At 43.0% G+C, this 71,425-nt stretch overlaps 3 protein-coding genes across 6 annotated transcripts; 2 read left to right on the top strand and 1 right to left on the bottom strand.

Annotated features, from left to right (window-relative positions):
* The first annotated feature begins 22,612 nt into the window (after window positions 1-22,612).
* LOC102142483 (X antigen family member 1) lies at window positions 22,613-29,088 on the top strand. 2 transcript variants are annotated; one of them, XM_065538003.1, is made up of 4 exons: window positions 22,613-22,700; window positions 24,169-24,286; window positions 26,248-26,374; window positions 28,975-29,088. In XM_065538003.1, the coding sequence occupies exons 2-4, from the start codon at window positions 24,191-24,193 to the stop codon at window positions 28,995-28,997; spliced, it is 246 nt and encodes an 81-aa protein (XP_065394075.1). In that variant the 5' UTR covers window positions 22,613-22,700; window positions 24,169-24,190; the 3' UTR covers window positions 28,998-29,088. The 2 variants fall into 2 exon arrangements, with proteins under 2 accessions (XP_065394075.1, XP_065394074.1); XM_065538002.1 differs by having other exon boundaries at window positions 24,155-24,286.
* A 4,493-nt stretch (window positions 29,089-33,581) lies between these two features.
* On the top strand, window positions 33,582-40,041 carry LOC135969134 (X antigen family member 1). Of its 2 annotated transcripts, none has more exons than XM_065537966.1 (4): window positions 33,582-33,669; window positions 35,135-35,252; window positions 37,222-37,348; window positions 39,928-40,041. In XM_065537966.1, exons 2-4 carry the CDS (start codon window positions 35,157-35,159, stop codon window positions 39,948-39,950), a joined length of 246 nt encoding a protein of 81 aa, XP_065394038.1. In that variant the 5' UTR covers window positions 33,582-33,669; window positions 35,135-35,156; the 3' UTR covers window positions 39,951-40,041. The 2 variants fall into 2 exon arrangements, with proteins under 2 accessions (XP_065394038.1, XP_065394039.1); XM_065537967.1 differs by having other exon boundaries at window positions 35,121-35,252.
* A 12,311-nt stretch (window positions 40,042-52,352) lies between these two features.
* On the bottom strand, window positions 52,353-58,812 carry LOC135969136 (X antigen family member 1). Of its 2 annotated transcripts, none has more exons than XM_065537988.1 (4): window positions 58,725-58,812; window positions 57,142-57,273; window positions 55,046-55,172; window positions 52,353-52,466 (listed from the first exon to the last, which is right to left on the bottom strand). In XM_065537988.1, exons 2-4 carry the CDS (start codon window positions 57,235-57,237, stop codon window positions 52,444-52,446), a joined length of 246 nt encoding a protein of 81 aa, XP_065394060.1. In that variant the 5' UTR covers window positions 57,238-57,273; window positions 58,725-58,812; the 3' UTR covers window positions 52,353-52,443. The 2 variants fall into 2 exon arrangements, with proteins under 2 accessions (XP_065394060.1, XP_065394059.1); XM_065537987.1 differs by having other exon boundaries at window positions 57,142-57,259.
* Between the last annotated feature and the right edge of the window lie 12,613 nt (window positions 58,813-71,425).

Below are 71,425 nucleotides of genomic sequence, written 5' to 3'. Positions count from 1 at the left end.
AATTCTTAGATCCAAAGGCCCTATATGTGACTTTCCATACATGAATGTCCTTAAGAAAAAAGTACGAAATATAACAGCAAAATCACTGTCTTCCAGTGGGAGTACGGGAACTGAAGCGCAAAGAAATTAATGGGCATTGTTGACAGTCATATTCTGGAAACCCCTTAACAGGGAATTGCTAAAATAATCCATGGCCCAAATTCTGTCTCTGATTAGTTTGAAAATGCTATCTGTTGAGAAAACAATTTGTTTCATGATAATCTTATCGTACTTGGAGTTTTCTAATTATAAAAATATTGAAACAACTTTTAAAAGCCCCTTCACAATCCTACTAATATAGTTACCTGTACTCCAGCATCCTGAATTATCCACCTTTTACCAAACACACTGTCAAAAATATACACCAAAGGAAACAGTGGCTTTCATTCATTGACCTCTTTTCTAGAATTGCTATCCTGCTTCACTGAACTGCATTTTGTCCGGAGCCAATACTGAAGTACCTTATAGTACAGACTCATTTGAGTGTTAAGCATTTTTAAGCAAAATCATTTCCATTTTCTAAAATAGATGGTAGGAAAAATGCAAACCTTGGAATAAAATATGAATTCCTTCTCCATAAGTCAAGTTTTCTTGGTATTCTTGGTAAGTCTCAATCTCTGAGCCTCAGTTTTCTTATTTATTTATTTATTTATTTATTTATTTATTTATTTTTGAGATAGAGACTCGCTGTGTCATCAAGAATGGAGTGTAGTGACGCAATCTCGGCTCACGCAACCTCTGCCACCTTTGCTCAAGCAATTCTCCTGCCTCAGCCTGCTTAGCACCTGGGATTACGGGTGTGTGCCACCATGCACAGCTATTTTTGTATTTTTAGCAAAGACAGGGTTTCATCATATTGGCCACGGTGGTCTCGAACTACTGACCTCAAGTGATCCACCCGCCTTGGCCTCCCAAAGTGCAGGGATTGCAGGTGTGAGCCACCTTGCCCGGCCTCAATTTTATTTATAAAATGAAGTTAACATCCCTTTGCAAATGGGCTTTATTTGGGGTGTTACAAGGTAGGGTGACTTGCACTCCACATGCTATCAAAGGGTGCTTACAACACTGTGAACACCATGGCTAAGAAAGTCTTACTGCAACATCCTAAGAATATCAAGTTAAGCAGGTGATATAATGTGCATTTTTATACTACCAATTAAATGGTTTCATCTGATTTAAGAAGGACTATATTTTCAAGTACACAAAATGAATCTCGAAGAGAAAGAGAACATTCATCATATCCAGGAACTGCAGGAAGCTGCAATCTACACCCATCACGGTTCCAGCCAACTCTCAGCAAATGTTTGACATCCTTTCCTATTGTTTCTTTCCTCCTGTTACTTGTCATGGCATAAGGCATGATGCACACATAAGCCTCCTCCCTCCATCCTCCTCCCTTCCCATCACCTTGAATCTCAGCTGCACCCTGATCTTCTTCTGTCTTCTGACCAGGTGTACGATCCCGACTTTCAGCTGGTGATTCTTCTTGTTGAAGTTCTGGCATACTGGGCTCCTGCGACAAGGGGGTGTGTGTGTGTGTGTGTATGCATGCGCAGATAAAAAAAAATTTCTGATCAATGCATGTCAATAATATGAATACACAGATTACTTAGATAACTTCTGATCATATGCATGTTTAAAGACATGCTCCAACACTATCCCAACACTATTCCACGTACTTATTCTTCATTAAGTTACTCTTCCCATAGAGAGGTTACTCTAAGATCGTTACCCTCAACGGCTTTGGAAGCCATTTTAATTTATGTTGGATTGAGTGGGTGTAATGTGCTATGAATAAGGATGAGGAGGAAATCACCAGTCAAATCGAGGAACACAAATTCACACACCCAGGCAAAACTATTATGTAGTCCTCTTGGGTTACTCTTTCCTTCATGAGATGCCATGATCATTTTTTATCAACATGGGAGACCTTTATCCGCGTATCTATACTCATTCCACAACACTACCACAAAAAGAAATTTCTGCTAGTAGAAAACATCAAATGTTAAGTCACTCACAAGCATAGGCCCAATCAGCTGAGCAAGTCGTAAACATCGTCTTGGTCTATAACGTCTTCCTCGCCAACTCATATTTCAGTCTGCAAACAGAATAGTGTGCACTTTGGGAAGCTGAGGCGAATGGATCACCTGAGGTTAGGAGTTCGAGGCCAGCCTGGCCAAAATGGTCAAACCCTGTCTCTACTAAAAACACAAAAACTTAGCCAGGTGTGGTGGAAGGCGCCTGTAATCACAGCCAGTCTGGAGGCTGAGGCAAGAGAATCGCTTGAACCCTGGGGCGAATGTTGCAGCCAGCTGAGAACACGCCATTGCACTCCAGCCTGGGCAACAAGAGCAAAACTCCGTCTCAAAAAAACCAAACCAAAACAAAACAAAACAAAAAACAGGATACTGTGATGGAAGAATGCACATAAGTGGATACTACATTTGAGCACTTCCAAATGTTAACTTGAAACTTTTAAAAATTTAGTAAAACATTGAAAAGTAAGTCAGAAAGCATGTGTAAGTGTGTATGCTTTCAGAATCGAATACTTGCACAGTCACATATGTTTGTCAAGCTAGCTGAGCAATGCCTTGGGGCTTATGGCAGGAGGCACACGGTTATTCCAATGTGGTTTGGTTTCATAATTGGACTCTCCATTGTGAGACATTTAGGAAAATACAGCTTGAGATTTAAAATTAAATTACCCAGTGCTTTTGTCACACACCCATTTGTTAGGCCTATTTCCTCCCCAAAATCGAGTTGTGTTGGAATGCAGAGCCCTGCCCGCCCATTCGAACTTCCAAGATGGAATTGAGAAGTTGCCACATAACACTGGGCGGTCCTCACCGGGTGGGCACCTCTGCGGTTCGTTATACAAACCTTGGGGTCACACAGTCACCAGCCCGGAGTGTTCCCACTTTCCAGGCCCCTTCCTTACTGCCCATGACATTCCAGGCCTGATCCAACTTGGGGAGTCAACTTCTGTTGCAAGTTCCAAGCGTTTCTGGGACTGGAATACCGCCAACAACAACAACCCAGCATTGCCCCAGCTTCCCCTAATCCCTCTCCCACTCTGAGGCCCTCCTTCTTCCTTCTGACCCCGACAAGACAAGAAGACCCATAGTTGCGGGACCGCATTGGAAGGACGACAACATCAAGGCCCTTCTCACTCAGTCACCAATCACACAGCCCGACCCTCCAGAAGCCAGCTGGTTCCTCCCCACTCTCACACACACTTCAACTCCCAGTTGGATCAGCCTGTGGACCTACCCGCCGCCTCTCCGTAAGGAAGAAAGAATCCAGACCTCAGGGACACTAGCTGCAGGCTCACAGCTCCACGGAGTTCACCACGTGGGCAAAGGAGCCAATGGGAAGACGCCCAGTGAACATGCGCACTAACCGGACACCACAGGAGCATGCGCAGTGAGGTCCCCTCTTGCCTTAAGAGTTGCACTGCCCTTCCTTGTGCCCCCATGCCCTGTCCTCTGCTCCTTCCAAGGTCCCCACTAAGGACTTTGGAATCCATCCTCTCTGTGTGGTTTTTTTATGCCTCTGAGACTGAAATACCCCAAACAATGTCACTCTTCAATTCATTCCATGTTCATCTGACCCTCCTCCCCTCTATGGCCTTACTTCCTCCCCTGCCCAGGACCCCACAACAGCAAGGCCATGGTGATGTCACTGCCTTTTAGCAGAAGGATGACGACCTCTATGAGGCCGTGGACCTAGTGGTCCAACCCATGGGAAGCCCTTCCACTTTCCCTCACACTCACTGGCACTTCAATTTCTGGGAGGACTGATTTGCTGTGTCATAGTTCCCAAGAAAGTAGTCATGACGTTTCCTTCCACAGCTCTGCAGGGACAGAAGGCAGACAGCAAGGCACACGGGCAGCAGGAACTTGCTTAGCAAGGGGCATGCCCACTGAGTCGGCTACCTGCAGGGCAGATCATGGTTTTCCTGCTGTTCTCATACCCTCATCCACAAGGTGTTTGTAGTAGTGGAAAGAAAGAGACTTAAGGGAGCTTTAGTTTTTCTTTGCCCAAAGAATCTCATGCGTTGAGAAACGTTTGGAACACACTGTCCCTTGTCACCCTTAATGGACACTTAAAGGAGGATGTGTCTCAGAAAAACCTGTTGTAAAAGAAATAAACTATTTCTCTTTATTTATTTATAAAAGCTTTTTTTTTTTTTTTTTTTTTTTTTTTTCCATACAGGGTGTCACTTTCTCACCCAGGATGGATGGAAGTGGGATGACCATACCTCACCAAAGCGTGGATCTCCTGGACTCAAATAGTCCCCATGCTGCAGCCTCTCAGATGGGTGGTACTACAGGTGCGAACACCACACCTGGACAATTAATTTACTTTTTAGAGTGTAGTCTCTCAGTCTGTTTCCATGCTGTTCTCCAATTCCTGGGCTCAAGCGATCCTGCCACCTTGACAAATTTTTATACATGCTTTGGTTAATCACGTTATTCCTCTGGTTCTCAGTTTTCTGCCATGCTTCTAATGAATGTAATGGAATATACTCTTCTGCAGACTAAATATATTCACACATGCTTAATTTTTGTGGGGGTGTGTTTTTGCACATTTAAATCTCTGGGCTAGTGACTGATTTGCCTGAATATACCTGTAGGTCATTCAGATCATGTATTTTGATTCAGAAATATACATACATATTGATGACAGGATCTAGGCGCCATGATGCAAAGCAGTGGTGACTAACTGGATCATATACTGTACTCTCCAAATATCAGCTAAATAGCCTGTTCATAAGACAGGGCTGACATTATTTGCATAATGTTGTAAGGGAGAGCACTACCTCGACAGAGGCACTAGTATGTCAGACGTTGAAGGGATTTCAGTATATTTATTCTGATTTTGAAATCTGGTGTAAAGTGGGTTTTTTAAAGTGGGGGATTGTTTGATTAAAGGTAGGTAGGAATCAAAATGATTCAGGATTGGTGGAGCCAAGAAGACAAAGATTTTTAGGCAATGATTCAATGAGTTTTGTTATTGAAAAATGTCGTTTGACACTTTTGACTGAAGAATTGATGGATCTTTTAGGCAGCTGTTGAAATGAACAGTAAAGTTCTTTGCAACTTTTATTTTCCTAGGCAAGAGATCGCTGCATTAGTAAAGTTATGTTGATGAAGCCAGTGGAGTATAAAATCTCCTTAAGGTAGACAGTAAGCTGTGGACATGATTCCTATTCTCATTACCTTTGTATTCTTTAGCGGTTTAATGTGGGAAATAGTGTATGGAAAGAGAGGATAGAAAGGGGGCCCTGATCAGAATGCAGCCTTTTATAAACAAATTACAATATACTGCTGAAATGATGCCTATATTGTTCCTCTAGCTGGGCTTCTTTCAGGGAAATACCTTGAGTTGGAAAAGAAAGGTAGCTCAATCTCTCTCTGTCTCTCAAAAGCAACTTGAGTAGGAATTGTGGTGTTTCAAAAAGATTTTTAAAAAGTGAGAGCAGTTGTAATCATGATCTCTTATTAAATTTACCTTTTATCTTTTTATTTTTTCTTGGCAAGCACACTATCATTATTAAATTTTACTTTCTTTTTTTCTTATTAACTCCAGTTTTTAATATAGTGCACTCAGAAGTGCTCAAAGAATGGGAGATGGGAGATAGTGATTTCTTACCAACTTTCTTTAAATACTTAGAGGAGTTCAATGTAATTCAATATTAGTAGTTGATGTTTGATCATACTGAGCTATAATCCTGGTAAATTGCCAATCATACTAATTGTTGTTATGCCTCAGCTTTTATGTCACTATAAGGCTTAGATAAATGACACAATGACCTAGAGATAGAAAGAAAGATTCTGAGATATTGCCTTTTTTTATTTTCAAGTTTTACTTTACTTTCAGGGGTACAATGTGCAGCATGTGCAGGTTTGTTACATAGGTAAATGTGTGCCACAGTGATTTACTGCACACATCATCACATCACCCAGGTATTAAACCCAGCATACACGAGCTATTCTTCCTGATCCTCTTGCTCCTCCCACCCCCGCCCTCCAGTAGGACCCAGTGAGTGATGTTTCTCTCATGAGTCCATGTGTTCTCATCATTTAGCCCCCACTTATAAGTGAAAATGTCCGGTATTTGGTTTTCTGTTCCTGCATTAGTTTGCTAAGGACAATGGCCACCACAATGATCCATGTCCCTGCCAAGGACAAGATCTCATTCTTTTTATGGCTGCATAGTATTCCATGGTGTATATGTACCACCTTTTCTCGATCTGGTTTATCATTGATCAGTTGGACATGTCAAATATCACAAAGACACATGGTATTTGCTGTGAGAAACATCATAGTGTGGTAGGGCAGACAGACAAACAGAAGAGCAGGTGAAGTGCAAAGGAGAAACAAAGGGAAGGGAACCAGAGGAATAAAAACAATGTAGTGGCCACGAGACAGGAGAAAACAACACAATTTTTTTTAAAAAAGATAATCTTTCTCCATTGCCTTTGCCACTTTTCTGAAAATCAAATTATTAGCTTTGTGAGTCTATTGCTGGCTCTATTTTGATCTGTTGATTTTTCCACGACACCACACTGTCTTGAATACTGGAGAAGTAACACAATTGCCATATGGGGCTGGATGATTAAAAATCATAATCAACAACTTCTTGCAATTCTCCTGACTCAATGCAGCACCCTCACCGTAGCTGAGGATTGCATGTCTACCATATTCTCAGGGGCATCGCTCCTGCAGTGATCACTCCTCTCTCCTGAACCATCAATGGCTCCCTCCATATTGAAGCAATCCCTAGGCTAAAAAAAGGGGAAGTCACCTTCTTCCAATGCACTGACAACATAATCAATCAATAAACAAAATAGAATTAATGTGAATCTTGATATCATGTAAGGTGAATTCCCCAAAGTTCTACTTCAGAATTGTTTTGGATATTCTAATTCATTTTCCTTTGTAGATAATTTTGAAAATGAACTCCAGTGAAGTGTGTTGCATAAGTTCATACAGTTTTCCTTTGCAGAGCAAGAGTTAAATGTGTTAGTAACTACAGAAGGACATGGGTGAAGAAGGTGAGTTTTCCCATAGCTTGGGGAATGATCCAATGTAGAGGGAGCAGTTGATGGTCAGGAGAGAGGAGTGATCATTGTAGGACCAAAGCCCGTGACAAGGTGGGAGGCATGGTATACTGACCTGAGGAGAGGGTGCTGGCTTTAGTTAGGAGCATTGTATGCAGAAGAGCAGCAGAAAATGTCTGTGAATCACTGAAGGTGAGGGTGGCCTTGGGGATCCCTGACACAGTGGCAGCAACCATGTGAGTCACCAGCAAGACCCTGACTCACTACAATATGGTGGAAGCCTTGTTTGAATAAAGGAAGAGTGAAAGAGGAGAGTCCTGGGGGACTATGGATTCCCCCATAGTATGAAGCAACAGCTGAGCTCTTGTCTTTTGTGAAAAATACATGTACTCACAGCATTTAACAATAATCCCTCCAACTACAAGAGAACTGGCTCACTGGATCCATCAACCACTGTTGTGCACAAGATAATGCATGGAGAAAAAGTGTGCCCTGGTGTTGACTTCAATTTTTGTTTTCTCCTGCAGGCAGGTAGAGACAGGACACAATTGTTGCCAATAAACTTCCAGTAGGCCAAAAATCCCGAACGTTTGAATTGCTCCTTCCTTTAAAGTGGGAGGGGAAAAAAATCATTTCCTGGGCTGGAACAAAGACTTAGATAAACCTTAAGCCTTAGATAAGGAAAAAAAAAAAGTGAGAAAAGGGCCACATGCAGAGGCTCACACCTGTAATCCCAGTATTTTGAGAGGCTGAGGGAAGAGAATCACTTGAAGCCAGGAGTTCAAGACCAGCCTGGGCAACATAGTGAGACCCCTGCTCTACACAATTTTTAAAATTAGTTGGTCATTGTGGCACGTGTCTGTAGTCCCATCTACTCAAAAAGATGAGGCAGGAGGATCGCTTGAGCACAGGAGTCCTAGATTGTGGTGAACTATAAGTCCTCCAGTGTACTCCAGCCTGGGGAAAAGAGAGAAACCCTGTATCAGAAAGGGGGTGTGGGTGTGTGAAAACACTTTCCAGCCTTGTCTTCAGCTGGGCTGCCACTGCTGCAGCCTCCTCCCAATATTTGAGGCAGGATCTCTCTTGGTCATGGTACTTGTAACTCTGTAAATATTGAATTTAGTGCTAGGGGTTTGATGGAAATTACAATGAGATAAAGAAAACAGGTACAGTTGTAAAATGCCTTTGTATTTTGTGGCTATTCAATCTGAAAGTGTGATATTGGTGGATGGGGTCCAGCAGTTTGACTAATTAATGCAATTGTCACAAGCAAGGAATTCATCTTTTCTACACTTCTCACTGGATAAGTGATAGAGACAAAAGGGATGGAGATTATGCAAACTGATTTTTACAATTGTCACAAATTCAGGATTTCATCCTGACCATTTCTTAAATATGATGAATGTTTTCACTAAATTTATATTATAATGTGTTTTTCTGCACCTGTTTTGTCCCTTCTGCTTACAAGCCTTCCAGAAAAAAAAAGAAAAAAAGTCTGGAGGAAGAAGCAGGAAGATTAAAGAGATAAAAACTTTTCATCATGGAATACTCCAGGCTGATTTTCTAACAGTTGGAGAAAATAGCACATGAGGAGAGGCAAGAGAGGGAAGGAAGACATCAGTTGTCTCCATTTTTCAAAATTGTTCTTGGAAATTCTGCACTTTTCCTCAAGAAATACTTCCCACGTAGGCTTTCCAAACTGCTGTGAGCCAACACTGAAATCACAATGACTGCTGAGCCATGATCACCTTACAGTTTGTCAGGGAAATCAGTTACCAACCGAGAGGTTTAAATGTGCAATAACACAACCTTTGAAAAGCATACAAGTGTGAACTGATCGAGTCTACAGCATGTATAAAAAGCATGTATAAAAATTGGGTGAGATGGGAGAATCACTTGAAGCCGTGTGTTTGAAAACAGCCTGGGCAACAGAGTGACACCCAGCATCTAAAAAAAAAAAAAAATTAAATGCATTAGGTGGGCATGGTGGCAGACACCTGCACTCCCTGCTACTTGTGAGGTTGCAGTGTGAGGACGATTGCTTGAGTGCAGGAGACGGATACTGCAGTGAGGCATGGTCATGCCATTGCCTTCCACCCTGGACAATGGAAGAATGCCCTAAGTAAAAAGCATGTGTAAATATAAACACAAAACTCTTTATTTCTGTCACAAAATGTCTTTCTGAGACACACCCTCCACTAAGGGTGACGTGGTACTCTGTGTTCCCAACGTTTCTGGATGCATGAGAATGGTTGGGCAAGAGACAAAAAAAAAAAGCTCTTGCATTTCTTTCTACTACAAACACCCTGGAATTCAGGTGTGGGGACAGCAGGAAAACCCTGGTCGGCCCTGCCTGTGCCTGACTCACCATGTCTACTATAGAGACACATGCACACGTATGTTTATTGCAGCACTATTCACAATAGCAAAGACTTGGAATCAACCCAAATGCTCATCAATGATAGACTGGATTAAGAAAATGTGACACATACACACCATGGAATATGATGCAGCCATAAAAAAGGATGAGTTCATGTCCTTTGCAGGGACATGGATGAAGCTGGAAACCATCATTCTCAGCAAACTAACACAGGAACAGAAAACCAAACACTGCATGTTCTCACTCATAAGTGGTAGTCGAACAATGAGAACACGTGGACACAGGGAGGGGGACATCCCACACCGGGGCCTGTTGGGGGATGGGGGTCTAGGGGAAGGATAGCATTAGGAGAAATACCTAATGTAGATGACGGCTTGATGGGTGCAGCAAACCACCATGGCACGTGTATACCTGTGTAACAAACCTGCATGTTCTGCACACGTATCCCAGAACTTAAAGTATAGTAACAATTTTAAAAGAAAGAAAATGGTTCACGGCAAGGTGAGGTGGCTCAGACCTCAAATCTCAGCACGCTGGGTCATCGAGGCATGAGGATTGTTTCAGCCCCAGAGTTCAAGACCATCCTGGGCAACATAGAGAGACCCTGTCTTTACAAAAAACTGAAAAAGTATATACCCAGGCATGGTGGAACACGCATGTAATTCCAGCTACTTGTGAGGCTGAGATGGAGGGATTGCTTGAGTCTGGGAGGTCAAGGCTGCAGCGAGCTATGATTTCTCCACTGCACTACAGGCTGAGCAACACAGTGACAGCCTGTCTCAAATGAGATGAAAAGAAAAGAAAGTGCTTCAGGGCCAGCTGTGATGGGTGATGAAGCCTCATTTCAAAGGTCAACCACTGCCATGGGACACTGATGCAATGGATGGCTCTGTAGTAGTCATGGCTCTGGGATCCTGGGACTGATGTCATTCCACTCGGCGAGAGCAGCCCTCTCCAGGCTGGGACACAGGAGGAAGGGGCCAGGCTAGATCAACAGGCTACCAGGGACACCTGTCTGCTATGGAATGGCAGATGGGATCAGGAGAAGGACAGCTGAAAGGAGGAGAGGGGAGACGCACTGCTCAGGTGAGGGGCCGGTCTCCTAAAAAGGGGAGTCATTGGCCCTAGGTCGTGTCATTGCTCTAGGTCCCCATGGAAGCACATGATGGTGCAAGAAGGAAATCAAAGCTGATGGGAGGGGGACAACAGCTTGCATCATGTCCCATCCTATGTGTTCAGTGGCCCCTGAGAGAAGCCCATGCCTTTTGGAGATCCAAAAGGTCATTTCCTGACACAACTCCATTCACCACCCATGAGGAGCAGGGATTTGAGATAAACTGAGGCCTCTGGGGAGAAAGGCCAGTAAGAGTTGTGAGGTCTTCTCATAAGATGCACCGCCTTACCCTTATGGTGAGTCTCACACTGTGTTCCTCATGTCCTGTGTTGCTGTGTGCTCTGAGGTCACTCTTCTCAACCTCATGTCTGTCCTGGGAAGAGTGGATATATTTCAGACAGTCTTGCTACCTAAGGGATTTAATAAAGTTTCTTGAAGTTCCCTAGGCTGGGCAGTAAATTCCCAGATCCTAGGACACCATTGTGGCCACACTACATGAGCTTCCCTGGGTGTGATTCCTGGAATCTGCATTTTTAACAGATCTTGGGTTCTAACTTTCATAGAAACTTGTCTGAGAATGGCTAGAGCAGGGGAATAGTCTGCTTTCCCAGCTCCACAGCTTCTTTCTCCTTTGTGAAGGTATAGAAGGGACAGGTTTGTAGTATATAAAATTTTAAAAATTTATGCATGGCCTCTTTCATAGTTTGTGCTTTTTGCATCCTGTCTATCTTTATCTTACATGATGCCGCAGGTTCCCTTACATTTTCTTCTACAAGTGTTGTAATATTAGCTTTCACATTGAGTTCTATGAAGCATTTTGAGTTAACTTTTGTGTATGGTGTGAGGCAATGGTTGAGGTTCATTTGTTTGCATGTCAATGTCCGACTCTTCCAGCACCACTCCTGGAATAAAACATCCTTCCCCACTGAATTATCTTGGCACTTTATGGAAAAATCCCTCTAACTTGAATGTATAGGTATAGCTTCGGACTCTCATGCCTTTTCTTTTGCCAATATCACAGTGAAAACTGTGATTAGCACAGTTGTCAAATGCATCTCGATATCAGGTAATGTGAGTCCTCCAATATTCTTTGTCCTTTATAAAATTGTTAGATTATTCTAGTCCCTTTGCTTTCCCATATAAATTTTGAAGCCAGCTTGTCATTTTATAGCAACAGGAGGCTGCAGGGATTTTGACTGGTTTACATTGAACATACAGATTATTTGGGAGTAACTGACATATTAATTCTGAGTCTTGCAATCCGTTAACGTGGCATGTCTCTGTATTTATTTCAACGAGGTTTCATATTTTTCTCAAATGTTTTTTAGGCTTCTGAGCACGGGTCTTACACATATTTTGTGAAATTTTACCACTACGTATTTCGTGGGGGTTTTGCTGCTATGTTAAGGGATATTGATTTTCAATTTTCAATTGTTTGTTGCTGCCATATAAAAATAACATTGACTTTTTCATGCTCATCTTCTACCATGTTACTTTGCTAAACTCACAAATGGGGAAATTCCATTTGGCTATGATGTAAATCTTTTTGTATTGCTAGTTTTGAACTCTGGTTAATTGTTTTATACAGAGTTTGTGTCTGTTCGTGAGTTACATTGGTCTGTCATGTTATTTTCTCATGATGTTGTCTGGCTTTGATATCAGGCTGGTGCTTGCTCTGTAAAATACCATGGTAAGTGTGGCCTCTCCTCAATTATCTTGAAGTGTGTGGAGAATTGGCGTTATTTCTTCCAGAAACATTTGGCAGAATTATCCAGTGGAGTCACCAGAAACATGAGGTTTAATTGAGAAACATCTTTACTGTATTTCTTTGTTGCTTTTAGTGAATCCAATTCCTTTAATTGATATGTGGCTATATATGTCATTTATTTGTTTTTTTAACGTTGAATTTGTGTCATTTTTTGTTGGTATTTAGTAGGTGTATATACTTGTGGGATACTTGGCATGTTTTGATGTAGCTTGCAATTTGAAATGAGGACACGATGGAGATTGAGGTATTCCTCCTCTCAAGTATTTATCCATTGAGTTGCAAATAATCCAATTATACTGTTCACGTTATTTTAAAATGTACAGTTACCCTCTTTTTTTCCTTTTAGCACTTGTCCACTGTTTATTCATTGGAAGGAAGGCCCGGTCCTAGGTAGACTCAACCTCTCCTGAGGAACCGTGGAGCCAAAGGCAGGAGGCTTCCAGAATGCTTAGACTCTGATCCCCCTTACTATCACCCTGAGGCTTGTCTCACCAAAGCTGCCTTCTGTCCATACTTGTCTCACTGGGTCTACAAGGGAATCCTCCCACAAGTCCGGGATCCAGTGTGGTCACTCCTGATGGATGTCAAGAAGGGGAAGGCCAGAAACCTAGGGAAATACCTCGTTTGGCCCTACCACAGCTGGCCAGAGCAGGACAAACATGCCATGCCATGTGAGAAGCCCAGTTACCCAGCTGGAAGGAAAGTCAGTCCTGAGGGGGTGGAAGGGGCCAGTCACAAATCCTGGACAGGTAGTGACCTGGGCTCCGCAGGTGAGCTGGGCTCTCATGGCTTTCCCTGCCTTTGGAAACAAGGAGGAGCAGAAGTTTTCTGTAGAAAAAGCCTCCTTTCCTTCCAGAACTGCTGTTTTATGGCAGCTGTTTTGGCAGTGAGTCTTGTGTCTGTGATGAGGCTGGGTCCTCCTCTTGGCCATGCTCTTCAGAAAATGATGGAGCAGGGCAAGCTGTCCTCAGTGAATGTACACCAGAATGGCCTAGACGTGAGCCACACCTTCAGAAACCATGCATGCTCCGAGAGCGCTACAGCATCAAGTAAGGCCTATGGAGGGTCCCCATCTGAAGGGGATCGGGGAGGTCTCTGGGTCGAGGTACGGGTCTCTGAGAAGAGGGTGAGAGCCCAGCCTACTGCCTGGAGTTCTGGCCTTGGGAAAGGACTGCAGAGGGCCCGGGAATGGGGAGGCTTTCAGGGATATCCAAGGGGCTCTGAACACCTCTGCTCCTTCCATGAGGGCAAGGAAACGTTGCGCACCCGGACTGCCACCTTAATGTGCTTCCCACAGCACTCAATTGATGGGGCAAGGATGCCAGGAGACCCGCCCCCCGGCCAGCGCAGTGACTCTGCTGCTCACAGTGCCTGGCTTCCCCGCTGCAGGGTTCTGACTCCTCCAGAATGATCCTGCTCCTCTCCTCTGCACAGGAGGCAGAGGCACGTCCCTGCAGGGCACAGAAACCATGTCCTGCCAGAGAGGAGACATCCCACGGCAGGGGCTCGGGCTCAGGGCCGGCATCGTGTGCAGACTGGGCCAGGACTGACCTTGGGAGAGAACATGGGAGCCCCCTCTTCCAGGGGCCACATTCGACTAAGATGAATTGACCCCCATGAGGATCTGCAAGGTCTTGTCCGAGGCAGCCTCGTTGGGAAGGGCAGTCTGATCCTGTGCAGAGTGGGCCCCCAGCACTACAGACTGAGACCCCAGTAGGCTCTCCTCACTCCACCAGCCGTCAGCCTTGATGGGGCAGGTCCTCCCATGCCTGCTGTCCCCACAGACCCCTTTTGGGCTCATCCTGAGGCTCTGGGACGTCTGCCTTCTGCAGGGCAAGCACATGCTCACAGCCAGGACACACGCAGCATTCAAAGGGCACAGAACCTTGTCCCCATGTGCCTGAGGGTGCTGGGGGAGCACAGAAGACACACCTCAACTGGCCTCAAGGCAGCACTTGCACTGTCCACACGACCCTGTGCTCTGGCTCAGAAGGAAGGCCAAGGCAAGTCAGGCCTGGTGAGCTGCACAAGGCACCGTGAGTCCTTCTAGAAACTGAGCCTACCCCTGACACCACTCAGATGAAAGGTAGGAGTGCGGTGAGCACTCCACTGCGTGGGCCTTCCCTGCATCTGTGGCCTCCTGTGCACAGCTGGACCCCAGTGTTGTCCAAAAAGGGCCCAACACTGCCCTGTGGGAGGTGCCCAGGACAGAAACGAGGTGAAGGCACAGACCCCTCCCAGGAGACCTCACCTGGCCTGATGTGCAACCCCATTCCTAGAACATCTCCTGAAGCTGTCCCTGTTTGACCCGTGGGAGTTCCTTCAGGTCATGCTGTCTCAGGCCTGGGCCCTTGAGAACCACGTGGTGCTCAAGCCCCCATGGCCAAGTTGAGAAAGACACACTGCGACCTGCATCCCACGTGGGCTCCAGCCTCCCGAGTCACCCTCTGAGGCATTAAATCATGGGGAGTGCCCAGGACCCTCCATCGCTACTTCCCGGGCCTTCCTCCTTTTCCTCTTCCTTCTCAAAGAAGTTTCTGAAAACAGGCCGGTTGGGACCCAGGGCAGGTGGTAGACTCGCCTCAGTGACAAGGCAGAGGATGAGGGCAAGACCCCTCCAAGCCCCTCTCCCACACCCTTCCCCTCCTGGCCTAGAGGAACCCTGGGGGGCACTGGATGGCTCCGTCCCATCTGTGTGAGCCAACACCCACAGCTGCCAGCATGAACAGGGCCAGAGAACAGCAGGGGCGCCTCACTCACGAGCACCCCTCCGGGCGTCTCAGAACAGCAAGCCCTGAGCCAAGGAGTGGAGAGAATCAGTGTCTCAGACCCAGAGAGGATCCAGGGAAATGGTGCAGTAGGCCCCCTGGTGTGGGAACTCATGGCATGGCGTGGATTGTCCGGGATGCCAGAGGAGTCCAGTGCCCAGGAGCGTCTCATGCGCTATGGAGACAAATGCTCATCTTAGCTGGCAAGGGGGGCCAGGTGACAGGTAAGGCCTCTTCCAGCTGAGTTCTGGACCAGGGCTGAAGCCCAGACAGAGCAGCCCTGGGGTGAAGGTATGAGGCCTGGAGCCCCGAGCCAGCCTGAACCCTGGGGTCCATCTCAGGAGCAACCTGAGGTGCCCTGACAGCACCCATGCCCCAGGCTGCACACACCCCTCGCCCTGGGTTCAGCACCCTGAGGGTGTTTCCTCAATGTCACACCAAGTGGGCCACTAGAGACCGCAAAGCTCCAGGGGCCCAGGTTCATGAGGCCCAGCCGTGCAAGGAACAAATGGGCTTGGCGGAGAAGTGGACCAAATCTGCTTTTCTTTCAGCCAAACCCGCAAAGATCCCTAGGAAGGTCCTGGGCCTGGAGCGACTGTCCCTGGCACCCAGGCCTCTGCGGGCATTCCTCAGCATGGAGACCCTCCCTAATGGGGATGGGCTGGCCCTCTGTGGTCCACCAGCCTGGGCCCAGAAATCCAGGAGCTGACCCTGACGCCAAGGCCCAGCAGCATGAGGGGACTTCTGCAGAGCCCAGGGCAGCAGGACACTCTCTGGGGGCTCAGCCAGCCAGAGTGCAGCATGTCTGTTCCTATTTCAGGACAGACCCCGGGATTTGGGGCGATTTCTGTGTCGGTATTCTCTCCCAAAACTCCCCATGTACCTGGACATCCAGGGCTCATGGTTTCCGCAGTGCAGCTTTGAGCAGGCATGCTGAACTCCTATTCCTTCCACATCTGCCCTGGACACCGCCAGGACCAGCGCACAGGCCCATCCCTCCCAACCCATCAGGACTCCAACAACCAGACCTTGCCCAGCCCACTAAAAGCCCAGATGCATTTTGTGGTTGGAAAAAGTCAGAAAAGGTGACCTCAGTCCATGTAAGCAGGCTCCAAAGTGGGCACCAGAGCTGCAAGGCGAGAAGGAGCTCCTGGCAGCACTGGAATAAGCTCTGGCAGGATCCTAGAGTCTGTGGTTCTGTCCTCCTCCTTTTTTTATTTTTCCCCTTGAGTGCTTGGAATTGTCGCCATTTTATGTGGAGTCTGTGGCCATGGACAATCAGCTCATTAGAGGACTTCTCAGCACGCACTTCCGTAGCCACCCTGTGGAAAGCTGGATGAAAGGCACACTGCTATCTGTGCACAACAGTGACCATCCGGATGTCACCAACAGGCAGAGACAATTTCTTAAATCTGTCTGAGTAATGGTATCCGCCAGATCACCAACATACAGTGTGGTGGCAGCCTTCTCTGTTGGTGATTCAAGACGACGCATGGTTGAAGCCTGCTTTAGAAGCTTATCTGCTACAGGGTCACTGTTTCCACAAAATCGATCTTTAATATTCTGACCTGCAAGGGGGGGTCATCCGGATCTGCAGGCTTCTCATGTCTTTGCAGACAGTCCTCTCCTTTCACCCAGAAAGAACAAATGTAAGGCTTATTCCTCAGGCAGTACAGTGTGGTCCGGGCTAGTTTGAGCAGCATCTCACTACTGGATGCGACTTTCCCCAGCAGAACAACTGGCCGTGCTCTACCAGGGTTAGAAATTCCTCTGTCCATATCTGCAGTTGCCTTTAAAGGCAAGTCTGTGTCATGAACCTGTATGGGATACTCTAGGTCTAAGAGGCAGGTCTGACAGATATTTCCTGCAGGCTTGGCCCCCTTCAGTCTTCTTGGGATGCATGTGCTCCTCAGGGCACCAGCCGAGCACTGAATGGCCTGACACAGAGTTGCATTTTTTCTCATAGTTCTCCTTGGTCATGTTTCTCTGAAACATGTTTGGCACAGAATGGAGAAATCGGCATCCTCCCAGTTTTGCCTATTTAAGGTGCTGGAACCCAGAGAGGTCACCATCTTGAGAGGGTCAGCAGGCAGCGGTAGATTTTCAGGTGGGAGAGAGGACCCCCACAATCCCACCAGACCCAGCTCTCCTTCCTGGTGCTGTTCTTGAGGCCCTGGATAATTGCCTTTCACCGCACGTGAGTCATCTTTCTTGAGTCAAGGTGCACCTCACTTCCAAGGAATCCCTATTCCTGTAGGACACTGTGCTTCCTGGTCTCTCCGGGAGCTGGCTAAAACTCCATGCTTTTCCATTGGAATACTGAGATAGAAAACCTTGAAGTGCAGTTTTTTTACAAGGGTCTTTATCCAGCTATGACATTAATTTCCCACTTGGAAGGAGGACAATAGTCTTATTTTCATCAGTATGTGTAGTGCATGTTCGTGCACAGCATGAACCTTAGAAGAAGACTTCTACATTGATATGTGAAACGCATCAAGCGCCTGTGTGGAGTGAATAAACCTACTCTACCTCTACGAGTGTCAGTTTCCTCACCCATAAAATGGGGATCACACAACGACTTCTTCAAGTTGTTGCCAGAGTTAAATTCACCAAGATATTTAAAAGTACCTAACTACAAGGGTCCACATCATTAATAAAATCACATCAGACTTCAATGCACACAAAAAGAATGAAGTACATGTGTCCAAAGACGAGATGAGCAGCTTTCTAAGCAGCCTGGTGAGCATCAGAATGAGATCTATAAGTAAAATTCTTCACAGCTCCACTGAAGAGGACACACACGGGGGCTCCAAAAAGATAAGCACATGGCCATTGCACAGTCACTGCTGTGGTGTGGATGGAATCCCTAAAGACCCTCTGAAAAGTTGTTACACAACAGGCTCTCAGGGAATGCTGGAACAAACCAGGCAACTCAGCAGATGCTACCAGGAATTGGGTGAGCAGAGGGGGGTCACAGCCCCAAATTTAAGCAGGAGACACCAAAGCACTAGGAGCTCCTGGCTCTGCAACAGCAGCTGTGGTGGCACCAGGGCCATCTTCCGAGACAGCTGCTGTGGGATTGCTGAGAGCATGTGTTTTTGCAGCCACACACCCAAAAGCAGTGCACTTGAAAACGGATCACAAAACTCTCCTTTCCATTCATCTTTGTTTTAAGATGACTGATTATGGATACCCTCACATAGCAACATTCCCACCAACACTTCTGACCAATAGTATTTAGAAAATCCCACCTAAAGAGAGAACAGTCGGGGGTAGGATGAGAATATTGAGGGACGGGAGAGAGATGCGGGCACTTCACCCCACAGACTGAAACAAGAGAAGAGTCATTGGGCTGTGGTCTCCCTATACTTTCTCATCCTGCCACATTCGTAAATGCCACATGGTTTTTGTCCCTTTATTTACAAAGGTGCTGGTGAGCTCATGGGTAATTAATACTGAAGGGGGAAAATTCTTCACAAAGTATAAAATAACAGAGTCTAATTTCAATGACCAGGTTTTTAGTTTTTTTTTTTTTTTTTTTTTTTTTTTTTTTTTTTTTTTACAGTATCCCACTTTGAGGAATCGCAAATGAAACCTGTTGGAATGTGTGATATGAACAAAGTCTTATTTTCATGTAGATTAACAACTTGGCTTTTATGGATTAGACATAAAAGCATAAAAACTGGTTCTATCTCAGAATCAAAGGAATGGTCCCTGAGGACATACGGAATTTAGGAGCATCAATTATTAGAGGCTACATGAAACTGGAAATGCTCCCATAAGTTTTCATTGTCTAGACAGAAAAATTCAACAGATCAGCCTCAGCAAGTCAAGGGAGCTCCCTGGCTGCCGTGGGTGATGAGCTTTTCATTTAAACCAGATATACGAAGCCTGAGGTGTCTCAAAGGCACCCCAAGTGTTCCACACCTTGAAAGTCACTCCCACAAAGCTGGAACACCATCTGTTCCTGAAGGATCAGGTCATGATCTGTGTCTTTGAGACACTGGGCAGTCAGGCAGGGCAGTTGAGATGAAGCCAGTGATTTCAAGTGTAAAGTGGAAAATGCCCAAAACCTCATCTTTAGGTAGCTATTTGGAGCCCTGTCCACTTAAATGGGTTGGCGAACATGGCCCACCAGACAGACACACACCTGAGCACTGGGGTTTTCTCCTCTGTTCTTAGCATCCCCTGAGTAAACCAGTAATTACCCTCCCTCATGCCTCAGGTTTCACATCCTTGAAAAATGTGATGGTGAGAGTGACTTTTCCAGGAAAGCAGAGCACATGTCAACACCTGCTAAGCTCTGAATTGGTGATCATTCCACGAGCACTTGAGAAGAATGTGCATTCTGCTATTGCTCTATGAATCTCAGCTAGGCCATGTGGTTTGACAGTGTTGTTCAAGCCTTCTGCATTTATGTATCCTGATTTTTTGTACACTTTTTCTACCAAATGCTCGGAGTGATGTTGAAGTCTTCTACTAAATGCACATGTGTTTATTTCTTCTTTGTAATGTATCAGTTTTCCCTCAAGTATTTTGAAGGTGCTAACATATTCATGGTGTTTCTGTGTTCTGAATCAATGCACCTCTCTGTGATTATGATGTAATGTCCCCACTTTGTCAAACCTTATAATAATCTCCGCTACAAAGTGTGCTTTGTGAGGTATTAATTTGACACTTTGAGTTTCTGTGATTCATATTTGCAGGAAATCTCTTCTTGCATCCTCTACCTGTATCTTATTTATTTTTAGAGTGGGGCTCTTTTTTTTTTCAAGATACAGATGACTGATAAATATACTGTGAAAATCAGGATCCTATTGCAACTGTACAACAACAACAAAAATACCAAAAAATTAGATGCAGAGGTTAATATACAACTAAAATGTTACACATAAATCCACAGAATACTTTGCTGGGTTCTTCGAAAGAACTTCAATCAAACTTTTTGATAGCCTTCATAGAAAGATATCTTGACATTAAAGTGGTATATCTATATGAAAAATATAATTTTATCCCCCTATTTTCTACAGTTGTGTTTTGGATAAAATTCCATTTCACACGAGTGTTCTTTTGCTAAAAATTCTTTGAAAAACAACTATATAGGATGATCTCACACAGCTCTCATAGCTTTGAAATTTGGGCATTCAAATATCCCTCTGTTGATTGAGGAGGAAAAGTAAATATATACATATATTTATGCACACACACACACACACACATATATATCTCATGGGGGAGGAAATGTCGGTCTCCTGCACTTTTATATTATTTTTCTTCCTAGACTATGCAGTCTGTGTTGGTCCTCATCTGGGCTGTTAATCCAGGGAAGAGTTGCCCTTCTGGAGAATACATGGATTTAATGGAGACCAAAGCAGGTTTGAATTGCTCAGTGGAAAATGGAGAAATCACCCGTCTTCTGTGTCGTTCAGGCTGGGAGCTGGAGGCTGGAGCTGTTCCTTTTCGGCCATCTTGGGCGCGACCCCATGAAATTATTATTTTTATAAAACACGACAATCTGCCACAGAAACTACATAACCCACAAAGACGGAAATAATTATGATCAGATCTGCTAAAGCAAAATTTGGTGACGTATTTAATCAAATACCTGTTATTCTGCTTCGCATTATCACATACATCTTTTCATCCATTAATTAATTTATTTACACAAGGATTGAATATATTGATGTTACTCTGTCCCCTCAAGAAAGCATCCAGCTTTGTGATACCATGGTTTCTGTCTGGGAAGCTTGTCCCAGGGATCAGGTCAATATACGAACATATATTTGAGGTAGGAGACTGGCAGGACTTGTTTTCTGGTCAGAACTGAGCCGAGAGCCTACAATCAGAATCTATGGCTATTTCTGAAACATACACTGTCTGAATGACCTACAGATAAATTCAGGGAAATCAGTTACCAGTCCAGAGATTTAAATGTGAAGTATCACAACCTAAAAAGAAAAAAAGTAAACAGGTGTGTATGTATTTAGTCTACAGAAGAATTTATTCAACTATGTTTATTGGAAGCATGGCAGAAAACCCAGAACCAGAGAACAAACTGACTAATAAAAGCATTTATAAAACTGGCCAAGGTGGGAGGATCGTTTGAGCCCAGGAAATTGAGACCAGCATGGGCAACACAGTGAGACCCCTATCTAAAAAATAATTAAACCAATTACCCAGGTGTGGTGTCTGCACCTGTAGTAGCAGGGACTGGGGAGGCTACATCGGGAGGATTGTTTGAGCCCAGAAGAGGGAGGCTTCAGTGAGGTGTGGTCATGCCACTGCCCTCCAGCCTGAGCAACAGAACCACACACTGTCTTTTAAAATAAAAATAAAAAAGGATTTATAAATAAAGATATGAAAATAATTCATTTCTTCCAGAAAAGGTCTTTCTGAGACACATCCTCCAGTAAGGGACTATCTGTTCCCAACGTTTCTGAATGCATGAGATTGGACAAAGAGAAACCAAAGCTCTCAAGTCCCTTTTTTCTACTACAAACGCGCTGGGGATGTGGGTTGGGGGACAGCGGAAAACCCTACCCTGTCCTGCAAAGTCCCTGGCTCAATGTTCATGTCCCTTCCTGTGAAAGTTCCTTGCTACCCGTGCGCCTTGTTCTCTGCCTTCTGTCCCTGCACAGCTGTGAAAGGAGAGGTGGTGACTTCCTTTATTCGTGCTGACTTCAATTTAGCCAGTAGGTCTGCAGATCAGTCCTCTCAGAAGTTGAAGTGTGAGTGAGTGTGAGGGGGAGCGGGCGGGCTTCCTGTGCGTTGTGCCACTTGGTCCATGGCCTCTGAGGTCGTCATCTTTCTACTAAACCTCAGCGATGGCCATGCTGTTGTGGGGTCCCGGGCCTGGGAAGAAGGAGGGCCATAGAGGACAGCAGAGGAGGGTCTGGTGAACATGGAGTGAGTTTTTTGTTTGTTTGTTTTGTCTGTCTGTTTGTTTGTTTGTTTTCACGGAGTCTTGCTCTGTCACCAGGCTGGAGGGCAGTGGCGCAATCTTGGTTCACTGCAACCTCCGCCTCCCGGGTTCAAGCGATTCTCCTGCCTCAGCCTTCTGAGTAGCGGGGAGTACAGGCCCACGTAACCACACCCAGCTAATTTTTGTATTTTCAGTAGAGACGGGGTTTCACCATGTTGACCAGGATGGTCTCGATCTCTTGGCCTCATGATCCACCCGCCTTGGCCCCCCAAAGTGCTGGGATTACAGGGGTGAGCCACTGTGCCCGGCCATGGGGTGAGTTTAGAAAGCTGACATTATTTGAGGTATTTGAATCCTGGGTGGGGGGCAACTCACACACAGAGAGGAGTGATTCCAAAGTCATTAATGGGGACCTAAAGGGGAGCACAGGACAGGACCAGGCGGGATAAGGAGGGGCACCACAACCCTTAAGGCAAGAGGGGACCTCACTGCGCATGCTCCTTTAGTGCCCGCCTCCATGCGCATGTTCACTGGGCGTCTTCCCATCGGCCCGTTAGCCAGTCTGGGGAACTCCGCGGAGCTGTGAGCCAGCAGCTGGGGTCCGTGAGGTCTGGATTCTTTCTCTCCTACTGAGACACAGCGGGTAGGTTCACAGGCCGATCCAACTGGGAGTGAAGTGTGAGTGAGAGTGAGGAGGAACCAGCGGGCTTCCGGAGGGTCGCATGTTTGGTGACTCAGGGTGAGAAGGGCCTCGAAGTTGTCGTCCCTTTCATGCGACGCTGCACGCATTGTCTTGTCATGGCCATAACTAGGGAGGAAGGCAGGCTGAGGAGTGGAGGGGCTCAGGTGAAGCTGGGGCGATGCTGGGGTGCTGCTGGTGGAGGTATCCGAGTCCCAGATGAACCTGTAACCCCGACAGAAGATTCCAGACTCCCCAGACGGGACCAGGGGAGGGATGGCATGAGCGGTATGGAAGGGTCCTGGAGACCCGGAACGCTGCGGGCTAGTGACTGCAGCCCCGAGGTCTGTAGACTGCCTGGCACAGGTGTCCTTTGAGGAGTGACCACTACTTTGTAGCAAATTCTCAACTCCACTGTGGAGATTCCAATGGGTGGGGCTCTGAGTTCCTAAAAAAGTGATTTGGGTCGGGGTGGGGACGAGGGGCCTAGCAAATCATTATGTGACAAAATTCGCCATCACTTCAATTTTAATTCTCTAGCTGTAATTTCCTACTTGTCTCCCTGATGGAGTGTCCATTTGCGAAACCAACCCCATGGGAAAGACCCTGTGTTTTCTGCCGGAAGCCTTAAGACATTGCTCCGCCAGCTAGACCTACTTAAGCGACTTTGCAAGCATTCGTTTCAAAAGTTGCACACACTCATACTTGCCCTGGGATTTTCAGAGTATTTCTAAATTAAAAAAAAAAAAAAAATGACCAAGTTAACATTTGACCATGAAAGTGGTGGAATCTAGTTGTCCTGTGAAGTGCATTTTGCCAATCACAGTATTCTGCTTGGAGAGTGAAATACGTGTTGATGAGGAAGATAAACATATAGGCCTATACCAAGAAGAAGTTCATAACCTCCTGAGTTCATTGTGCCTCTGCTTATGAATGTCTTAACATTCGATGTTTTCTCTTAGCAGAAAGTTATTTTTCTGATAGTGTTGTTGGACTATCAGAATGGGAGTCCGTTGTTTATGGCCTCCCATTCGTAATTGTCTCCCATGTTGACAAAAAATGATCATGGCATCCCATGAAGGAAAGATTAGTCCAGAGGATGATATTTGGGTTTTGTGTGGATGGATGATCGTGTGTGCCCAGATTTTGTCCACAACTTCCTCCTCATGCTTATTCAGAACAGATTACACTCATTCATCCCAACATAGACTAAAATGGCTTCCAAAGTCCTTGAGGATATCTATCTTTGAGTAACCTCTCTGAGGAAAGAATAATGTTATGAAGAATAGGTATACGGGGTAGTGTTGGAGAAATGCCTCCAGACGTACTTATGATAAGAAGTATCTATGTATTCTGTATATTTATACTATTGGCATGTATTAATACCAAAATTTTTTTATCTGCACATACACACACAGATACACACACACAGAGCCAGTCCCAGGAGCGCAGTAATGGAGAGCCCCAAGAAGAGGAACCAGCAGCTGAAAGTCGGGATCCTACACCTGTTCAGGAGACAGAAGAAGATCAGGATAGAGCTGAGATCCAAGGTGCTGGGAAGGGAAAGAAAGCATGTCTATGGGGCGGGAAAAGGTCTATGTGTGCGTCGTGGTCTATGCCATGAGCAGTAACAGGAGGAAGGAGAACAATAGGAAAAGATACCAAACATTTGCCCAATGTTGGCAGGAAAGGGGAGAGTATAGTTTGCAGCTTCATGCTGTCCCTGGATATAAGGAATCTTATTTTATTCTTCGAGATGGATTTGTGTGCTTGAAAATACAGTCCTTACTAAGTCACTTGAAAACAGTTAATTTGGTGTATAAAAATGTACATTATTTCACTAGTTTAATTTGATCTTCTTAGAATGTTGGTGTATGATCTTCTCAGCCATGGTCTCCACAGTATTGTAAGCACCCGTTAAATGTGTGTAGAGTGTGAAGTAACCCGAACTTATAAGACCATGGAAAAGGCCCCTTTGCAAAGGGATGTTAGCCCCATTGTATAAATAAGAAAACTGAGGCTCAGAGATTGAGGCTTGCAAAGAACACTTGACTCATGGAGAAGGAATTCATATTTTGTTCAAAGATTTGTGTTCTTCCTACAATCCATGTTGTAATAATAAAAAGTGAGCAGTTTGCCTAAGATGTATAGCACTCGATTGTGTCTGTGCTGTAAGGTACTTCAGTATTGGCTCAGGACAAAACAGTTCAGTGAAGCAGGACATTAACTCCAGAAAAGAGCTCAATGAATGATAGCCACTGTTTCCTTTGATTGGTGCTTTTGACTGTATATTGGACAAAAGTTGGAAAATTCCGGACACTGGTATACAGGGAGCTATATTAGTGTGATTTCAAGGGGGTTTTAACAGTTGTTTAAATACATTCATAATTACAAAAGTCAAAGTAGGTTAAGATTATCCTGAAACAGAAAACGTATCTCCAACAGGTAGCATTTTCAAGCTAAACATTGACTTAATTTGGGCCTGCTTTCCGTAGTCGCACTGCAAGACAATGATTTTTTCTGTTACTTTTGGTATATTATTCTAAATGGGATTCATTTATGTAAAGTTACATATAAGGTTCTTGGTCCTAAGCATACCACAACGTTGATTAACTACCCAAACAATTTCCAAGTTACCTCAACAAGGGATGGGTGTCACTACTGTAGAATTTGTCAGAGGCCCACCAAAACATTGATCTAATTCTTTGGAAAATTACGTTTCACTTATGATTAAAGTGGCATTCGTGCAGCTGACTTCAGATTTCATAGATAGTTGACACTTGCTGTTCATAATACACAATGGTAAAGTGCAGGAAATTTACGTGTAATGTGAGTTATTCTTAGATTGTATTCAAAATAAGACATTGGGCCAGGAGCTCACGACTGTAATCCCAAAATTTTGGGAGGCTGAGTTGGGCAAATCCCTTGATCCCAGGAGTTGAAGACCAGCCTGGACAACACTGAGAAGTCCTGTCTCAAACAAAACAAACAAACAGAAATTAGCCTTGGCGGTGGGGTGCACCCATATGCTCAGCCACTGCGGAGGCTGAGACAGGAGGTTCTGTTGAGCCTGAGAGGTTGGGCTCACACTGGGCCTTGATTGTGCCACAGCACTCCAGCCTGGACGAAAGAGTGAGACCCTGACTCAGAAAACAATAAAATATCATAAAACAGGGAAACAAAGGTGTATCATCTTTGCACGACATTCATTACCACACTAACTGACAGAGATTTTTTCTTTTTCTTTTCTTTCTTTCTTCCTTTTTCTTTTTAATGTGGCAGAGCGTCATCTGTCAGCCAGTCTGGATTGCTGTGGCATGGTCTTGACTCACTGCCACCTCCAGCTCTTGGGTTCAAGCGACATCGGCCTCCCAAAGTGCTGAGATTACAGTCATGAGCCACTACGCCCGGCTCAGGCTTTATTTCATAACGCTAAGGAAAAGAATATCATCATTTCCTTATTTATATTTCATGTCAGAATGCTTAAATCGATATCCTTTGTATTTCGAAGTGCGTGACATGGAAGGTGATCTGCAAGAGCTGCGTCAGTCAAAGACCGGGGTTAAATCTGGATTTGGGTGCTGGCATCAAGGTGAAGATTATACCCAAAGGAGAACACTGTAAAATGCCAGAAGCAGGTATGTTATCCAACAAGATGCAAAGTTATGTGCTTACTCATTTATAGAATATTATACTTGTGATATTAGAGGGATAACATTACTGCTGTCTTCAAAACACAGTGCAAATTCAAACTTTCTTTGAAACGCCGTTCAGACCCAAATGCCAGATTGCAAGACTTAAACACTATGAGATACAAAAACAAATTGGGTGAAAGCCATATTGAATCATCAAACATGGCAGCATTTTCTTAGGGTGGTGTGTAACCCACAGCTAACATTTTCAGATTCTTTTCTAATTTCTGCTTTTATCAAATACATAATGCATTTGTAATAAGAGTTTGTGTGAAGTATGCTGAGCCCTGAAACAGATTCTAGTACCAGCTCTACCATAATTTGTGAGACTCTGGATGAATCGTATAAATTCCACACGCATCCTTGCTCTCATTGAAAAGAATGGATGCACATCAGATAGATTAAAATCCATTTCATTGCTGATTTCCACATGCTCTGGTCCTGTTGGATAGAAGACCAAGATATTCTGATTTTCATGATTTGTTTTTCACAACAGTCAGCTTCCGTCCAATTATAATGTCTGAGTTGAGATTCATGGTTCCTAAGAAAATGAGTGGGCACTCTGCTTGATGTTTGTTTTCCTGTATGGAGTCCTGTATGAGTGTTCTTGGATTTTGTCAAATTCTGAATTCTCTGGCTCTTAAAGAATAACTGTGTTTTAAAGTCTTCCCTCAGTGAAGCCTTGAATGACTGAATGATAAAATGGCAAGAGATCATCAGGTTTCTGTGGCCAGTGAAGTAGGGAGAATGCATGTAGGTCAGTGATGCTCAAGGTGGGTGTAAGATGCTTCTGCTAAGCATGCCCCCTGCCCTCCTGTCAGTCTTCACGAGCTACTCCGTGTAATTAGATTGAAGACTCATATAGTAGAGTCACCTCTAACCATAGCATAGGTTACATATTACAGGTTTCTGCCTTGAGACATTAGCCGATAGGGTTTGAAGTTCAACAACAGCAGGGTGCTGAATCCTGAGTAGTTGACGTAATTGTGTTTTACACGTAGTTTCCAAATTGGTGACTGTTAATTACAATACCTCTTGAAGCTAAAGGAAGCACCCTATGTTTAAGGGAGAAATTACCTACATATTTTTATTCTACTCTGCTGAACCATTCCATTACACTATTTACATTAAAAGATAGTTCTCAGACTTTTTCCAGGAGCCCAACGAACAAGCCTCAGTTGTATTCTTAGGGAGATCATAGCTTTAAATGCACATCTTATTAAAATAAACAGCGCATTCCATGATAAAGGAAAAGAATACTATGAAATAACGATGAAAGAGCCACAGAATAAACTTAAAGGAAAAAGAAAGAGGTAGTGCATAAAAGACAGGTACGAATCATTAGTAAAAGGAAAAGCAGTTGAAATGTCATAAATTTAAAAGATTGTTGTTTTGAAATTTAGCTATAAATAGAGTATTCGGTTGTTTACACAATCTTGAAGAAAATGGAAAAAGCACGACATGGAATATGAACAAGACAGAGTGATTTAATATAGGGCATTATTGAAAGTGACTACAATCTTGAACACTAATATTTTCAGAGCATGGATGAAATGGTTGATAAACTAGGAAGGCATACATTATTTATTTCTCGAATACCTATTTATCTAAGCATCCCAAAGCCTGTGGAAGAAACTGTGAAATATTCCAGTTGTCCCTCAAAAAAACATTTAGTTTTAGAAATAAATTTTGGCTTTTTCAGCTGTCCTACTCCTGTTTTCCATTTCCGTATCCCTCCATTTTTTCATGTGTGACACGGTTCATAACGCTATCACATGTTGATGACAAAACTGATAGTAATAGCTTAAGAGTAATGCGACCACATACTTAATTGTACAAATGGGAATACTTTCAAGTGTAAAAAGAGGCATGATTCATGTTGACATCACGGTAGGAGAAAACTGGGTACAAACGGTTACTGTACCTTACAAACCACAGAAGGGTGAACGAGCCCAAATAAATGTGTTTGCCCTTCTGCACAATAGAGTAAAAACAAATGCAATGCTGGCCTTTCTATTCACTTCACTTATGCAGTTCCTAAGGTGACATTAACCGTTTTCTTTCAAGGTACTACTCAGACCGTTTCCAGGAGCCCATTTGGCATCCAGACCACAGATTCAAGTCAGAATAGTAAAAGAGTGTTTGCCAAAAATTATACATTTTTCATAAATTCCTTTTTTGTTTCTTAGGATTTTTGTGTGGCGCTGATATTTTGAGTAAAACTATGCACAATGTTTGCTTTCTACTTTAAACCTCTCTTTAGTGAGTTCACTTCATTTAATGTGTTTGGACCTCAGACTGTCTTGCTTTCCTTGTAGCACTAGAAAGCAAGGTGTGTTTGAAAAATATATTTAATGCATCTGCTTTGATGACTATTGTCAAAGTCTCTACAGAGGTCTACCTGAATGTAAGCAAAAGGGTGACTCTTAGGCTTCTGTTTTTGTCCATTGTAGAAAACTAAAACTCTGGTGTCTTTTCCATATCCTTAATGTCATCTAAACACAGTTCTGCTAGTAATGTTCCCACCTGTTATGTTTCTGTTACAGGTGAAGGGCAACCACAAGTTTAAATGAAGAAAAGCTGAAACAACACAAACCGGTTTTATATTAGATATTTGACTTAAACTATCTCAATAAAGTTTTGCAGCTTTCACCAAAGAAGGCCTGCTCATCTTTTGTTCACTTCCTTCCCAGGTATTTGATAATATTGAAAATCGTGGCTGGGTGCGGTTTCCCACGCCTATAATCCCAGCACTTTGGGATGCTGAGGCAGGAGGATTGCTTGAGCTCAGCAGTTTGAGACCACATGGGGCAACAGAACAAGACTCTCTACAAAAATAAAAGAGTGAATGCATAATGTATGCACGTCTCTATGTAGCTGCCTTCCCAGCTACTCTAGTGCCAAAGGATGGAGGATACCTTGAGCCCAGGAGGTCCAGGAAGAGGTTATTATTATTTTTTTTTTTTGAGATAGAGAGTCTATTTAAAAAAAAATATGTCATTTTGAAATTTTGTATTCTGATTGAGCTGGTGTGCACAGGGATGATATTATGAAATACATATTTGGTCCTAGACCCTGCTTCCTGGCACACAACTCCTACAATTTTTAGAATCTCCACAAAGTGGTGTCTTTTTATATGCCAGTGAGTTGCTGGCAGCACCTAGGTAGCTCTAGGCTGGGGAATAAGAGTGTTGGGACTTTCAGCCCCCCGCTCGACCTTCAGGAAGGGAGAGGGGCAGAAAGTTAGATTCATCCCCAATGGCAGGACAACAGTTTAATCTACACCTACATAATGAAACCCTCCATCAAAACCAAAAGGACGGGATTCAGAGAGCTTCTGGCTAGCTGAATATATGGAGGGCAGCACGCCCCTAGTGGGCACAGAAGCTCCCTGCCCCTTCCCCCAAACCTTGTACTGTGTCTCCTCATCTGCTTCCTTTCCTAGGGTATCCCGCTTGCCACAGAACATGTGAGAAGTCCCTGGGCTATGGAGCTAGATGAGAGAATTAGGGCCTAGGTAGAAGAAAGGGTCAAGCAACCAGGGCAACTTGCTGAAGCAAGATGACTTGGGTCCTACCTACACTGTCTCTTTAGAGGCTATGGCATGAAGTAGCCATGGGTTTCCATCCTGCCTCTCACACAGTGCCCATGATATGGTGGGCAAGATACTTACACCCTTTGGGACTGTTTTTCCATTTCTAAAGTAGGAATTACAATATGTACACGAAAACTACCTGCTATGAAAAATAAAGGAAATAACATCAAGCAGGCTTTACATGCAGATAAATTTGGCTTCCTACTTAGATTTCTTTTTTTCCTTTAGATTTCAAACGTTTTCATTTCATTTTTCCTTACAGCTGCATTTCTAGTGTGTGATAACCTGCTTTTGAATTTTAAGTAAGAATGTCAGCTTTTAAAATACATTTGAATTCAGAAAAAATAAATATTTGATTTAAATATGTTAATTTAATAGCAGTGTAGCTGGTGTCACCCACGGTATACATTCTGAAGTTAATTTCTAAATAACCGAGGTGTGACAAAAGCAACTGAATGTCTGCAGTGTGGGCTGAAAACCTTTGCTGCGTGTTATGTGGGTGGATCACCTGACGTCAGGAGTATGAGACCAGCCTGGCCAACATGGTGAAACCCCATCTCTACTGAAAATACAAAAATTAGCCAGGTGTGGTGGTGTATGCATATAAATCTCAACTACTGGGGAGGTCGAGGCAGGAGAATCACTTGAACCCAGGAGGCGGAGATTTCCAGTGATCTGAGATCGGGCCATTGTACTCCAGTCTGGAAAATAAAGAGTGAAACTCCATTAAAAAAAAAAAAAAAAAAAAAAAACAGGAAGGAAGGAAAAGAGAAAAAGAAAAAGAGAAAGAGTGAGAGACGAGGGAGCGAGGGAGAAAGGAACGGAGGGAGGGAGGCAGGGAGGGACTGTACCTTTGGGTACAGTCCCAGCAATGGGACTGCAGGGCCAAATGGTATTTCTGTTCTTAAGTCCGCGAGGAATTGCCACACTCCTTTCCACAATGGTTGAACTAATTTATACGCCAACTAACAGGTGTAAGCGTTGCCTTTTCTACACAAACTCACCAGCGTCTCTTATTTTTGTTCTTGCTTTTTATCCAGTCTTATAGACTCTGACTCTGTGTTTTCAGACAGGATCTCTTTCTGTCTGTGAACCTGAATTCCACTGGTGTCTGAGACTTCCCAGGATTCCAGCTCTCTCAAATGCCTGTGTTTGAACTTTATGAATTTGTTACATTTTCAGTGGTTTTCTTCTTGCCCCCTGTTATGGCTGTCACTTCTTCCACACATGCTCTGCCAGAGGTGGTGTAGTTTTTGTGTGTCATCCCTCCTCAGAGGGACTAGTCACTCTTTTGTATCGGTTCCCATGGCTGCCTTATTACCTCCGGTCTCTCATGATCTAAAAACAAAGCAAAACAAAAGATAATGCTATAGATTATGAGGCTTTTTCTCATTTTCAGGGCTAAAGTGACTTTCTCTTGAGGCTTTCTAAATCTTACCTGGTGGTGGAATTCTCCTTTGTTAATATTTTGAGTACTGGTACAAAAATACAGCATTTAAATATATGAAGTAAAACATAATCCAGGGGCTAGCTGACTATGGTTTGAGATCTAAATACAGCCCATGACTTGTTTTGCATAGCCATTGAGATAAGGATTTTTTTTTTCCATTTAAAAGTATTATTTCTAAAAAACAGAACAATATGCCACAGAAACTACATGACCCACAAAGACTGAAATAATTACGATCAGATCTATAAAAGCAAAATTTGGTGACGTATTTAATCAAATACCTGTTATTCTGCTTCGCATTATGGCATACATCATTTCATCCATTAATTAATTTATTTACACAAGGATTGAAAATATGGATGTAACTCTATCCCCTCAAGAAAGCATCCAGCTTTGTGATACCATGGTTTCAGTCTGGGAAGCTTGTCCCAGGGATCAGGTCAATATACGAACATATATTTGAGGTAGGAGACTGGCAGGACTTGTTTTCTGGTCAGAACTGAGCCGAGAGCCTACAATCAGAATCTATGGCTATTTCTGAAACATACACTGTCTGAATGACCTACAGATATATTCAGGGGAATCAGTTACCAGTCCAGAGATTTAAATGTGAAGTATCACAACCTAAAAAGAAAAAAGTAAACAGGTGTGAATGTGTTTAGTCTTCAGAAGAATTTGTTCTATTACATTTATTGGAAGCATTTATAAAACTGGCCAAGGTGGGAGGATCGTTTGAGCCCAGGAAATTGAGACCAGCATGAGCAACACGGTGAGACCACTATCTAAAGAATAAAGAAACCAATTATCCAGGTGTGGTGTCTGCACCTGTAGTAGCAGGGACTGGGGAGGCTACATCGGGAGGATTGTTTGAGCCCAGAAGATGGAGGCTTCAGTGAGGTGTGGTCATGCCACTGCCCTCCAGCCTGAGCAACAGAACCACACACTGTCTTTTAAAATAAAAATAAAAAAGGATTTATAAATAAAGATATGAAAATAATTCATTTCTTCCAGAAAAGGTCTTTCTGAGACACATCCTCCAGTAAGGGACTATCTGTTCCCAACGTTTTCTGAATGCATGAGATTGGACAAAGAGAAACGAAAGCTCTCAAGTCCCTTTTTTCTACTACAAACGCGCTGGGGATGTGGGTTGGGGGACAGCGGAAAACCCTACCCTGTCCTGCAAAGTCCCTGGCTCAATGTGCACGTCCCTTCCTGTGAAAGTTCCTTGCTGCCCGTGCGCCTTGTTCTCTGCCTTCTGTCCCTGCACAGCTGTGAAAGGAGAGGTGGTGACTTCCTTTATTCGTGCTGACTTCAATTTAGCCAGTAGGTCTGCAGATCAGTCCTCTCAGAAGTTGAAGTGTGAGTGAGTGTGAGGGGGAGCGGGCGGGCTTCCTGTGCGTTGTGCCACTTGGTCCACGGCCTCTGAGGTCGTCATCTTTCTACTAAACCTCAGCGATGGCCATGCTGTTGTGGGGTCCCGGGCCTGGGAAGAAGGAGGGCCATAGAGGACAGCAGAGGAGGGTCCGGTGAACATGGAGTGAGTTTTTTGTTTGTTTGTTTTGTCTGTCTGTTTGTTTGTTTGTTTTCACGGAGTCTTGCTCTGTCACCAGGCTGGAGGGCAGTGGCGCAATCTTGGTTCACTGCAACCTCCGCCTCCCGGGTTCAAGCGATTCTCCTGCCTCAGCCTTCTGAGTAGCGGGGAGTACAGGCCCACGTAACCACACCCAGCTAATTTTTGTATTTTCAGTAGAGACGGGGTTTCACCATGTTGACCAGGATGGTCTCGATCTCTTGGCCTCATGATCCACCCGCCTTGGCCCCCCAAAGTGCTGGGATTACAGAGGTGAGCCACTGTGCCCGGCCATGGGGTGAGTTTAGAAAGCTGACATTATTTGAGGTATTTGAATCCTGGGTGGGGGGCAACTCACACACAGAGAGGAGTGATTCCAAAGTCATTAATGGGGACCTAAAGGGGAGCACAGGACAGGACCAGGCGGGATAAGGAGGGGCACCACAACCCTTAAGGCAAGAGGGGACCTCACTGCGCATGCTCCTTTAGTGCCCGCCTCCATGCGCATGTTCACTGGGCGTCTTCCCATCGGCCCGTTAGCCAGTCTGGGGAACTCCGCGGAGCTGTGAGCCAGCAGCTGGGGTCCGTGAGGTCTGGATTCTTTCTCTCCTACTGAGACACAGCGGGTAGGTTCACAGGCCGATCCAACTGGGAGTGAAGTGTGAGTGAGAGTGAGGAGGAACCAGCGGGCTTCCGGAGGGTCGCATGTTTGGTGACTCAGGGTGAGAAGGGCCTCGAAGTTGTCGTCCCTTTCATGCGACGCTGCACGCATTGTCTTGTCATGGCCATAACTAGGGAGGAAGGCAGGCTGAGGAGTGGAGGGGCTCAGGTGAAGCTGGGGCGATGCTGGGGTGCTGCTGGTGGAGGTATCCGAGTCCCAGATGAACCTGTAACCCCGACAGAAGATTCCAGACTCCCCAGACGGGACCAGGGGAGGGATGGCATGAGCGGTATGGAAGGGTCCTGGAGACCCGGAACGCTGCGGGCTAGTGACTGCAGCCCCGAGGTCTGTAGACTGCCTGGCACAGGTGTCCTTTGAGGAATGACCACTACTTTGTAGCAAATTCTCAACTCCACTGTGGAGATTCCAATGGGTGGGGCTCTGAGTTCCTAAAAAAGTGATTTGGGTCGGGGTGGGGACGAGGGGCCTAGCAAATCATTATGTGACAAAATTCGCCATCACTTCAATTTTAATTCTCTAGCTGTAATTTCCTACTTGTCTCCCTGATGGAGTGTCCATTTGCGAAACCAACCCCATGGGAAAGACCCTGTGTTTTCTGCCGGAAGCCTTAAGACATTGCTCCGCCAGCTAGACCTACTTAAGCGACTTTGCAAGCATTCGTTTCAAAAGTTGCACACACTCATACTTGCCCTGGGATTTTCAGAGTATTTCTAAATTTAAAAAAAAAAAATGACCAAGTTAACATTTGACCATGAAAGTGGTGGAATCTAGTTGTCCTGTGAAGTGCATTTTGCCAATCACAGTATTCTGCTTGGAGAGTGAAATACGTGTTGATGAGGAAGATAAACATATAGGCCTATACCAAGAAGAAGTTCATAACCTCCTGAGTTCATTGTGCCTCTGCTTATGAATGTCTTAACATTCGATGTTTTCTCTTAGCAGAAAGTTATTTTTCTGGTAGTGTTGTTGGACTATCAGAATGGGAGTCCGTTGTTTATGGCCTCCCATTCGTAATTGTCTCCCATGTTGACAAAAAATGATCATGGCATCCCATGAAGGAAAGATTAGTCCAGAGGATGATATTTGGGTTTTGTGTGGATGGATGATCGTGTGTGCCCAGATTTTGTCCACAACTTCCTCCTCATGCTTATTCAGAACAGATTACACTCATTCATCCCAACATAGACTAAAATGGCTTCCAAAGTCCTTGAGGATATCTATCTTTGAGTAACCTCTCTGAGGAAAGAATAATGTTATGAAGAATAGGTATACGGGGTAGTGTTGGAGAAATGCCTCCAGACGTACTTATGATAAGAAGTATCTATGTATTCTGTATATTTATACTATTGGCATGTATTAATACCAAAATTTTTTTATCTGCACATACACACACAGATACACACACACAGAGCCAGTCCCAGGAGCGCAGTAATGGAGAGCCCCAAGAAGAGGAACCAGCAGCTGAAAGTCGGGATCCTACACCTGTTCAGGAGACAGAAGAAGATCAGGATAGAGCTGAGATCCAAGGTGCTGGGAAGGGAAAGAAAGCATGTCTATGGGGCGGGAAAAGGTCTATGTGTGCGTCGTGGTCTATGCCATGAGCAGTAACAGGAGGAAGGAGAACAATAGGAAAAGATACCAAACATTTGCCCAATGTTGGCAGGAAAGGGGAGAGTATAGTTTGCAGCTTCATGCTGTCCCTGGATATAAGGAATCTTATTTTATCCTTCGAGATGGATTTGTGTGCTTGAAAATACAGTCCTTACTAAGTCACTTGAAAACAGTTAATTTGGTGTATAAAAATGTACATTATTTCACTAGTTTAATTTGATCTTCTTAGAATGTTGCTGTATGATCTTCTCAGCCATGGTGTCCACAGTGTTGTAAGCACCCATTACTTGAGTGTAGAGTGCCAAGTTACCCGAACTTAAAACACCGTGAATAAGGTCCCTTTGTAAAAGCATGTTAGCCCCATTGTATAAATAAGAAAACCGAGGCTCAGAGATTGAGGCTTGCAAAGAACACTTGACTCATGGAGAAGGAATTCATATTATGTTCAAAGGTTTGTGTTCTTCCTACAATCCATGTTGTAATAATAAAAAGTGAGCAGTTTGCCTAAGATGCATAACACTCGATTGTGTCTGTACTGTAAGGTACTTCAGTATTGGCTCAGGACAAAACAGTTCAGTGAAGCAGGATAGTAGCTCCAGAATGACAGTTACTCAATGAATGACAGCCACTGTTTCCTTTGATCGGTCTTTTTGACAGTATGTTGGATAAAAGTTGGATAATTCTGGACCCTAGTATACAGGGAGCTATATTAGTGTGATTTTAAGGGGGTTTTAACAGTTGTTTAAATACTTTCATAGTTAGAAAAGTCAAAGTAGGATAAGATTATCCTGAAACAGAAAATGTATCTCCAACAGGTAGCATTTTCAAGCGAAACATTGACTGAATTTGGGCCTACTTTCTGTAGTCGCACTGCAAGACAATGATTTCTCTGTTACTTTTGGTACATTATTCTAAATGGGATTCATTTATGTAAAGTTACATATAAGGTTCTTGGTCCTAAGCATACCACAACGTTGATTAACTACCCAAACAATTTCCAAGTTACCTCAACAAGGGATGGGTGTCACTACTGTAGAATTTGTCAGAGGCCCGCCAAAACATTGATCTAATTCTTCGGAAAATTACATTTCACTTATGATTAAAGTGGCATTCGTGCGGCTGACTTCAGATTCCATAGATAGTTGATACTTGCTGTTCATAATACACAATGGTAAAGTGTGGAAAATTTACATATAGTATGAGTTATTCTTAGATTGTAATTCAAAACAAGACGTTGGGCCAGGAGCTCACGACTGTAATCCCAAAATTTTGGGAGGCTGAGTTGGGCAAATCCCTTGATCCCAGGAGTTGAAGACCAGCCTGGACAACACTGAGAAGTCCTGTCTCAAACAAAACAAACAAACAGAAATTAGCCTTGGCGGTGGGGTGCACCCATATGCTCAGCCACTGCGGAGGCTGAGACAGGAGGTTCTGTTGAGCCTGAGAGGTTGGGCTCACACTGGGCCTTGATTGTGCCACAGCACTCCAGCCTGGACGAAAGAGTGAGACCCTGACTCAGAAAACAATAAAATATCATAAAACAGGGAAACAAAGGTGTATCATCTTTGCACGACATTCATTACCACGCTAACTGACAGAGATTTTTTCTTTTTCTTTTCTTTCTTTCTTTCTTTCTTTTTCTTTTTAATGTGACAGAACATCATCTGTCAGCCAGTCTGGATTGCTGTGGCATGGTCTTGACTCACTGCTACCTCCAGCTCTTGGGTTCAAGTGGCATCGGCCTCCCAAAGTGCTGAGATTACAGGCATGAGCCACTACACCCGGCTCAGGCTTTATTTCATAAGGCTAAAGAAAAGAATATCATCATTTCCTTATTTATATTTCATGTCAGAATGCTTAAATCGATATCCTTTGTATTTTGAAGTGCGTGACATGGAAGGTGATCTGCAAGAGCTGCGTCAGTCAAAGACCGGGGTTAAATCTGGATTTGGGTGCTGGCGTCAAGGTGAAGATTATACCCAAGGAAGAACACTGTAAAATGCCAGAAACAGGTATGTTATCCAACAAGATGCAAAGTTACGTGCGTTCTCATTTACACAACATTATACTTTTGATAATAGAGGGATAACATTACTGCTACTTTAAAAACACAGTGCAAATGTAAACTTTCTTTGAAACGCCGTTCAGACACAAATGCCAGATTGCAAGACTTAAACATGATCAGATACAGAAACAAACTGGGTCAAAGCCATATTGAATCATCAAACACGGCAGCATTTTCTTAGTTTGGTGTATAACCAACAGCTAACAATTTTCAGATTCTTTTCGCATTTCTGCTTTTAACAAATACATAATGCATATGCAATAAGAGTTTGTGTGAAGTATGCTGAGCCCTGAAACAGATTCTAGTACCAGCTCTACCATAATTTGTGAGACTCTGGATGAATCGTATAAATTCCACACGCATCCTTGCTCTCATTGAAAAGAATGGATGCACATCAGATAGATTAAAATCCATTTCATTGCTGATTTCCACATGCTCTGGTCCTGTTGGATAGAAGACCAAGATATTCTGATTTTCATGATTTGTTTTTCACAACAGTCAGCTTCCGTCCAATTATAATGTCTGAGTTGAGATTCATGGTTCCTAAGAAAATGAGTGGGCACTCTGCTTGATGTTTGTTTTCCTGTATGGAGTCCTGTATGAGTGTTCTTGGATTTTGTCAAATTCTGAATTCTCTGGCTCTTAAAGAATAACTGTGTTTTAAAGTCTTCCCTCAGTGAAGCCTTGAATGACTGAATGATAAAATGGCAAGAGATCATCAGGTTTCTGTGGCCAGTGAAGTAGGGAGAATGCATGTAGGTCAGTGATGCTCAAGGTGGGTGTAAGATGCTTCTGCTAAGCATGCCCCCTGCCCTCCTGTCAGTCTTCATGAGCTACTTCGTGTAATTAGATTGAAGACTCATATAGTAGAGTCACCTCTAACCATAGCATAGGTTACATATTACGGGTTTCTGCCTTGAGACATTATGTGATAGGGTTTGAAGTTCAACAACAGCAGGGTGCTAATTCCTGAGTAGTTGACATAAGTCTGTTTTGCACATGTTTTCCAAATTGGTGACTGTTAATTACAATACCTCTTGAAGTTAAAGGAAGCACCCCATGTTGAAGGGAGAAATTACCTACATGTTTTTACTCTACTCTGCTGAACCATTCCATTACACTATTTACATTAAAAGATAGTTCTCACATGACTTCCAGGACCCACTGAACAAGCCTCAGTTGTATTCTTAGGGAGATCATAGCTTTCAATGCGCGTCTTATTATAAACAGCATTTTACATGATAAAGGAAAAGAATACTATGAAATAACAATAAAAGAGCCACAGAATAAACTTAAAGGAAAAAGAAAGAGGTAATGAATAAAAGACAGATACGAATCATTAGTAAAAGGAAAAGTAGTTCAAATGTCATAAATTTAAAAGATTGTTGTTTTGAAAATTAGCTATAAATAGAGTGTTCAGTCGTTTACAGAATCATGAAGAAAATGGAAAAAGCACGACATGGAATATGAACAAGACAGAGTGATTTAATATAGGGCTTTATTGAAAGCGAATACAATCTTGATCAGAGCGTGGATAAAATGGTTGATAAGCTAGGAAAGCATACATTATTTATTTCTCTAATACCCGATTATCTAAGCATCACAAAACCTGTGGAAGAAACTGTGAAATTTTCCAGTTGTCCCTCAAAAACATTTACTTTTAGAAACAAATTTTGGGTTTTTCAGCTGTCCTACTCTTTCCATTTCCGTATCCTTCCATTTTTTCATGTGTGACACGGTTCATAACGCTATCACATATTGATGACAAAACTGATAGTGATAGCATAAGAGTAATGCGGCCATATACTTAATTGTACAAATGGGAATGCTTTCAAGTGTAAAAAGAGGCATGATTCACATTGACATCACGGTAGGAGAACACTGGGGACAAACGGTTACCGTACCTTACAAACCACAGAAGGGTGAACGAGCCCAAATAAATGTTTTTGCCCTTCTGCACAATAGAGTAAAAACAAATGCAATGCTGTTCTCTCTATTCACTTCACTTATGCAGTTCCTAAGGTGACATTAACCGTTTTCTTTCAAGATAGTATTCAGACCGTTTCCAGGAGCCCATTTGGCATCCAGACCGCAGATTCAAGCCAGAACATTAAAAGAGTGTTTGCCAAAAATTATACATTTTTCATGAGTTCCTTTTTTGTTTCTTAGTATTTTTGTGTGACGCTGGTATTTTGAGCAAAACTATGCACAATGTTTGCTTTCTACTTTAAACCTCTCTTTAGTGGGTTCACTTCATTTAATGTGTTTGAACCTCGGACTGTCTTGCTTACCTTGTAGCACTAGGAAGCAGGGTGTGTTTGAAAAATATCTTTAATGCATCCGCTTGGACGACTATTGTCAAAGTCTCTACAGAGGTCTACCTGAATGTAAGCAAAAGGGTGACTCTTAGGCTTCTTTTTTTGTCCACTGTAGAAAACTAAAACTCTGGTGTCTTTTCCATATCCTTAATGTCATCTAAACACAGTTCTGCTAGTAATGTTCCCACCTGTTATGTTTCTGTTACAGGTGAAGGGCAACCACAAGTTTAAATGAAGAAAAGCTGAAACAACGCAAACCGGTCTTATATTAGATATTTGACTTAAACTATCTCAATAAAGTTTTGCAGCTTTCACCAAAGAAGGCCTGCTCATCTTTTGTTCACTTCCTTCCCAGGTATTTGATAATATTGAAAATCGTGGCTGGGTGCGGTTTCCCACGCCTGTAATCCCAGCACTTTGGGATGCTGAGGCAGGAGGATTGCTTGAGCTCAGCAGTTTGAGACCACATGGGGCAACAGAACAAGACTCTCTACAAAAATAAAAGAGTGAATGCATAATGTATGCATGTCTCTATGTAGCTCTCTTCCCAGCTACTCTAGAGCCAAAGGGTGGAGGATGCCTTGAGCCCAGGAGGTCCAGGAAGAGGTTATTATTATTTTTTTTTTTTTTGAGATAGAGACTCTATTTTAAAAAAGTTAAGTATCATTTTTGAAATTTTGTATTCTGATTGAGCTGGTGTGCACAGGGATGATATTATGAAATACATATTTGGTCCTAGACCCTGCTTCCTGGCACACAACTCCTACAATTTTTAGAATCTCCACAAAGTGGTTTCTTTTTGTATGCTAGTGCGTTGCTGGCAGCACCTAGGTAGCTCTAGGCTGGGGAATAAGAGTGTTGGGACTTTCAGCCCTCTGCTCAACCTTCAGGAAGGGAGAGGGACAGAAGGTTAAGTTGATCCCCAAAGGCGGGACAACAGTTTAATCAGTCACACTTACATAATGAAAATCTTCATCAAAATCAAAAGGACAGGATTCAGAGAGCTTCTGGCTAGCTTAACATATGGAGGGCATGCCCCTAGTGGGCACAGAAGCCCCCTGCCCCTTCGGCCATACCCCGTGTTGTGTCTCCTCATCTCCTTCCTTTCCTAGGGTATCCCGCTTGCCACAGAACATGTGAGAAGTCCCTGGGCTATAGAGCTAGATGAGAGAATTAGGGCCTAGGTAGAAGAAAGGGTCAAGCAACCAGGGCAACCTGCTGAAGCAAGATGGCTTGGGTCCTACCTACACTGTCTCTTTAGAGGCTATGGCATGAAGTAGCCATGGATTTCCATCCTGCCTCTCACACAGTGCCCTTGATATGGTGGGCAAGATACTTACACCCTTTGGGACTGTTTTTCCATTTCTAAAGTAGAAATTACAATATGTAAACTAAAAATACTTGCTATGAAGAATAAAGGAAATAACATCAAGCAGGCTTTACATGCAGATAAATTTGGCTTCCTAGTTAGATTTCCTTTTTTCCTTTAGATTTCAAACTTTGTCATTTCATTTTTCCTTACAGCTGCATTTCTAGTGTGTGATAACCTGCTTTTGAATTTTAAGTAAGAATGTCAACTTTTAAAATACATTTGAATTCAGAAAATAAATATCTGATTTAAATATGTTAGTTTCATAGCAGTGTAGCTGGTGTCACCCACGGCATAGATTCTGAAGTTAGTTTGTAAATAACTGAGGTGTGACAAGGCCAAACGTAAGTTAATAGTATGTGCTAAAAACTTATTTGCTGTGTGTGATGCCATGAAGAATAAATCAATATTCTGTCTATGCTACACCACGCAACTCAATACATTAGTGTGTCAATTGCTCAAGCAGTCCCTAAGCAGCACTGTGGTATCTAACAGGGACATGAGGATCACCACTAAAATCATTAGTTTGCCTTTTCACATATTCTTAAATTTGGCCAATATGGAGACAATGAGCCCAAACAGATCCAAGTGGTTGATTGCTCGTAGACAAAGCAAAAGCAAGATCAGCATTGTATAAGCACCATATCCCTATTCCCATAGTGTGACAGTGAATGGGAGGTACTCAGTGATGGATGGCACAGATGGTTGGTCTTTGGCCGGTGGGGAGTCCACCCCATGCCCTAAGGCAGTGAGCAATTTTACACTCCACAACTGTACCCTATGATGAAGAAAGGCCTGTGCTTACCTCCAACTAGGGAGATGGATGAAGAATGGCCTGGTGTCAGCCTCAAGGCAGATAGGGAGCTGGTGCGAAAATACCTATGGCAGTTCCCACCATGCTGCCTATCTTTCCTTGTTCCAAGGACATTCAGGATATTCTGCCCAGACTCAGGTTAGCCTGTAGTCTAGCTTTGCCTACTTCCCCTATGTGGTACCTGCAGGAGCTCCAGAGCACCATGCAGAGCCTTTACCGTAGAGTGTCCAGTACGAAACCAAAGACCATATGTAAGGTGTCTAGAAACATATCTCCAATAAAGACTCCCAAACAAGGGAGATGTTTTTCTGTTAGGATCATTACAAAAAGTTAATTCATCAATTCAGTAGACATGCACGAGTGGCCTGCCATGTTACAAGAAATACTTGGGATGCTGGAAATTGGAAGAACAACCAACAACACCTGGTACTTGCTGTGGGGGCTGTCACACTATGGTGGGGCAGAGAGGCCACTAAACAGAAGAGCAGCTGAAGTGCAAAGGGATAAACACAGGGAAGGGACCCAGGGGAATAAAAATCAATCAATGTAGTGGCCAAGGGGCAGGAGGAAAATAACACTGTTTCACGAAAACACACTCTTTCTCCATTACGTATCACCTTTACTGAAAAATCAATATATCATGTCTGTGAGTCTATCGGTGAACTCCATTCTGATGTGTTGATTTTTCCAAATTACCACATTCTCTTGATTACTATAGAATTAACATCACTCTTAATATTACGTAGTGTGAGTTCCCCAAAGTTATAATTCAGCATTGTTTCAGCTGTTCTGGTTCATTTTCCTTTCCAGGTAGTTTTGGAAAATGACTCCAATGAAGTGGGTTGTATACGTTGAGACAGTTTTGCTTTGAAGGGCAGCAGATATATGTATTTGTAGCTATAGAAGGACATGGGGGAAGAAAGTGAGTTTCCCCCTTAGCTTTGGGAGTGATCCAATACAGAGGGAACCACTGATGGTTCAGGAGAGAGGAATGATCATTGCAGCAGCAAAGCGCTTGGGAAAGTGGGAGTTATGGGATCCTGGGCTGAGGTGAGGGGCTTGCTTCCATTAGGAACATTGTATGCACAAGGGAGGCAGAGAATGCCAGGCCCGACAGGGGTAGACTGGATTTTGAATGCTCTGAGAATTCCCAGCAGATAGTGTCTGTCTTCTGAATGAATCATTAGGGTAGGTCATTCAAATGGAGGAGGGTTCCTGGGAATTCGTGAGAGTATTGTAGTAGTGGAAGTAGGATGAGTGTGAAAGGGAGAAGCAATTCTGTCGTGGTCATGGACTTAAGGTAAAATAATTCCCAAAGTTTGAAGTTTTCTCATCACTGCTCAGTTGCTCAGATACAGGCATCATTACATGCTCATTATATTAGTAGGAGGAGCAGGAGTTCTAAGTCATAAAATAGATAGGATAATGCTCACCTCCTGAGGGGCACTAAAAGTATTTCCATTGGTTTGTTAAGGCTGCCATCAAAAACTACCATCGACTGGGTGACTTAAACAACAAAAATGTATTTTCTCACAATTCTGGAGGCTACACGTCTGAGATCAAGGTGTCAGCAGAGTTGGTTTCTTCTAAGGCCTCCCTCCTTGCCTTGTAGGCAGCTCTTTTCTCCCTGTGTCTTCCTTTGCCCTCCCTCTGAACATGTCTGTGTCCTCATTTCCTCTTCTTATAAGGGCACCAGGCACATTGCCTTAGACCCCACTCTAATGACCGCATTTCACTTAATTACCTGTTTAAAGACCCCATCTATCTCTCATACAGTTACAGTCTGAGGTTCTAGGGGTTAAGACTTCACCATATGAATTTTGTGCAGACACAACTCAGTCCATAACAGTGTGACTGTTGGTTTTATATTAAAACTTTATTTTTGACACCAGGTCTCACTGGGTGACCCTGGCTCGTGAGCACTGTTTACCATGGCTCACTACTGTCTGTAACTCCTTGCTCAAGGAACTCCTGCCATGTCATCTTCCTAGTAGCTGGCAGTACAGGATTGCGACACCACATTGGACTAATTTTTTAAACTTTTTGTAGACGGTGGGGGGTGAGGATTGCGCCATGTTCCCCAGGCTGGTCTGGAACTCCTGTGCTCATGCGATCCTCCCGCCTCAGCGTCCCAAAGTGCTGGGATTATAAGCGTGAGCCACTGAGTCTGGCCTTCTTTTACTACTGTTTTTTGTAGAGGATCTGAAGTGAGGGTGGAATCTGAAATGTCATTACACAACTGGTTCCTAGGGAGCACTGGAAGAAACCGTGCAACCCAGCAGATACTACCAGGAATTGGGTGACCAGAGGAGGGTCATGGCCACAAATCCAAGCAGAAGACACCAAAACACAAGGAGCTTCTGGCTCTGAAACAGCAACCGTGTCGGTGTAAGGACCAATCTTCTGAGATAGCTGCTGTGGGATTGCTGAGAGCACATGATTTTGCATCAATACACCCAAAAGCAGTGCATGTGAAAACAGATCACAAAACTCTCCTCTCCATTCATCTTTGTTTTACGATGACCAATGATAGATACCCTCGCGTTAGAACATCCCTACCAACACTTGTGGACAAGCATATTTAGAAACTGGGAACCTAAACTGGGAACGCTCAGGAATAGGGTGAGAATATTGATGGATGGGTGAGGGATATGGGTTCTTCACCCCATAGACTACGTTTGAAACAAGAGAAGAGCATTGTGCTGTGGTCTCCCTATACTTCCTCATCTTGCCACATTCGTAGATGCCGCATGGTTTTTGTCCCTTTATTTACAAAGGTGTGATGAACCCATGGGTAATTAATCCTGAAGGAGGAAGTTCTTCACAAAGTATAATAACAGGGTCTAATTTCCATGACCAACTTTTTTAGTTTTTTTTTTTTTTTTTGTAGTAACCCACATTCAGGAATCACAAAAGAAACCTGTTAGAATGTGTGATATGAACAAGGTCTTACTTTCATGTAGATTAGCAAGTAGGCTTTTACAGATTAGACATAAAAGCATAAAAGCTGGTACCATCCCAGAATCAAATAAATGGTCCCTGAGGACATACAGAATTTAGGGACATTAATTACTAAGAGGCTACAGAAAACTAGAAGTGCTCCCAGAACTTTTCATTGTCTAGACAGAAAAATTCAACAAATCTGCTCCAGTAAGTAAGGGTACCTCCCTGGCTGCCATGGGTGACCAGCTTTCCATTTCAAGCAGAGAAGTGAAGCCTGAGGCACTTCAAAAAGCACCCCAAGTGCTCCACACCTTGAAGGTCATTCCCACAAAGCTGGAACACCATCTATTCCTGAGGGATCAGGTTATGATCTGTGTCTTTGACACACTGGGCAAACAGACCCTGAGTCCTGCATAGGTCTTTACTGGATAACTGCATCTCTGTTCCTGCATTCTGAGATGGTTGATGGAGCCATGACTCACATACCTCACTTCTTTAGCAATCAATTGTCCGGCTACATCCTCAGCTGTGTTTTCATGGCATGCTATCTGAATAGGCTGAGAATCTTCCAAATCATAGCAGGCTGATTTCTTTTTCTTAGCAGTTCTGTTGTTGATTTATTTCTCCTCTCTTGCATTTTGCTATCAGCAGCAGGGAGAAACATGGCAACATCTTCAATGCTCGGCTTAGAAATCTTAGCTAAAAGCCCACATTCATCACTTGCAAATTCTACTTTGCATTCGAGAGTATGCAGTTTAGCTAAATTCTCTGCCATTTTCTCATAAGGAATGTGAGTCCATGTTTCCAACAACATATTCCCCATTCCTGTCTGAGACGTCACCAGAAGCACCTTTAACATTCATTTTTCTTGCAACATCCTGTTCTTGATGTTGGATGTATTCTCTAAGATGACAAAAATTTTCTGTATAGCTCTCCGGTTTTTTTCTGAGCATTTGCCAGACTTTCTCTTAAGGTCCATATGTCTACCAATTGCGCCTTCAAGGAAGTGTAGGCTTTTTCTGTTGTGTACCTCGAAACTCTTCCAGCATCTCTCCATGACCCAGTTCCAAAGCTACTTTCACATTGTTAGGTATTTGTTAGAGCAGCATTTCGTTTCCTGGTACCGCAATCTTCGAGAGTTCTCTAGGGCTGCAGTAACAAATTACCACAAACGCACTGGCTTCAACAACAGACATTTATTTTATCACAGTTCTGGAGGCTAATAGTCTGAAATCAAGATGTGGGCAGGGTTAACCCCTGAGGGCTGAATGGAAGAATCTGTTCCACGCCTTTCTCATAGTTTCTGTTGGCTTCCTGGCAATCCTTGACATTCATTGACCAGTAGATGCATTACCCCCATCTCTGCCTTCATGCTCATATGGTTTTTTCCCCTGTGTGCACGTCATAGTCCATTTTGTGTTCCTAGAAAGAATACCTAGAACCGGGTAATTTATAAAGAAAACACATTTATTTAGCTCACGGTTCTGCAAACTGAGAAATTCAATGGAATGCATAGCCCTCTGGCTTTTGGTGAGGAATTCTGTTCCATATCACAACATGGTGGAGAAGGCCAAAGGGGAAGTGGACACTTGTGAAGAGGGGAAAACCTGAGGGGTGTCCTGGCTTTACAACAACCCACATTAAAGGGAATGAATCCATTCCCTAAAGAGCTACTCCAGCCTTTTGAAACTAAGAACTCACCATTTCACCCACAGATCAGCATCAAATCATTCATAAGGAATCCACACCCGTAAACCAAACTCATCCTACTAGGCGCCACCTCCAAACACTGCCACGGGAGGGGCAGGGCAGGGGGCAAATTTCTTTTTTTCCTTTTTCTTTTTTTGAGAAAGAGTCTTGCTCTGTTTTCCAGTCTACAGAACAGTAGTGTGATCTCAACTCGCTGCAAGCTGTGCTTCCCAGGTTCAAGTGATTCTCCTGTCACAGCCTCCCGAGTAGCTGGGACCACAGGTGCGTGCCACCACTTCCGGCTAATTTTTGTATATATATATATTTTTAATAGAGACAGGGTTTCACCACGTTGGCCAAACTGATTTGGAACTCCTGACTTCAGGTGATCTGCCCACCTGCCTTGGCCTCCCAAAGTGCTGGGATTACAGGCATGAGCCACCGCACCAGGGCAAGAGGGTCAAATTTCAACATGAGTTTTTCTGGAGACAAACCTACCATACCCAAGTCATAGCAACGTCTGTGTACAAATTTCTCCCTCTTCTAATAACAGCAGTCATGTTAGATTAGGGGTCCACCCAACCTCATCTGAAATTAACTAATTATATTTGCAATAACCCTATTTCCAAATAAGGCCACATTCTGAGGTACCTGGGGTCAGGACATCAACATATGAATTTTTCAGGAAACACAAAATAAACTATGTGTATTTTGCCACAATAAAAAAATGTTTAACCTTCTCCTGTGCAGTAAACTGCTTCAAGGGCACCTATGGAAACATCTCCATGTGAACCTCACTGTCCAGGAGGCTTCTTTCACAATAAACACCATAGAAAGCTCTTGACAGATATAGTCTCCACAATCATTTGAACAACAGCCACTCCCATCTTCTCTGCTCTCCCCTGTATTGCTACTTGTTGCTGCTGCTGCTGCTGGAATGTTGATAATTACTCATCCTGGGATCCCTTACAGAGGGTTGTGTGCCACAGTTTACCAGGTGTTGCTAATAATATGCCTTATTATAAGGTTTGGGAATGAGAAGTAATGTTTTAGTTCTACCAAAAATGGTTGCGGTGTGAAGGGTGAATTAGGCAGGTGGGACTGGCGAATGTGGGAATTTTGGGCAGGTGCGCATGGTGAATGTGGGATGTTTAGGCAGGTGTGCATGGTGATTGTGGAATTTTTGGGCATGTGTGAATCATGAATGTGAAATGTTTGGGCAGGCGTGAAGAGTGAATGTGGGAATGTTTGGGCAGGTGTAAATGATGAATGCGGAATGTTTTGGCAGGTGTGAATGGTGAATGTGCAAGTGTTCAGGCAGGTGTGAATGATGAGTGTGCGAGTGTTTTTTATGGCTACGGGATTCCACTACTAATCACCTGCCTCAGAATTTCAGGAGGCAGAGACATTTGGCAGAGGTTTCCTCCAGTTGCCTGACCACCAGGTATATTTCAGTGGACTCCAAATCCAGTATGATTTCCATTATGTCTGTAGGTTTTATGAGACCTGATGATTCTTCACTACTATTTTCTGTACACATATACTTTAATAACACATGAATTCATGATAAGAAATGTAACAAATCTGACTTTCTCAGTTACACTCCACTCAAAAACACATGAGTTTTGTCTGTTTGATTAGTACTTCCATTCCTGGTAAGGTTCAGCAAGAGATGAGCTTTCTGGACTTCAGTGACTACATCCTACCTTGCGGGGTACTTGCAAGAATGAAATAAATGATAGTGATAAGAGTAGTAAAAATAGTAGTAAAAGAAGGCTAGATTCAGTGACTCACGCTTGTAATCCCAGCACTTTGGGAGGGAGGCTGAGGCGGGAGGATGGCATGAGCGCAGGAGTTCCAGATCAGCCTGGGGAACATGGCGCAACCCTCCACTCTTGTCTACAATAAGGTTAACAAAATTTAGTCCACTGTGGTGTCACACACCTGTACTGCCAGCTACTAGGAAGATGACATGGCAGGATCCCTTGAGCAAAGAGTTCCAGACAGTAGTGAGCCATGGCAAAGTCAGTGCACTCCAGCCAGGGTCACCCTGTGAGACTTGGTGTCAAAAACAAACAGTTTTAATATAAAACCAACAGTCACACTGTTATGGACTGAGTTGTGTCTGCACAAAATTCATATGGTGAATGAAGTCTTAACCCCTAGAACCTCAGACTGTAACTGTATGAGAGATAGATGGGGTCTTTAAACAGGTAATTAAGTGAAATGTGGTCATTAGAGTGGGGTCTAAGGCAATGTGCCTGGTGCCCTTATAAGAAGAGGAAATGAAGACACAGACATGTTCAGAGGGAGGGCAAAGGAAGACACAGGGAGAAAAGAGCTGCCTACAAGGCAAGGAGGGAGGCCTTAGAAGAAACCAACTCTGCTGACACCTTGATCTCAGACGTGTAGCCTCCAGAATTGTGAGAAAATACATTTTTGTTGTTTAAGTCACCCAGTTGATGGTAGTTTTTGATGGCAGCCTTAACAAACCAATGGAAATACTTTTAGTGCCCCTCAGGAGGTGAGCATTATCCTATCTATTTTATGACTTAGTACTCCTGCTCCTCCTACTAATATAATGAGCATGTAATGATGCCTGTATCTGAGCAACTGAGCAGTGATGAGAAAACTTCAAACTTTGGGAATTATTTTACCTTAAGTCCATGATCACGACAGAATTGCTTCTCCCTTTCACACTCATCCTACTTCCACTACTACAATACTCTCACGAATTCCCAGGAACCCTCCTCCATTTGAATGACCTACCCTAATGATTCATTCAGAAGACAGACACTATCTGCTGGGAATTCTCAGAGCATTCAAAATCCAGTCTACCCCTGTCGGGCCTGGCATTCTCTGCCTCCCTTGTGCATACAATGCTCCTAATTGAAGCAAGCCCCTCACCTCAGCCCAGGATCCCATAACTCCCACTTTCCCAAGCGCTTTGCTGCTGCAATGATCATTCCTCTCTCCTGAACCATCAATGGTTCCCTCTGTATTGGATCACTCCCCAAGCTGAGGGGGGAACTCACTTTCTTCCCCCATGTCCTTTTATAGCTACAAATACATTTATCTGCTGCCCTTCAAAGCAAAACTGCCTCAACGTATACAATCCACTTCATTGGAGTCATTTTCCAAAACTACCTGGAAAGGAAAATGAACCAGAACAGCTGAAACAATGCTGAATTATAACTTTGGGGAACTCACACTACGTAATATTAAGAGTGATGTTAATTCTATAGTAATCAAGAGAATGTGGTAATTTGGAAAAATCAACACATCAGAATGGAGTTCACCGATAGACTCACAGACATGATATATTGATTTTTCAGTAAAGGTGATACGTAATGGAGAAAGAGTGTGTTTTCGTGAAACAGTGTTATTTTCCTCCTGCCCCTTGGCCACTACATTGATTGATTTTTATTCCCCTGGGTCCCTTCCCTGTGTTTATCCCTTTGCACTTCAGCTGCTCTTCTGTTTAGTGGCCTCTCTGCCCCACCATAGTGTGACAGCCCCCACAGCAAGTACCAGGTGTTGTTGGTTGTTCTTCCAATTTCCAGCATCCCAAGTATTTCTTGTAACATGGCAGGCCACTCGTGCATGTCTACTGAATTGATGAATTAACTTTTTGTAATGATCCTAACAGAAAAACATCTCCCTTGTTTGGGAGTCTTTATTGGAGATATGTTTCTAGACACCTTACATATGGTCTTTGGTTTCGTACTGGACACTCTACGGTAAAGGCTCTGCATGGTGCTCTGGAGCTCCTGCAGGTACCACATAGGGGAAGTAGGCAAAGCTAGACTACAGGCTAACCTGAGTCTGGGCAGAATATCCTGAATGTCCTTGGAACAAGGAAAGATAGGCAGCATGGTGGGAACTGCCATAGGTATTTTCGCACCAGCTCCCTATCTGCCTTGAGGCTGACACCAGGCCATTCTTCATCCATCTCCCTAGTTGGAGGTAAGCACAGGCCTTTCTTCATCATAGGGTACAGTTGTGGAGTGTAAAATTGCTCACTGCCTTAGGGCATGGGGTGGACTCCCCACCGGCCAAAGACCAACCATCTGTGCCATCCATCACTGAGTACCTCCCATTCACTGTCACACTATGGGAATAGGGATATGGTGCTTATACAATGCTGATCTTGCTTTTGCTTTGTCTACGAGCAATCAACCACTTGGATCTGTTTGGGCTCATTGTCTCCATATTGGCCAAATTTAAGAATATGTGAAAAGGCAAACTAATGATTTTAGTGGTGATCCTCATGTCCCTGTTAGATACCACAGTGCTGCTTAGGGACTGCTTGAGCAATTGACACACTAATGTATTGAGTTGCGTGGTGTAGCATAGACAGAATATTGATTTATTCTTCATGGCATCACACACAGCAAATAAGTTTTTAGCACATACTATTAACTTACGTTTGGCCTTGTCACACCTCAGTTATTTACAAACTAACTTCAGAATCTATGCCGTGGGTGACACCAGCTACACTGCTATGAAACTAACATATTTAAATCAGATATTTATTTTCTGAATTCAAATGTATTTTAAAAGTTGACATTCTTACTTAAAATTCAAAAGCAGGTTATCACACACTAGAAATGCAGCTGTAAGGAAAAATGAAATGACAAAGTTTGAAATCTAAAGGAAAAAAGGAAATCTAACTAGGAAGCCAAATTTATCTGCATGTAAAGCCTGCTTGATGTTATTTCCTTTATTCTTCATAGCAAGTATTTTTAGTTTACATATTGTAATTTCTACTTTAGAAATGGAAAAACAGTCCCAAAGGGTGTAAGTATCTTGCCCACCATATCAAGGGCACTGTGTGAGAGGCAGGATGGAAATCCATGGCTACTTCATGCCATAGCCTCTAAAGAGACAGTGTAGGTAGGACCCAAGCCATCTTGCTTCAGCAGGTTGCCCTGGTTGCTTGACCCTTTCTTCTACCTAGGCCCTAATTCTCTCATCTAGCTCTATAGCCCAGGGACTTCTCACATGTTCTGTGGCAAGCGGGATACCCTAGGAAAGGAAGGAGATGAGGAGACACAACACGGGGTATGGCCGAAGGGGCAGGGGGCTTCTGTGCCCACTAGGGGCATGCCCTCCATATGTTAAGCTAGCCAGAAGCTCTCTGAATCCTGTCCTTTTGATTTTGATGAAGATTTTCATTATGTAAGTGTGACTGATTAAACTGTTGTCCCGCCTTTGGGGATCAACTTAACCTTCTGTCCCTCTCCCTTCCTGAAGGTTGAGCAGAGGGCTGAAAGTCCCAACACTCTTATTCCCCAGCCTAGAGCTACCTAGGTGCTGCCAGCAACGCACTAGCATACAAAAAGAAACCACTTTGTGGAGATTCTAAAAATTGTAGGAGTTGTGTGCCAGGAAGCAGGGTCTAGGACCAAATATGTATTTCATAATATCATCCCTGTGCACACCAGCTCAATCAGAATACAAAATTTCAAAAATGATACTTAACTTTTTTAAAATAGAGTCTCTATCTCAAAAAAAAAAAAAATAATAATAACCTCTTCCTGGACCTCCTGGGCTCAAGGCATCCTCCACCCTTTGGCTCTAGAGTAGCTGGGAAGAGAGCTACATAGAGACATGCATACATTATGCATTCACTCTTTTATTTTTGTAGAGAGTCTTGTTCTGTTGCCCCATGTGGTCTCAAACTGCTGAGCTCAAGCAATCCTCCTGCCTCAGCATCCCAAAGTGCTGGGATTACAGGCGTGGGAAACCGCACCCAGCCACGATTTTCAATATTATCAAATACCTGGGAAGGAAGTGAACAAAAGATGAGCAGGCCTTCTTTGGTGAAAGCTGCAAAACTTTATTGAGATAGTTTAAGTCAAATATCTAATATAAGACCGGTTTGCGTTGTTTCAGCTTTTCTTCATTTAAACTTGTGGTTGCCCTTCACCTGTAACAGAAACATAACAGGTGGGAACATTACTAGCAGAACTGTGTTTAGATGACATTAAGGATATGGAAAAGACACCAGAGTTTTAGTTTTCTACAGTGGACAAAAAAAGAAGCCTAAGAGTCACCCTTTTGCTTACATTCAGGTAGACCTCTGTAGAGACTTTGACAATAGTCGTCCAAGCGGATGCATTAAAGATATTTTTCAAACACACCCTGCTTCCTAGTGCTACAAGGAAAGCAAGACAGTCCGAGGTTCAAACACATTAAATGAAGTGAACCCACTAAAGAGAGGTTTAAAGTAGAAAGCAAACATTGTGCATAGTTTTGCTCAAAATACCAGCGTCACACAAAAATACTAAGAAACAAAAAAGGAACTCATGAAAAATGTATAATTTTTGGCAAACACTCTTTTAATGTTCTGGCTTGAATCTGCGGTCTGGATGCCAAATGGGCTCCTGGAAACGGTCTGAATACTATCTTGAAAGAAAACGGTTAATGTCACCTTAGGAACTGCATAAGTGAAGTGAATAGAGAGAACAGCATTGCATTTGTTTTTACTCTATTGTGCAGAAGGGCAAAAACATTTATTTGGGCTCGTTCACCCTTCTGTGGTTTGTAAGGTACGGTAACCGTTTGTCCCCAGTGTTCTCCTACCGTGATGTCAATGTGAATCATGCCTCTTTTTACACTTGAAAGCATTCCCATTTGTACAATTAAGTATATGGCCGCATTACTCTTATGCTATCACTATCAGTTTTGTCATCAATATGTGATAGCGTTATGAACCGTGTCACACATGAAAAAATGGAAGGATACGGAAATGGAAAGAGTAGGACAGCTGAAAAACCCAAAATTTGTTTCTAAAAGTAAATGTTTTTGAGGGACAACTGGAAAATTTCACAGTTTCTTCCACAGGTTTTGTGATGCTTAGATAATCGGGTATTAGAGAAATAAATAATGTATGCTTTCCTAGCTTATCAACCATTTTATCCACGCTCTGATCAAGATTGTATTCGCTTTCAATAAAGCCCTATATTAAATCACTCTGTCTTGTTCATATTCCATGTCGTGCTTTTTCCATTTTCTTCATGATTCTGTAAACGACTGAACACTCTATTTATAGCTAATTTTCAAAACAACAATCTTTTAAATTTATGACATTTGAACTACTTTTCCTTTTACTAATGATTCGTATCTGTCTTTTATTCATTACCTCTTTCTTTTTCCTTTAAGTTTATTCTGTGGCTCTTTTATTGTTATTTCATAGTATTCTTTTCCTTTATCATGTAAAATGCTGTTTATAATAAGACGCGCATTGAAAGCTATGATCTCCCTAAGAATACAACTGAGGCTTGTTCAGTGGGTCCTGGAAGTCATGTGAGAACTATCTTTTAATGTAAATAGTCTAATGGAATGGTTCAGCAGAGTAGAGTAAAAACATGTAGGTAATTTCTCCCTTCAACATGGGGTGCTTCCTTTAACTTCAAGAGGTATTGTAATTAACAGTCACCAATTTGGAAAACATGTGCAAAACAGACTTATGTCAACTACTCAGGAATTAGCACCCTGCTGTTGTTGAACTTCAAACCCTATCACATAATGTCTCAAGGCAGAAACCCGTAATATGTAACCTATGCTATGGTTAGAGGTGACTCTACTATATGAGTCTTCAATCTAATTACACGAAGTAGCTCATGAAGACTGACAGGAGGGCAGGGGGCATGCTTAGCAGAAGCATCTTACACCCACCTTGAGCATCACTGACCTACATGCATTCTCCCTACTTCACTGGCCACAGAAACCTGATGATCTCTTGCCATTTTATCATTCAGTCATTCAAGGCTTCACTGAGGGAAGACTTTAAAACACAGTTATTCTTTAAGAGCCAGAGAATTCAGAATTTGACAAAATCCAAGAACACTCATACAGGACTCCATACAGGAAAACAAACATCAAGCAGAGTGCCCACTCATTTTCTTAGGAACCATGAATCTCAACTCAGACATTATAATTGGACGGAAGCTGACTGTTGTGAAAAACAAATCATGAAAATCAGAATATCTTGGTCTTCTATCCAACAGGACCAGAGCATGTGGAAATCAGCAATGAAATGGATTTTAATCTATCTGATGTGCATCCATTCTTTTCAATGAGAGCAAGGATGCGTGTGGAATTTATACGATTCATCCAGAGTCTCACAAATTATGGTAGAGCTGGTACTAGAATCTGTTTCAGGGCTCAGCATACTTCACACAAACTCTTATTGCATATGCATTATGTATTTGTTAAAAGCAGAAATGCGAAAAGAATCTGAAAATTGTTAGCTGTTGGTTATACACCAAACTAAGAAAATGCTGCCGTGTTTGATGATTCAATATGGCTTTGACCCAGTTTGTTTCTGTATCTGATCATGTTTAAGTCTTGCAATCTGGCATTTGTGTCTGAACGGCGTTTCAAAGAAAGTTTACATTTGCACTGTGTTTTTAAAGTAGCAGTAATGTTATCCCTCTATTATCAAAAGTATAATGTTGTGTAAATGAGAACGCACGTAACTTTGCATCTTGTTGGATAACATACCTGTTTCTGGCATTTTACAGTGTTCTTCCTTGGGTATAATCTTCACCTTGACGCCAGCACCCAAATCCAGATTTAACCCCGGTCTTTGACTGACGCAGCTCTTGCAGATCACCTTCCATGTCACGCACTTCAAAATACAAAGGATATCGATTTAAGCATTCTGACATGAAATATAAATAAGGAAATGATGATATTCTTTTCTTTAGCCTTATGAAATAAAGCCTGAGCCGGGTGTAGTGGCTCATGCCTGTAATCTCAGCACTTTGGGAGGCCGATGCCACTTGAACCCAAGAGCTGGAGGTAGCAGTGAGTCAAGACCATGCCACAGCAATCCAGACTGGCTGACAGATGATGTTCTGTCACATTAAAAAGAAAAAGAAAGAAAGAAAGAAAGAAAAGAAAAAGAAAAAATCTCTGTCAGTTAGCGTGGTAATGAATGTCGTGCAAAGATGATACACCTTTGTTTCCCTGTTTTATGATATTTTATTGTTTTCTGAGTCAGGGTCTCACTCTTTCGTCCAGGCTGGAGTGCTGTGGCACAATCAAGGCCCAGTGTGAGCCCAACCTCTCAGGCTCAACAGAACCTCCTGTCTCAGCCTCCGCAGTGGCTGAGCATATGGGTGCACCCCACCGCCAAGGCTAATTTCTGTTTGTTTGTTTTGTTTGAGACAGGACTTCTCAGTGTTGTCCAGGCTGGTCTTCAACTCCTGGGATCAAGGGATTTGCCCAACTCAGCCTCCCAAAATTTTGGGATTACAGTCGTGAGCTCCTGGCCCAACGTCTTGTTTTGAATTACAATCTAAGAATAACTCATACTATATGTAAATTTTCCACACTTTACCATTGTGTATTATGAACAGCAAGTATCAACTATCTATGGAATCTGAAGTCAGCCGCACGAATGCCACTTTAATCATAAGTGAAATGTAATTTTCCGAAGAATTAGATCAATGTTTTGGCGGGCCTCTGACAAATTCTACAGTAGTGACACCCATCCCTTGTTGAGGTAACTTGGAAATTGTTTGGGTAGTTAATCAACGTTGTGGTATGCTTAGGACCAAGAACCTTATATGTAACTTTACATAAATGAATCCCATTTAGAATAATGTACCAAAAGTAACAGAGAAATCATTGTCTTGCAGTGCGACTACAGAAAGTAGGCCCAAATTCAGTCAATGTTTCGCTTGAAAATGCTACCTGTTGGAGATACATTTTCTGTTTCAGGATAATCTTATCCTACTTTGACTTTTCTAACTATGAAAGTATTTAAACAACTGTTAAAACCCCCTTAAAATCACACTAATATAGCTCCCTGTATACTAGGGTCCAGAATTATCCAACTTTTATCCAACATACTGTCAAAAAGACCGATCAAAGGAAACAGTGGCTGTCATTCATTGAGTAACTGTCATTCTGGAGCTACTATCCTGCTTCACTGAACTGTTTTGTCCTGAGCCAATACTGAAGTACCTTACAGTACAGACACAATCGAGTGTTATGCATCTTAGGCAAACTGCTCACTTTTTATTATTACAACATGGATTGTAGGAAGAACACAAACCTTTGAACATAATATGAATTCCTTCTCCATGAGTCAAGTGTTCTTTGCAAGCCTCAATCTCTGAGCCTCGGTTTTCTTATTTATACAATGGGGCTAACATGCTTTTACAAAGGGACCTTATTCACGGTGTTTTAAGTTCGGGTAACTTGGCACTCTACACTCAAGTAATGGGTGCTTACAACACTGTGGACACCATGGCTGAGAAGATCATACAGCAACATTCTAAGAAGATCAAATTAAACTAGTGAAATAATGTACATTTTTATACACCAAATTAACTGTTTTCAAGTGACTTAGTAAGGACTGTATTTTCAAGCACACAAATCCATCTCGAAGGATAAAATAAGATTCCTTATATCCAGGGACAGCATGAAGCTGCAAACTATACTCTCCCCTTTCCTGCCAACATTGGGCAAATGTTTGGTATCTTTTCCTATTGTTCTCCTTCCTCCTGTTACTGCTCATGGCATAGACCACGACGCACACATAGACCTTTTCCCGCCCCATAGACATGCTTTCTTTCCCTTCCCAGCACCTTGGATCTCAGCTCTATCCTGATCTTCTTCTGTCTCCTGAACAGGTGTAGGATCCCGACTTTCAGCTGCTGGTTCCTCTTCTTGGGGCTCTCCATTACTGCGCTCCTGGGACTGGCTCTGTGTGTGTGTATCTGTGTGTGTATGTGCAGATAAAAAAATTTTGGTATTAATACATGCCAATAGTATAAATATACAGAATACATAGATACTTCTTATCATAAGTACGTCTGGAGGCATTTCTCCAACACTACCCCGTATACCTATTCTTCATAACATTATTCTTTCCTCAGAGAGGTTACTCAAAGATAGATATCCTCAAGGACTTTGGAAGCCATTTTAGTCTATGTTGGGATGAATGAGTGTAATCTGTTCTGAATAAGCATGAGGAGGAAGTTGTGGACAAAATCTGGGCACACACGATCATCCATCCACACAAAACCCAAATATCATCCTCTGGACTAATCTTTCCTTCATGGGATGCCATGATCATTTTTTGTCAACATGGGAGACAATTACGAATGGGAGGCCATAAACAACGGACTCCCATTCTGATAGTCCAACAACACTACCAGAAAAATAACTTTCTGCTAAGAGAAAACATCGAATGTTAAGACATTCATAAGCAGAGGCACAATGAACTCAGGAGGTTATGAACTTCTTCTTGGTATAGGCCTATATGTTTATCTTCCTCATCAACACGTATTTCACTCTCCAAGCAGAATACTGTGATTGGCAAAATGCACTTCACAGGACAACTAGATTCCACCACTTTCATGGTCAAATGTTAACTTGGTCATTTTTTTTTTTTAAATTTAGAAATACTCTGAAAATCCCAGGGCAAGTATGAGTGTGTGCAACTTTTGAAACGAATGCTTGCAAAGTCGCTTAAGTAGGTCTAGCTGGCGGAGCAATGTCTTAAGGCTTCCGGCAGAAAACACAGGGTCTTTCCCATGGGGTTGGTTTCGCAAATGGACACTCCATCAGGGAGACAAGTAGGAAATTACAGCTAGAGAATTAAAATTGAAGTGATGGCGAATTTTGTCACATAATGATTTGCTAGGCCCCTCGTCCCCACCCCGACCCAAATCACTTTTTTAGGAACTCAGAGCCCCACCCATTGGAATCTCCACAGTGGAGTTGAGAATTTGCTACAAAGTAGTGGTCATTCCTCAAAGGACACCTGTGCCAGGCAGTCTACAGACCTCGGGGCTGCAGTCACTAGCCCGCAGCGTTCCGGGTCTCCAGGACCCTTCCATACCGCTCATGCCATCCCTCCCCTGGTCCCGTCTGGGGAGTCTGGAATCTTCTGTCGGGGTTACAGGTTCATCTGGGACTCGGATACCTCCACCAGCAGCACCCCAGCATCGCCCCAGCTTCACCTGAGCCCCTCCACTCCTCAGCCTGCCTTCCTCCCTAGTTATGGCCATGACAAGACAATGCGTGCAGCGTCGCATGAAAGGGACGACAACTTCGAGGCCCTTCTCACCCTGAGTCACCAAACATGCGACCCTCCGGAAGCCCGCTGGTTCCTCCTCACTCTCACTCACACTTCACTCCCAGTTGGATCGGCCTGTGAACCTACCCGCTGTGTCTCAGTAGGAGAGAAAGAATCCAGACCTCACGGACCCCAGCTGCTGGCTCACAGCTCCGCGGAGTTCCCCAGACTGGCTAACGGGCCGATGGGAAGACGCCCAGTGAACATGCGCATGGAGGCGGGCACTAAAGGAGCATGCGCAGTGAGGTCCCCTCTTGCCTTAAGGGTTGTGGTGCCCCTCCTTATCCCGCCTGGTCCTGTCCTGTGCTCCCCTTTAGGTCCCCATTAATGACTTTGGAATCACTCCTCTCTGTGTGTGAGTTGCCCCCCACCCAGGATTCAAATACCTCAAATAATGTCAGCTTTCTAAACTCACCCCATGGCCGGGCACAGTGGCTCACCTCTGTAATCCCAGCACTTTGGGGGGCCAAGGCGGGTGGATCATGAGGCCAAGAGATCGAGACCATCCTGGTCAACATGGTGAAACCCCGTCTCTACTGAAAATACAAAAATTAGCTGGGTGTGGTTACGTGGGCCTGTACTCCCCGCTACTCAGAAGGCTGAGGCAGGAGAATCGCTTGAACCCGGGAGGCGGAGGTTGCAGTGAACCAAGATTGCGCCACTGCCCTCCAGCCTGGTGACAGAGCAAGACTCCGTGAAAACAAACAAACAAACAGACAGACAAAACAAACAAACAAAAAACTCACTCCATGTTCACCGGACCCTCCTCTGCTGTCCTCTATGGCCCTCCTTCTTCCCAGGCCCGGGACCCCACAACAGCATGGCCATCGCTGAGGTTTAGTAGAAAGATGACGACCTCAGAGGCCGTGGACCAAGTGGCACAACGCACAGGAAGCCCGCCCGCTCCCCCTCACACTCACTCACACTTCAACTTCTGAGAGGACTGATCTGCAGACCTACTGGCTAAATTGAAGTCAGCACGAATAAAGGAAGTCACCACCTCTCCTTTCACAGCTGTGCAGGGACAGAAGGCAGAGAACAAGGCGCACGGGCAGCAAGGAACTTTCACAGGAAGGGACGTGCACATTGAGCCAGGGACTTTGCAGGACAGGGTAGGGTTTTCCGCTGTCCCCCAACCCACATCCCCAGCGCGTTTGTAGTAGAAAAAAGGGACTTGAGAGCTTTCGTTTCTCTTTGTCCAATCTCATGCATTCAGAAAACGTTGGGAACAGATAGTCCCTTACTGGAGGATGTGTCTCAGAAAGACCTTTTCTGGAAGAAATGAATTATTTTCATATCTTTATTTATAAATCCTTTTTTATTTTTATTTTAAAAGACAGTGTGTGGTTCTGTTGCTCAGGCTGGAGGGCAGTGGCATGACCACACCTCACTGAAGCCTCCATCTTCTGGGCTCAAACAATCCTCCCGATGTAGCCTCCCCAGTCCCTGCTACTACAGGTGCAGACACCACACCTGGATAATTGGTTTCTTTATTCTTTAGATAGTGGTCTCACCGTGTTGCTCATGCTGGTCTCAATTTCCTGGGCTCAAACGATCCTCCCACCTTGGCCAGTTTTATAAATGCTTCCAATAAATGTAATAGAACAAATTCTTCTGAAGACTAAACACATTCACACCTGTTTACTTTTTTCTTTTTAGGTTGTGATACTTCACATTTAAATCTCTGGACTGGTAACTGATTCCCCTGAATATATCTGTAGGTCATTCAGACAGTGTATGTTTCAGAAATAGCCATAGATTCTGATTGTAGGCTCTCGGCTCAGTTCTGACCAGAAAACAAGTCCTGCCAGTCTCCTACCTCAAATATATGTTCGTATATTGACCTGATCCCTGGGACAAGCTTCCCAGACTGAAACCATGGTATCACAAAGCTGGATGCTTTCTTGAGGGGATAGAGTTACATCCATATTTTCAATCCTTGTGTAAATAAATTAATTAATGGATGAAATGATGTATGCCATAATGCGAAGCAGAATAACAGGTATTTGATTAAATACGTCACCAAATTTTGCTTTTATAGATCTGATCGTAATTATTTCAGTCTTTGTGGGTCATGTAGTTTCTGTGGCATATTGTTCTGTTTTTTAGAAATAATACTTTTAAATGGAAAAAAAAAATCCTTATCTCAATGGCTATGCAAAACAAGTCATGGGCTGTATTTAGATCTCAAACCATAGTCAGCTAGCCCCTGGATTATGTTTTACTTCATATATTTAAATGCTGTATTTTTGTACCAGTACTCAAAATATTAACAAAGGAGAATTCCACCACCAGGTAAGATTTAGAAAGCCTCAAGAGAAAGTCACTTTAGCCCTGAAAATGAGAAAAAGCCTCATAATCTATAGCATTATCTTTTGTTTTGCTTTGTTTTTAGATCATGAGAGACCGGAGGTAATAAGGCAGCCATGGGAACCGATACAAAAGAGTGACTAGTCCCTCTGAGGAGGGATGACACACAAAAACTACACCACCTCTGGCAGAGCATGTGTGGAAGAAGTGACAGCCATAACAGGGGGCAAGAAGAAAACCACTGAAAATGTAACAAATTCATAAAGTTCAAACACAGGCATTTGAGAGAGCTGGAATCCTGGGAAGTCTTAGACACCAGTGGAATTCAGGTTCACAGACAGAAAGAGATCCTGTCTGAAAACACAGAGTCAGAGTCTATAAGACTGGATAAAAAGCAAGAACAAAAATAAGAGATGCTGGTGAGTTTGTGTAGAAAAGGCAACGCTTACACTCTGTTGGTTGGAGTATAAATTAGTTTAACCATTGTGGAAAGCAGTGTGGCAATTCCTCACGGACTTAAGAACAGAAATACCATTTGGCCCTGCAGTCCCATTGCTGGGACGGTACCCAAAGGTACATAATTCCTTCTATTATAAAGACGCATGCACATCTATGGTCATTACAGCACTACTTACGATAGCAAAGACATGGAATCAACCTAAATGCCCATCAATTATAGACTGCACTTTTAAAAATGTGGTATATATACACAATGGAGTACTATGCAGCCATAAAAAGTAGTGAGATCATGTCCTTTCCAGGAACGCGGATGGAGCTGGAGACCATTATCCTTAGCAAACTAATGTAGGAACAGAAAACCCAATACCACATGAAGTCATTTATAAATGGGAGCTAATTGCTGAGAACACGTGAACACCCAGGGAGGGCCAACATGCTGGGACCTATCAGAGGGTAGAGGCTAGGAGGAGGGAGAGGATGAACAAAATAACGAATGGGCACTGGCCTTAATACCTGGGTGATGAAATAATCTGTACAACAAACCCCATGACATGAGGTTACCTATATTACAAAACTACACATGCACTCCCGAGCCTAAACTAAAAGTTAAAAAAAACTCGCAAAGAATCATCAACTCTTCTGATCTTTCTACTTCAAAAATATCAGTTCATTTCTTATTATAAAAAGAAGGAAAGAAGGAAGGGAATGAGGCATGAAGGGAGTGAGGAAAGAAGGGAGAAAATAAGGACAAATGGAGAGAGGGAGGGAGGGTGGAAAGAAGTAAGGGATGGAGAGAGGGAGGGAGAGAGGAATGCAGCAAGGGAGGAAGGGAAGAAGGAAGGAAGGAAGGAAGGTAGGTAGAAAAGAAAGATGGAAAGAAAGAAAGAAGGAAAAGGAGAAAAATAGGGCTTGACAAACGTTTCTGTGCCTAGCCAAACAGCTCTTGATGGGAAGTCACTTTTAGAAACTTGAGTGAAAAGTAACAAAAATCAGAGGATTTTAATCATCTTCATTTACAGCCCTTCAAAAGTTATTCTGGCTGTTGTTTCTGAGCGATTCAAACCTGCCTTGGTCTCCACTAAATCCATGTACTCTCCAGAAGGGCAACTCTTCCCTGGATTAAAAGCACAACTGAGGACCAACACAAACTGGTTAGTCTAGGAAGGAAAAGAATAGAAAAGTGCAGGAGACAAATATTTCCTCTCCCATTATATATATATATATATATATATATATGTGTGTGTGTGTGTGTGTGTGTGTATATATATATATATATATATATATATATATATATTTACTTTTCCTCCTCAACCTACAGAGGGACATTTGAATCCCCAAATTTCAAATCTAAGAGAGCTGTGTGAGATCATCCTATATAGTTGTTTTTCAAAGAAGTTTTAGCAAAAGAACACTCTTGTGAAAGGAAATTTTATCCAAAAGACAACTGTAGAAAATAGGGGAATAAAATTATATTTTTCATATAGATATACCACTTTAATGTCAAGATATCTTTCTATGAAGGCTATCAAAGAGTTTGATTGAGGTTCTTTTAAAGAACGTAATAAAGTATTCTGTGGATTTCTGTGTAACATTTTAGTTGTATATTAACCTCTGCATCTAATTTTTTGGTACTTTTACTGTTGTTGCACAGTTGCAATAGGATCTTGATTTTCACAGTATATTTATCAGTAATCTGTATCTTGAAAAAAAAAAGCCCCACTCTAAAAATAAGTAAGTTACAAATAACGGATGGAAGAAGATATTTCCTGCAAATATGAATCACAGAAACTCGAAGTGTCAAATTAATACCTCACAAAGCACACTTTGTAGGGGAGATTATTATAAGATTTGACAAACTGGGGACATTACATAAAAATCATAGAGAGGTGCATTGATTCAGAACACAGAAACGCCATGAATATGTAGGCACCTTCAAAATACTTGAGGGAAAACTGATACATTGCAAAGTAGAAATAAACACATGTGCATTTAGTAGAAGACTTCAACATCACTCAGAGCATTTGGTAGAAAAAGTGTACAAAAAATCAGGATACATAAATGCAGAAGGCTTGAACAACACTGTCAAACCACATGGCCTAATTGATATTCATAGAGCAACAGCAGAATGCACATTCTTCTCAAGTGCTCGTGGAATGATCATCAATTCAGAGCTTAGCAGGTGTTGACATATGCTCTGCTTTCCTGGAAAGGTCACTCTCACCATCACCTTTTTCAAGGATGTGAACACTGAGGCATGAGGGAGGGTAATTACTGGTTTACTCAGGGGATGCTAAGAACAGAAGAGAAAACCCCAGTGCTCAGGTGTGTGTCTGTCTGGTGGGCCATGTTCGCCAACCCATTTAAGTGGACAGGGCTCCAAATAGCTACCTAAAGATGAGGTTTGGGGAATTTTCCACTTTACACTTGAAATCACTGGCTTCATCTCAACTGCCCTGCCTGACTGCCCAGTGTCTCAAAGACACAGGTCATGACCTGATCCTTCAGGAACAGATGGTGTTCCAGCTTTGTGATAGTGACTTTCAAGGTGTGGAACACTTGGGGTGCCTTTGAGTCACCCTTTTGCTTACATTCAGGTAGACCTCTGTAGAGACTTTGATGATAGATGTCCAGGCATATGCATTAAAGATGTTTTTTACTATACTTTAAGTTCTAGGGTGCATGTGCAGAACATGCAGTTTTGTTACATAAGTATACACGTGCCATGGTGGTTTGCTGCACCCATCAACCCATCACCTACATTAGGTATTCCTCCTTATGTTATCCCTCCCCTAGTCCCCCACCCCCCGACAGGCCCCGGTGTGTGATATTCCCCTCCCTATGTCCACGTGTTGTTATTGTTCAACTCCCACTTATGAGTGAGAACATGCGGTGTTATTTTTTAAACACACTCTGCTTTCTAGTGCTACAAGGAAAGCAAGACATTCTGTGATCCGAACACATTAAATGAAGTGAACCTATTACAAAGTAGTTTAAAGTAGAAAGTAAACACTGTGCATAGTTTTACTCAAAATATCATAGTTTTACCACACATAAAACCTAAGAAACAAACAAAAAAAATTTACGAAAAATGTAGAATTTTTTGCAAATGCTCTTTTAATGTTCTGGCTTGAATCTATAGTCTAGATGCCCAAAGGGCTCCTGGAAATAGTCTGAAAGCTATCTTGGAAGAAAATGGTTAATGTCACCTAGGAATTATATAAGTAAAGTGAATAGAAAGGCCAGCATTATGTTTGTTTTTACTCCATTGTACAGAAGGGCAAAAATATTTCTTGGGGCTCATTTATCCTACTGTGGTTTTTAAGGTACGTTAACCGTTTGTACCCACTTTTCTCCTACCATGCTGTCAACATGAATCATGCCTCTTTTTACACTTGAAAGTGTTCCCGTTTGTATAATTAAATATATGCTCACATTACTCTTAAGCTATCACTATCAGTTTTGTCATCAATATGAGATAGCGTTATGTTGAGCCTCTCAGGCTCAACAGAACCTCTTGTCTCAGCTACAATACAACCTCTTGTAGCTGAACCTATGGGTGCACCACGCTGCCAAGAATAATTTTTGTTTGTTTGTTTTGTTTGAGACAGGATTTCTCAATGTTATCCAGTCTGGTCTTGAACTGCTGGGACCAAGGGATTTTACCAATTCAGCCTCCTGAAATGCTGGGATTACAGTTGTGAGCAACCGCTCCTGGCCCAATGTCTTATTTTAAATTACAATCTCAGAATAAATCACACTACACCTAAATTTCCCGTACTTTACCATTCTGCATTATGAACAGCGATTATCGACTATCTATGAAATCTAAAGTCAGCCACACGAGCACCATTTTAATAATAAATGAAATGTAATTTTCTGAAGAATTAGATCAATATATTGGTGGGACTATGACAAAACTTACAGTTGTGACACCCATCCCTTGTTGAGGTAACTTGGAAATTATTTGGATAGTTAATTAACATTACGCTATGCTTAGTTCCAAGAATCCTCTATGTAACTTTATGTAAATGAATCCCATTTAGAATAGTGTACCAAAAATAACAGGAAAATCATTGTCTTGCAGTGAGTGTATGGAAAGCTGAGTGCAAAGAAAATAGTAGGCATGATTGACAGTTATATCAGGAAATATCAGTGAATTGCTAAAATTATCGATGGCCCAAATTCTGTCAATTTTTAGCTTGAAAATGCTATCTGTTGAGAATACATTTTCTGTTTCAGTATAATCTTATTCTACTTTGATTTTCTAAATATGAGAGTATTTAAACAACTGTTAAAACCCCCTTAAAATCATACTAATATAGCTCCTTGTATGCCAGTGTCCTGAATTATCCAACTTTTATCAAACATACTGACAAAAAGACCAATCAAAGGAAACAGTGGCTGTCATTCATTGAGATCTTTTCTGGAGTTACTCTTCTGCTTTACTGAACTGTTTTGTCCTGAGCCAATACTGACGTACCTTACAGTATAGACACAATTGAGTATTATGCATCTTAAGCAAACCATTCACTTTTTACTATTACACGATGGATTGTAGGAAGAACACAAATCTTTGAAGAAAATATGAATTCCTTCTCCATGAGTAAAGTTTTCTTTGTAAGCCTCAATCTCAGAGCCTCAGTTTTCTTATTCATACAATGAGGATAACATCCCTTTGCAAATGGGCCTTATTCACGGTGTTATAAGGTAGGATGACTTGGCACTCTACATGCTATTAAAGGGTGCTTACAACACTGTGGAAACCATGGCTGAGAAGATCATACAGGAACATTCTAAGAAGATCAAATTAAACTAGTGAAATAATGTACATTTTATACACCAAATTAAATGGTTTCAAGTGATTTAGCAAGGACTGTATTTTCAAGCATACAAAATCCAGCTTAAAGAAAAAGAGAAGATTCATTATATGCAGGGGTAGCATGAAGCTGCAAATTATACTCTCCCCTTTCCAGCCAACTTTGAGCAAATGTTTGATATCTGTTCCTAACGTTCTCTTTCATCCTGTTACTGCTCATAGCATAAGGCATGATGCACACATAGACCTCCTCCCACCCCAAAGACATTCTTTCTTTCCTTTGCCAGCACCTTGGAGCTCAGCTGCATCCTCATCTGTCTCGTGAACAGGTGTAGGATACTGACTTTCAGCGGCTGGTTCCTCCTCTTGGGGCTCTCCATTACTGGGCTCCTGGGACTGCGTGTGTGTGTATATGAGTGTGCAGATAAATGTTTTGTTATTAGTACATGTCAATAATATAAATATACAAAATGCATAGATATTTCTTATCATTAGTACATCTAGAGACATTTGTCCGACACTACCCCATATACTTATTCTTTATAACATTATTCTTTCCTAAGAAAGGTTACTCAAAGACAGATAGCCTCAAGGACTTTGGAAGTGGTTTTAATCTAGGTTGAGACGAATGTGTGTAATCTGCTATGAATAAACATGAGAAGGAAGTTCTGGACAAAATTTGGGAACACACAATCATCTATCTACACGAAACCCATATATAATCCTCTGGATTACTCTTTCCTTCATGAGATGCCATGATCATTTTTTATCAGCAAGGGAGACCATTATCAGTGTATCTATACTAGTCCAACAACACTATCAGAAAAATAACTTTCTACTAAGAGAAAACATCGAATGTTAAGACATTCACAAGCAGAGGCACAATGAGCTCAGGAGGTTGTGAACTTCTTCTTGATATAGGCCTACATGTTGATCTTCCTCATCAACACATATTTCACTCTGAAAGCAGAATACTGTGATTGGGAAAATGCGCTTGATAGGACAACTAGATTTGACCACTTTCGTGGTCAAATGTTAACTTGGTCATATTTTTAAAAATTTAGAAATACTCTGAAAGTCCCGGGACAAGTGTAAGTGTGTGCAACTTTTGAATTGAATGCTTGCAAAGCCACTTAAGTTGTCAAGCTAGCTGAGCAATGTCTTAAGGCTCCTGGCAAAAGACACAGGGTATTTCCCATGAGGTTGGTTTCACAACTAGACACTCCATCAGGGAGACAAGCAGGAAATTACAGCTAGAGAATTAAAACTGCAGTGACCACGAATTTTGTCACATATTCATTTACTAGGCTCATTGCTCCCCAAAAATCACGATTTTAGGAACTCAGAACCCTGCCCATTGGAATCTCCACAATGGAGTTGAGAAGTTGCCACAAAGTGGTGGGCACTCCTCACAGGACGCCTATGCCAGGCACTCTACAGACCTCAGGGCTCTGGTCACTAGCCCACAGCCTTCCCCATCTCCAGGCCCCTTTCATACCGCTCATGCCGTCCCTCCCCTGGTCCCGTCTGGGGAGTCCAGAATCTTCTGTCGAGGTTCCAAGTGCTTCTGGGACTCGGAGACCTCCAACAACACCCCAGCATCACCCCAGCTTCACCTGAGCCCCTCCACTCCTTGGCCTTCCTTCCTCTCTAGTTATGGCCCTGAAAAGACAAGAAGACCCACGACCGAACCACATGGGAAGGACGACGACTTCGAGGCCTTTCTCACTCTGAGTCACTGGCTTCCCAACCCTCTGAAAGCTCCCTGGCTCCTCCTCACTCTCACTTACACTTCAACTCCCAGTTGGATCGGCCTGTAGACCTACTCGTTGCATCTCAGTAGGAGAGAAAGAACCCAGACCTTAGGGATCCAAGCTGCACACTCACAGCTCCGCTGCGTTCGCCACATGGGTGAAGGGGCCGATGGGAAGTCGCCCCGTGAACATTCGCACTGAGGCGAGTGTCCCAGGAGTATGTGCAGTGAGGTCCCCTCTTCGCTTAAGGGCTGTGGTGCCCCTCGTTGTCCCGCGTCGCCCTGTTCTGTGCTCCTTCACAGGTCCCCACTAACGGCTTTGGAATCCCTCCTTTTTGTGTTTGGGATTTTGTTGTTTGTTTGCCTCCAGGACTTAAATACCTCAAGTAATGTCACCCTTCACAACTCACTCCATGTTCACCTGACGCTCCTCCCCTGTCCTCTATGGCCCCCCTTCTTCCCATGCCCGGGACCTCACAACAGCAAGGGCGTGGCGGTATCGCTGAGTTTTAGTAGAAAGGTGACGACCTCAGAGGCCATGGACCAAGTGGACCAACCCACAGGAAGCCCACCTGCTCCCCCTCACACTCACTCACACTTCAACTTCTGGGAGGACTGATCTGCAGACCTACTGGCTAAGTCGTAGTCAGCACGAAAGAAGGAAGTCACGACGTCTCCTTTGACAGCTGTGCAGGGACAGAAGGCAGAGAACAAGGCGCATGGGCAGCAAGGAACTTTCACAGAAAGGGATATGCACATTGAGCCAGGGACTTTGCCGAGCAGGGTGGGGTTTTCCATTGCCCCCAGACCCACATCTACAGGGCATTTGTAGCAGAAAAAGGGACTTGAGAACTTTTGTTTCCCTTTGTCCAATCTCATGCATTCAGAAACGTTGGGAACAGACAGTCACTTACTGGAGGATGTGTCTCAGAAAGACCTTTTGTGGAAGAAATAAGTTATTTTCATATTTTTATTTATAAATCCTTTTTTTCAGATAGGGTGTCACTCTGTCGCTTAGGCTGGAAGTCAATGGCATGACAATACCTCACTGAAACCTCCATCTTCTGGGCTCAAACAATCCTCCTGATGTAGCCTCCCCAGTCCCTGCTACTACAGGTGCAGACACCACACCTGGCTAATTGGTTTGTTTATTTTTAGATAGTGGTCTCCCTACCTTGCTCATGCTGGTCTCAATTTCCTGGCATCAAGAGATTCTCCCACCTTGGCCAGTTTTATAAATGCTTTTATTAATCACTTTGTTTTCTGGTTCTGGGTTTTCTGCGATGCTTCCAATGAACGTAATTGAATAAATACTTCTGCAGACTAAATACATTCACACTTGTTTACTTTTTTCTTTTTTCTTTTCATATTGTGTTACTTCACATTTAAATCTCTGGACAGGTAACTGATTTGCCTGAATATATCTGTAGGTTATTCAGACAGTGTATGTTTCAGAAATAGCCATAGATTCTGATCATAGCCTCTAGGTTCAGTTATAACCAGAAAACAAGTCCTGCCAGTCTCCTACCTCAAATATATGTTTGTGTATTGACCTGATCCATGGGACAACTTTCCCCGACTGGAACCATGGTATCATAATGCCAGATGCTTTCTTGAGGGGATAGAGTAACATCGTATTTTCAATCTGTGAATACATAAATTAATTAATGGATGAAAAAATGTATGCAATAATGTAAAGCAGAATAATAGATATTTGATTAATACGGGGTCACCAAATTTTGCTTTAACAAGCATGATTGTAAATATTTCAGTCTTTGTGGGTCATGTGGTTTCTGTGGCATATTGTTGTGTTTTTTTAGAAATAATATTTTCCAATGGAAAAAAAATTCTTATCTCAATGACTGAAAAAGAAGCCATGGGCTATATTTAGATCTCAAGCCATAGTCAGCTAGCCCCTGGATTATCTTTTACTTCACATGTTTGAATGCTGTATTTTTGTACCAGTAGTCAAAACACTAATAAAGGAGAGTTTTACCACCAGGTAAGGTTTAGAAAGCCTCAAGACAAGTCACTTTAGCCCTGAAAATGAGAACAAGCCTAATAATCTATAACATTGCCTTTTGTTTTGTTTCGTTTTGTTTTTAGATCATTAGAGAACTGAGGTAACAAAGCAGCCATGGAAACGGATACAAAAGGTGACTAGTCCCTCTGAGAGAGATGAGACACACAAACTGCATCACCTCTGGCAGAGCATGTGTGGAAGAAGTGACAGTTAGAAGAGGGGTTAAGAAGGAAACCACTGAAAATTTAGGAAATTCCTAAATTTCAAACACAGGCAATTGAGAGAGTTGAAATCCTTGGAAGTCTCAGACACATTCACAGACAGAAGGAGATCCTGTCTCAAAAAACAGAACCAGAGTCTATAAGACTGGATAAAAAGGAAGAACACAAATAACAGATGCTGGTGAGTTTGTATAGAAAAGACAATGCTTGCACCCTGTTGGTTGAAGTATAAATTAGTTCAACCATTGTGGAAAGGACTGTGGCAATTCCTCACAGATCTAAGAACAGAAATACCATTTGACCCAGCAATCCTATTGCTGGGACTATATACAAAGGTATATAAATCACTCTATTATAAAGACACATGCACTTGTATGGTCATTGCAGCACTATTCACAATAGCAAAGACATCCTACATGCCCATCAATAATAGAATGGACTTTTTGAAATGTGGTACGTATACAACATGGAATACTATGCAGCAAAAAAACAAAAACAAAAACAAAAACAGTGTGATCATGTCCTTTGCAGGAACACAGATGGAGCTGGAGGCCATTGTCCTTAGCAAATTAATGCAGGAACAGAAAACCCAATACCACATGAAGTCACTTATAAGTGGGAGCTAATTGATGAGAACACATGAACACCCAGAGAGGGCCAACACACCGGGGCCTATAAGAGGGTGGAGGGTGGGAGGAGGGAGAGGATCAGGAAAAATAACTAATGGGTATTGGCCTTAATACCTGGGTGACAAAATAATCTGTACAACAAACCCCGTTACATGAGTTTACCTATGTTACAAACCTGCACATGCACCCCCAAAACCAAAATAAAAGTTAAAAGAAAACCCACAAAATAACTGTGAACCATTCTGATATTTCTACTTAAAAAATATTAGTTCATTTCTTTTTATAAAAGGAAGGAAAGAAGGAAGGGAGGGAGAGACAAAGGAAATAAGGGAGAGAGGGAGAAAAGAAGGACAAAGGGAGCCAGGGAGTGAGGGAAGAAAGAAGGAAGGGAGGCAGGGAGAGAGGGAAGGAGGAAGGGAGGGAGGGAGGAAGGAGGGAGGGAGGGAGGGAGGAAGGAGGGAGGGAGGGAGGGAGGCAGGAAGGGAGGGAAGGAAGGAAGGAAGGAAGGAAGGAAAGAAGGAAGGAAGGAAGGAAGGAAGGAAGGAAGGAAGGAAGGAAGGAAGGAAGGAAGGAAGGA

This window comes from Macaca fascicularis, chromosome X (assembly GCF_037993035.2).
Source record: "Macaca fascicularis isolate 582-1 chromosome X, T2T-MFA8v1.1".
In the NCBI taxonomy this organism is placed as follows: Eukaryota; Metazoa; Chordata; class Mammalia; order Primates; family Cercopithecidae; genus Macaca; species Macaca fascicularis.
This window is presented reverse-complemented; position numbering and strand designations above follow the sequence as displayed.

Excerpts from the sequence above, each read along its gene's own strand:
- LOC102142483 (XM_065538003.1), top strand. The coding sequence starts at position 24,191 with ATGGAGAGCCCCAAGAAGAGGAACCAGCAGCTGAAAGTCGGGATCCTA. Across the intron at positions 24,287-26,247 it reads GGATAGAGCTGAGATCCAAG|TGCGTGACATGGAAGGTGAT; the intron begins GTGCTGGGAAGG and ends TGTATTTCGAAG. Across the intron at positions 26,375-28,974 it reads CTGTAAAATGCCAGAAGCAG|GTGAAGGGCAACCACAAGTT; the intron begins GTATGTTATCCA and ends TTTCTGTTACAG.
- LOC135969134 (XM_065537966.1), top strand. The coding sequence starts at position 35,157 with ATGGAGAGCCCCAAGAAGAGGAACCAGCAGCTGAAAGTCGGGATCCTA. Across the intron at positions 35,253-37,221 it reads GGATAGAGCTGAGATCCAAG|TGCGTGACATGGAAGGTGAT; the intron begins GTGCTGGGAAGG and ends TGTATTTTGAAG. Across the intron at positions 37,349-39,927 it reads CTGTAAAATGCCAGAAACAG|GTGAAGGGCAACCACAAGTT; the intron begins GTATGTTATCCA and ends TTTCTGTTACAG.
- LOC135969136 (XM_065537988.1), bottom strand. The coding sequence starts at position 57,237 with ATGGAGAGCCCCAAGAAGAGGAACCAGCAGCTGAAAGTCGGGATCCTA. Across the intron at positions 55,173-57,141 it reads GGATAGAGCTGAGATCCAAG|TGCGTGACATGGAAGGTGAT; the intron begins GTGCTGGGAAGG and ends TGTATTTTGAAG. Across the intron at positions 52,467-55,045 it reads CTGTAAAATGCCAGAAACAG|GTGAAGGGCAACCACAAGTT; the intron begins GTATGTTATCCA and ends TTTCTGTTACAG.